The sequence below is a fragment of the Meriones unguiculatus genome, chromosome 2, assembly GCF_030254825.1.
Source record: "Meriones unguiculatus strain TT.TT164.6M chromosome 2, Bangor_MerUng_6.1, whole genome shotgun sequence".
Taxonomy (NCBI): domain Eukaryota; kingdom Metazoa; phylum Chordata; class Mammalia; order Rodentia; family Muridae; genus Meriones; species Meriones unguiculatus.
The window spans coordinates 125,763,133-125,815,008 of NC_083350.1; the positions used below are offsets into that span (position 1 = coordinate 125,763,133).

General features: G+C 45.0%; 1 protein-coding gene across 1 annotated transcript; it reads left to right on the forward strand.

The window, feature by feature from the left end:
* The first annotated feature begins 250 nt into the window (after positions 1 to 250).
* Positions 251 to 40,300, forward strand: Best3 (bestrophin 3). The gene is made up of 9 exons (XM_021643652.2): positions 251 to 402; positions 4,230 to 4,324; positions 4,801 to 5,034; positions 16,773 to 16,927; positions 18,169 to 18,246; positions 18,666 to 18,818; positions 21,988 to 22,068; positions 23,352 to 23,503; positions 34,741 to 40,300. Exons 1-9 carry the CDS (start codon positions 251 to 253, stop codon positions 35,651 to 35,653), a joined length of 2,013 nt encoding a protein of 670 aa, XP_021499327.1. The 3' UTR covers positions 35,654 to 40,300.
* Positions 40,301 to 51,876: the final 11,576 nt, after the last annotated feature.

Here is a 51,876-nt window from a genome sequence, read left to right on the forward strand (position 1 = left end):
TCCAGAGAATACCTTCTTCCCCTTCTTTGTCACAGGCCTACTACTGAGATGCTAATTGATGATATGGTGGTATCTACAAATTCTAAAGTGTAAAGGGAGTGGGAAAAGTATGAGGGTGAAATGCCTAATTCATTGTTGGCTTTAGTTTCCTTTGGTTAAAAAAAAAAAAAGTGTATGCTGTTGTTGACATCAAACAATATTTTTCACCCATGTTTTGTCTTCTTGCTCTTCTAGAACAAAACTATCCAAGATGACTGTCACTTACTCCAGTAAAGTAGCAAATGCAACTTTTTTTGGATTTCATAGGTTGCTCCTCAAGTGGAGAGGCAGCATCTACAAGCTGCTGTACAGGGAATTTATTGTTTTTGCTGTTCTCTACACAGCTATCAGTCTGATGTACAGGTACTTCCGTTTTGCATGTCTCCTTAAATGGCCCTCAGATGTTATGTAAGAATACAGGCTCAAAAAAATCGGATCCCCTTGGTTGCCGCTGGCCTCCGCATTACGTAACCCCTCTGCATGAACCTCTCTGGCGTCTTCTCTTTGGGAGGGTATTTTAATCCACACCTAACCATGTATTACGAGTAAGCGACAGCAACTGTCAGAGACAACGGGCTCCCATTCCAGGCCCACAGGAATCGATCCTGCCAAGGTGTCAGCCATGCTGCTTTAGCCTTAAATTGAGAGAGTTATGCTCACACCTTATCGTGTGATGATTAACGGCAAAGCCCACAGACAACTGTTTTCGTGCTTCTCTGAACGATGTCATTCACAGTCTGTACTTGTGATCTGACAGCTTGTTGCAACTCTATAGTGAGTTAACATAAGGGTGGATAGAGTTTACGAGACAGCATTCTTTCCCTCAGTCTGGATGGTAGGCTCGGAGAAGGCATGGGGTCCTCCACCTTTACTGGAGTTTCAACCAAGGAATTAAGGCCTGAAGAATAATTTGCTCTCTTTATGTCTTCTCATTTCAGGGTGTCACGTTTGCAAAAGGAGGTATTTATTCGTTATAGCATAGAGATGTGTGCCAGTCGGGTTGATAGAAACTTTGAGGGCTAGCATATCCACCTCTCACAACTAAAAATTATAGTCTTAATAAAAGTTCATCGCTGTGATAAAAAAGAAGCTTAGCAGTCATTAAACTAAAACTGAATCATACTGGAGGAGGCTTGAAGGCAGGTTTAAGGTTTCTGAGGGTGTATTTTCACCTTAGCTGGGTATAAAAGTTTTCTTCTACCACAGGCGAACAAATTGTGAGTTACCGTCTTACCTACATCATTCTTTGCAGCTGTGAGACTACACTTGGAGAGGAGGGATATTCATTCTGTTGTCTGAGCATTACCAAAAGCAAACCCTGGACAACTATTTTGTTACCCATCAAAACTTCCAGCCTAAGGCTGAGGATTTAGCTCAGTTGATAATGCCTGCCTAGCAAGCACAAAGCCCTGAATTCAATCCCCAGCACTCCCTCCCCCCTCACAAAAAAGGCCTGATGGCACACACCTGTAATCCTCATATGGCGGAAGCAGAGGCAGAAGGATCCACCTTTTGTTGCTTGGGCTATAAAAAAAAACCAGTCCCAAAAACAAAACACAATAATCCCAAATTGTCTGCCTGGCCCTAGCTTTACATGTTAGAATAGATTTTGTAGGATTGGGGAATTAGCTTGATAATAGAATGCTTGCCTAGAAAGTGCTAACCCACGGGTTCAGTCCCCAGTTCAAAATAACCAAAACAGAAAACACCAAGGCAAAAATCACAAGAGCAGATTTTGTCAAACGTCCTTAGAGACTTCTAATATGTTTCAGATACCTTATATTATATTTCCTCAACAGCTCAATTATATGACGCTCAAGCCTTCAGAACACAAAATGAAGGCAGATTAGTGGTGTTCCAGGATAACTGTCTCATTAGTCCATTTTTATGAATGTGAGTTTGCTGCTGCTTAGAATAGAAAAGCCCTGAGCATAGTTGCTGTATTGTCAGAAACTCTCCCTGGGGTCTCAACCTTTGTTCTAATATCAAACCTATACCCCAAAACACTACACAGATTTTCATCTTTCCAAAGATTAAAGACTGCATACATTTATAACACTTGGTTTTTCCTTTTTTAAAAAAAGAAGTCTAATTTTGTAAACTTTTACAAAAGTAGATCTGTTTTAGTTTGAAGATTTACCAAGAACTGTTGGATTATTCAGTCAAGAAAGTAAAGCAGACCTTTGGGAAATATGACCATAGTTCTTATTTTGCCTAATATTGACTTTGATCTTATCTCTTCCAATTTGGAGGAATTTGATAAAAATAATCTCTGTGGTATTTTCTAGCTAAGAAGATTTTTGTGTCTATTAGTCATATTTCTTTGGCCAGTTAGTATTAACATAACCCATTTTGGTACTATGTTTGAAGACATGTGCTTTACAGTATTTATGTAATTGATATTTTTGATCTTTACAATGCCATAAACTAAAAAAAACAAAAAACAAAAAAACAAAAAAACAAAAAACAAAACAAAACAAAAAAAAAAACCAAAAAACGAGACTCCTAGAGATTTGACAATACAGCCAGCCTAAATCTATGGCTGACCTGTTGTAGACCCTGGCTTGGCCTAACTGATCCTAAGAGCCACACTTTCCATTTAAAGACCCTTTGACCACCTCTGCGTATGTACCAGAAGGCTACTCTGTCTGGGACTTGTTACCAACATGACCCTTACAGGCCTGTGAGTCCAGCCAGTGCCTCTCCCTGACTCCATGAACTCTGTCGCCTCATCCAAAGCTTCACATACCCCTGTTCCCCAAATTGTTTCTTCACCACTACCAGCTCCTGAAAATATTCCACCTGCAGCCCCATCAGTAGGACACTGTCCCCTCACTACTCCTCTGCTTCTTTATCAACATTCCACTCACGCAGGGGAACTTCTGACATTTGTTCTGATAGACCTCTCCTTAGACTTCTTCATTCTTTAGATGAACTGCTCTATTGATCTGTGCAAATTCGCATATGGCTTCTCTTTCCACATTTTGGTAATTATTATTAACCTGCCTTTAGATTTATTTTGGCTCTGAATTCCCTCTCTAAAGCATCATAATGGTCTAATTATGGTCAGGTGTGTTTAGCAATCTCAGAAAGTAAGCTTGGGGAGGTTAAGTCAGATCTATCAGAGAAGTTTGAGACTGCAGCCAAATGCAACAGTGAAAGTTTCCACCTTTAAAATTAAATCGGCTTGATTTATATTCCCAGTAATTGTGAGTGCTAAAGTAAACAATTACAATATTACCTGACATGTAATACACACAATCTAGAATGTGTTAATTAACTTAATTAAATTAATGAGCACAGCATTAAATGCTAAATGTTGTCACTGAATAATGACTTAAATACTCTGATACACCAAATCAATACTCTCTCTCTCTTTTTAAGTATTCCTAATGAATAATTTAAAAACGGAAACCAGGCCTAGTAGTTCAGGCCAATAACCTCAGCTGCTTGTGTGGTTGAGGCAGGAGAATTACAAGTTTAAGACCTGCTTGGTTTACAGCAGTGGTTCTCAACCTTCCTAACACTTACAACCTTTAAAACAGTTCCTCATGTTGTGCTGACTCCCCAACAATACAATTATTTTTGTTGCTACTTTATAACTGTAATTTTGCTACTGTTATGAACAGTAATATAAATAATTTTGGAGACAAAGGTTTGCCAAAGGGATTGCCGGCCACTGGTTGAGAACCGCTGGTCTACAGAACGAGCCCAAGCCAACCTGGGCAACTTAGTGAGACAGTCTCAAACATCAGAAGGGAAAGAGCAGGCTGGGGATGGAATTCAGTGATTGTCTGCCTGGCCCTAGCTTTAATTATCAGACCTGAGAAAGAAAAGGAAAAAAAAAAAAAGGCTCTTTTGTAACATATCTTTCTCCAAAATCCAATAAACCAGTTATATAAAACTTTAAAGATATAAAGCTTTAAGAAGCAAAGTGGTTAACAAATCCATTAATGAATGGCCGACAGATTTATGTGCTAAAAACTTTAATACTTGAAGCACGAGGCCAATTTTTTAAACTTTGGAGGCACATCAGCTTAAAGAGAAATAAACAAACAAAACAGAGCTCCTTAAAACCAAACCAAACCCCTGAGATCCTTTGTGCTTAGCTGTTTGCACTTGATGCCGCCTGCAGAGCAGGTTCAGCAGTACCACGTCGTAAAGGGCTGTGCGTTTTATTTTTGCTCCAGATTGTTACTTACAGGAGCCCAAAAACGTTACTTTGAAAAATTATCAATTTACTGTGACAGATATGCTGAACAAATTCCAGTAACCTTTGTGCTTGGTAAGTATAGGTCACACGCAGAATGCAGCCGCACAGCTGTCTCCGTTAGATGACACAGATGACTGCATGAGAGCGCTTCCGGGCTGTGAGGCATGCCGGGAAACCCGCTGCTTGCGACGGCGCACAGCCGCATCCCTCAAGGTTGCCTTCCAGGGCTGCTTCTGCTGAGTTAACACGGGACAGTTTGAGGTCATAATCCGCTGTTGGACGATTGAGCTTTTTCTTCACTAACTCTCCGTTTTTGCAGTCAATATTTGAGTCCTAATACCCACTTACTGGGTGTCCTGACCTTGCCAGGCACATATGACACTCCCTCCCCTCTTGGGGGGCAAAAAAAAAAAAAAAAATTCTAAGGTATGAATGGTAACATACCTTCATATCCCAAACCCCCAAGAAGGCTAAAATCCTGCTAAAAGTGTGTCCGCGGAGATGCCTGCTGTAAGAAGCCGCATGGTGACGTGTGGTTACCCCCGCAGGGTTTTATGTCACTCTGGTGGTGAACCGGTGGTGGAATCAGTTCGTGAATCTGCCTTGGCCGGACAGGCTCATGTTCCTCATCTCCAGCAGCGTTCACGGGAGCGACCAGCACGGGCGCCTGCTCAGAAGGACGCTGATGCGCTACGTCAACCTCACGTCCCTCCTCATCTTCCGCTCGGTGAGCACAGCCGTGTACAAAAGGTTCCCAACCATGGACCACGTGGTCGAAGCAGGTACTGTGTCTGCTCTCTTCGCGAGGGCTCTTGTCCCGATAGGAGCCGCCAAAAGTTATTCTGAAAGTACCCAAGTGTATTCGTTCAAGACGTGCTTTAATGGGTTGCCTCCTGTGTGCCAGAACTATGCTTAAAAGGGAAAAGATGAGTGAGATAGGATTCCTGCCCTCGAGAAGTTTACCAGGGAGGCAGAGAAGTAGCTGAAAGTCAAGATGTCTTGAGACGAGTACAGTGATGATCAGTCATTAAAGCGACCTTTCAAACGCATTACCTTACAGCTTTTCAGGACTCCATGGCGATTGTTTTTATTTGTTTCATTTTATTTTTTTTGCTTTTTTTTTGTTTTTGTTTTTGTTTTTTTTTGGGGGGGGGGTTGGTTTTGAGATACATTATCGCTATGTAGCCCAGGCTGGCCTTGAACTAACTGCAGTCCTCCTGCCTCAGCCTCCCTGGTGGTGAGATTACAGATGTGAGCCACGATGCCTAGTATATAGCTAATTCGTTTAGGTCTCAAGACATCATGACAACGGTAGAGGGTGGATTTTAAGAGATTGCAGGCTGTCCGGAATCACATAGCTGTCTAGTGAAAGGAAGAGGATTAAAATTCAAGCACAGAAACACGATGATAACATGTGTCTTGAAGTCAGTTCTGGAAGGAGCTGCTTGCTTGTCAGTTTCCATCCAGGTAAACTGGACGAAGCCCTCCACCCCAGATGTGGTAGTGAAAGGCTTTGTCAGGGTGGACCTGGTGTCTCTCCTGTGCTTCATACGATGGTGCACATAGCTCTTCTGCCTAGGTCCCTGGGCCTAGCGTGCTGAAAATGAGTCGGGTGTAAAGGATATTATGTAAATATGTAGCAAAGATTAGACCAGGAGTGAGGATGAAGTAAGATCATTCTTGGCCCATATCGGTGGTTTGAGAACTTGGAGAATTCTATCTTCATTTAGGCTGCAATATAATGAAATCAAGTTGTGATCTTCAGTTTCCTTTTCCCTCCAAGAAGAATATTGGGGTGATTTTTTGGTTGTTTGGTTGGTTGGATTTTGTTTTTTAATTTGCTAGCTTTCTTCTTCTTTTGTTGTGTGTGTGTGTGTGTGTGTGTTTTGATGGGTGACAGAGATAAATAATTTCTAAGAGCATAGCACAAGGGTTAGAATTCTTACTCCATCACTCACTAGTCACATGACACTGTTTAGGCACTTAGCCTTTCTGGGCTTCATTTTCCACATCTATAAAATGGGCTTGTGCTGGCACCTATATGTTGTATACCTAGTAGGTTCACTATGAGAAGAACTAAGTAAGTTAACATTCACAAAGTGCTCAGAGAAATTCCTCGCAGTGGGCAAGTGCTATGTGATTTCTTGCTGCTATAAAGGAATCATCTAGAATAGTGTAGCACAGCAATCTGGTCATTTCCAAAGACTCCTGGTGCCCACGACATCCCAGATCTTCTTGATCTATTTTCACCCGTGAGATTGAGAGAGTTGGGATGGCGAAATGAAGCAAAGGTGTATGTGAAAAAGTTGTGGGATACAAGGAATTAGTGGGGGTTCCAGGCAGGAGGTTGAGTAGCCTGGCAACACACAGCGGTATTGTGTAGAGCTCCAGGAACCAAAACCAAGTTAACTGCATGCTGGCCTCCAAATGCAAAAGTAGAATAGCTTCAGAATGACCTGAAACACTTCTCAGCAACTTAACTTTCTTCCCCTACCATGTACAGAATAATGATACTGAGAATGACCGCCTTTGAAGAAAGGCAGAAAAACAAGGGAGGTTTGGGCCACCCAAATTGAGGATAAAAGCTAAAGTTCATTTGTGTGAACGAAGGTGCTACTTCTCCAGTCTTGACACATCTGGCAAGGAAGGGCTCCGGCCAGCCCCATTCTCAAAGCAAATTGCATCTTGTTAGTGTCAGCTCTATATTAAAAGCACCGCCAGAGAAGCCACACCAGCCAGTGATAGAGAGGACTTTGGAGCTTCTGGTCAGGCCTGAGCTCCGAGGGCTGAGCTGGATCCAGGTCTGCCGGCAAGGGAGTAAAGGGGGTAGGCAGGAGAATGGCATGATTTTGTCTTCTTTGAGTGTGTTACTTATAACACGCGTGCGCAAATGCCTGCCGCATGCCCGCAGCCAGGCTTTTCTCCTTTCTCACGGATCTGGAATGTTGGATTTTGCTTGTCTCCCTACCATTCCAAGGGAGTCTAAAAAGATTTGTTCACTCACTGCCAAGCATTTGAAGCCGTGTATCTTCAGCTATGGTGTGTCTGCAACCGTGGTCCACAGACCCCCATACCTCTACATCTTGACTGACCTGGGTTGTTCATTTAAAGTTTTTGTCCTAACAAACCTGAACCTTTAGATGTAATGATTAGACTCCTCACTTAAACATGCTTCCATAACCCTACCTCCTTCCTTGCACTTTAAGTTCATCTTATTATGTAAACCAGACTTGCCTCACATGGGAATCCTCTGCCTCAGCCTCCCTAGTGCAGGGATCAAAAGTGGGCATTACCCTTCTTGGCTACATGTTATTTTTTTACACACTGAAGTTGACAAGGGCTGAATCTTTTAAAAGATGCTTTAAAGTACAAAACAAACAAACAATAACAAAACCCCTTCTTTTTCTGATTCCTAGCAAAAAAGGGAGGGGATGAGAGTCATTAGCTAACAAAGTACTGACGGTGGAGACAGATTCAGACTGTCACCTCTCTGGAGACTGTCGAGTTCTAGGGCATGGCCTCAGGGACTGAGTCTGAGTGACTTGTTTGTTCATAACTAGCATAGCTCTTGGCTTAAAATTCTTAGTTTCTTAGGACTGGCTGAAGGAGACAGAAACTAAGCAAGAGTAAATGGAGCCAGAATCTTTCTCAGAGCCCGTGAGCTCATGACTCATAATCACCGTAAAAAGGTCCTGTTGATCCTGGGACAGACAGTGGCAGATACTGGAGGCTGCAGTAAAAGGACTGTCCCAAGTTCAAGGCGAGCCTGAGCCAAACAGCACTACTTAGCAAGATCGTGCATCAAAGAACAGAACAGAAATCGAAGAGGGTGGTGCTTTTGTTAAAGGGGCAGAGGACACAGCTTGTGCCTGGGAATGTTAAGTGTACAGTGTGAAGCCTGTGGGCTGGTCGGCTGAACAGAGCTGCAGGAACAGCCCCAGGGCCCAGCTTTTCCTGCTGTCGCAGCCAGCACCCTCCATCCATGGCAGTGCTGACTCATGCAGTGTCTGGCCCCTTCCCCCAGAAAGAGGGCTGACTCAGTCTCAACCAGGCTGTTTCCAAGTTGTCCCAACTGGACACACGCCTCAGCCACTTCCTGACCGCCCTTTGCCAGTGCCAAGGTTTCTGGGAAGAATAGGCAGTGGGAGATGGTGGGTAAATGTTTGGCAGATGTCCTGAGCCCAGAGCCAGGGCACCTACTCCCGCCTAAGGGGACAGAGGACTGGCAACTATGCCACTGTCCGGCACTCTGGGGGCAAAATAAGTGGGCAGTGCCGAGGACACACCCACATCCACACATATTCATCCACACATACATACACACACACACACATATATACATACTTATATATACACCTATACAAACACACATATACAGACAGACACACACAAACACACACATATATACACACAAACACGCCCATATACAAATACCTACATACATGCATACACACATACGCACACACATAACCATACATACACACATGCATACTTATATACAGACTATACATGCATATATTCTCACACAAAACACACCTATAAACACACATACACATATACACACACCTTATCTATTGACTATCCTTCTTAAAATTAATTACCTATAATAAAAAGTATGTATTTCAGACTTGAGTGCACTCAGCTACTATTAAAACCAATGCTGAAAAGCGTCAGGCTCCTAGGGGACAGTTGGTAAGAGGTCTGGGAGATACTGAGAGTGAAGGCTGCTTTCCGGAGGCTTCTTGCCTGCACAGCCTTGGTGCAGGGCAGGAGGGAGCGGGTGAGAGGGTGGGAAAATGGAGACCCACAGGTCCTCTGAATGCTCAGCAGAGCCAGGCAGGCCAGGTTTTTCCTCGCCAGTCTCTAAACGTTCTGTTTTTAAGTTAAACGGTCAAGCTCTATTATCCTGAGGAATAATATTCTGAAAAATCACACTACATGCTGCCAGGACAATATATCTGATTTGTTGTAACAGGTTAAATTTCTCAAATTAAAAATAAAGTTGAACTAAAAATAAGTTCAATTATGCTGAAAAGTCCTTGAGGTATGGGCAGCCAGTTATTTTTCAGAGGGACTGCAATAGAGGCTCTGCTATTTTGCCTGTTGAGTCTGAGCCTGTTCTGGAAAATTCTAGTCATTCCAATCACCTGCCCTGGAAAATGTCACTCATCCTAAGTCAAGTGCATGATCCTGGGTCTTTGCTAACTCTGGTCATGACTTTAGTTAAGTGTTTGTATTTTAGAACCAAGCTGAACCCGTATCTTTTACCTAATACTTCACAAGCATCAGAGAAGAAAATAGTTCTCTGTGTAGTTACTCATCAGAAGCACAAAGATGGAAATAGAAAATTACAGACGTACTCCGAAAGAATAAACAAGAAGGCTCCCAGTAAGTACCAGGCATTTGCTCATTCGGTAGAGCTCTGTTGGGCGTTAGAGAGCCCGCCAAGCATGTAAGAAGCTCCGAGTCTAATCCCTGGCACTGAGGACAGCCAGACATAGAGACATGCACCTGCCATCTCAACACTGGGCAAGTAGAGACAAGAGGGGCAGGAGTTCAAGGTTCACCTACATCTGAGTTTGAGGTCCACCTTGGACACACGAGAGCCTGTCTTAAAGTAACTAAATCAAATGACTGATTTACAGAGGAGAGGATGGGAAGATGGCTCAGTGATGAAAAGCACTTGCTATAATTTTGGAGGACCTGGGTTTGATTCTCAGTACTACATGGCAGCAGTAACTCCAATTGTAGGGGATCCAACACCCTCTTCTGGTTTCCCTGGGCACCAGACATGCACAGGTTATGCATGCATACATGCAGACAGGAATTTATACATGGGTAAATAGTTAGAAAGACAAATACATAAATAAATCTTGTATTTAAGTAACAATAAAGCACAACTGAGTGCACACAGTATGCCAGGCATTAGGCTGGCATACGGGCACAGTGTAAGCAAGGACACAGTGAGCAGCCCCTGTCCTCAAGGATCAGTAAAAATTACCATACACTTTGTCCCCGCGCTAATCATTTTTAGAGGTGAGCACAACTGGATTATAGCTGAACTTCTTTTCTCTCTTTTGCATTTCTCTCTCTTCCTCTTAAGTGAATGTTCTCCTTTTATGCTCAGTTAATAAGACTATTTAAACACAATCGCCTTTAAAGAAAAGGTTCCCTTTTTCTCTCTTGAGGCCCTGGAACCTTAAACAAGGTTCCCAGAGCTTCTCCGGAGACGAGTGGAGGCCTGGCGAGACTCCCCTGGAGTTTTCAGTCGCTGACTCACAGGATAGAAAATGCAAGGAGCACTGGGTGGCCAAGTGCCTGTTGAATGGCACCCCTGACTTAATGTGCACCCGGCCGAGAGGCCAGGCCCATCTGTGTTTCAGGGCTGGCCAGATCCTATAATCCGGGATGTCTCCCTGAGAAAAGCGCTTGGATTCTGTATACTTACTCCTGCCCTTCAGCCTGCTGTCGTTTTCTTGGGTGTGTTCCTGGTTCCCAGGCTCCTTGGGGCTATTGAAGTGTCTGAGTGCCCTGAGTTAGAGGAGAGGTGGCCAAGATGGACAGTGTTCTTCACACCTGCGCCAGCTTCCTCTGCTGGCTGAACTTTTAGAGGCTGAGTCAGTTGCTCCTGTAGTCTCACATGATGAGGCCGAACAGAGAGAATGTCACCCTGTGAGTGAAACCTGGCTCAGCATGTGCACTTCTTGCTCCACACAGGAGGCAAAGCGCAAGGCAGAACTGGCTCTCCTTGAACTCACGCCACCAGTCACAGCCTCAGGGACTAGAGTGACTGTTTGTCTACCCAGGGCTTCTGAAAATATGATCACAGCCACTCAATTGCCAAGGGATTTTTTCTTTTTTCTTTTCTTAAGACAAAATTTTATCATGTGTCCCAAATGTGAACCACTATGCTGAAATGCATTCTTTTTGTATTTGTTCTCTGTTTCTTGTTTGCTCGTTCATTTTGAAACTACAGTGTAGTCAGGGTTAGCCTGGAACTCACTATGTAGCCCAGACTGACTGAAACTCATGGCAATCCTCCTGCCTCAGCATCTCAAGTACTAGTATTACAGTCATGTGCCACCATGCCTAGCAAGAGAGTTCCTGTAAGTTGCAGGCTCATGGGCAGCCTAGGGAATGTGAATCTCTGGGGCTTAGGCACAGTATTCCAGAGATGCTGTTCAAAAAAGCAACCCAGACCACAGCAGAATATTTGGTTTCAAGAACTCTGAAATGCCCATCCTTCAGACCATTGTTCCCAGAGGATCTTTTTGTTTGTTTGTTTGGTTGGTTGGGTTTTTTTGAGACTCTGTAGCCGTGGCTGTCTTGGATTCGATTTGTAGACCAGGCTGGCCTCGAACTCGCAGAGACCCGCCTATCTCTGCCTCCCTGAGTGCTGGGATTAGAAGTGTGCACCGCCATGCCCAGCTACACTGAGGGTCTTTCAAAACTACTGAGATCTGAGGTCAGAGAGATGGCTCGGGGTAAAAACGCTTGCTGCCAAAGCTGATGGCCCAAATTTGCACTCACATGGTCAGCAGGGAAATGGCTCTCACGCATCTCCTCTTGACCTCCACACACATGCTGTGAAATGTGCAACCATATGTTCATACAAACACTTATAACTAAAAAATAACATTTTAAAAATTAAAAACACCACTGGCGCCCAGCTCCTGCTCCCAGACATGAGGATTCAGTACCGTGCTAAGATGTGCCAAACCTCAGAAAATGCTGCACATTAATTCCTCCAATTGCAAGTTGCCATGATTCTGTCCATTCAAGGCAAGAGAAACTCAGGGGCATCCGCCTGACGAGGAGCTACAAGCACTAATGGTGTGTATGCTCTTTCTTGTGTGTGTGTCATTGCGTAGGATACAGTGGCCTGCCGAGTGGAAAGCCACTTCAGGGTGGAGAGGTGGATGTTTCGGTCATATCAGGGACAGAAAGGGCTAACGCTCCTCAGCCACTATTGCCACCTCAAGTGCTCATCTTCCTCTGCTGCTGTACCTATTCCAGGCCTCTGACCTTTGGGCTGTAACTCACTGTCGGGTTCAGAAATCATTTTAAAAGCTTCTGAGCATCATTTTTAGTGGGATTAAATGGGAGTACAGGATGGAATAGAAAGAACGCCATCCTGTATGATAATCAGAGAATGCACAGGGTAGAGGAAATGACAACTCCGTTCTTCACCACACACGTCCCGCTGTGGCCCATGGTCTACGCATTGCCTTGCAGTGCTGTCACGATATGCCTCTCCAGTGTCTCTTTGCATCTCCCCAGTTCCTCCTGCTGACAGGGTTATCTGAGCCTCTCCCACTGTATTTAAAGGGCATCTCCCGTCGAAGTGGTGGCTCTGCTGCACGCATTTGAAAATAAGCCAGAGACATTGGGATCCTCTTGAAAAAGCTGTCCCCGACAAGACTCGGGCGCTGACTGTGTAACTTACTCTTAGAGGAAGAACTGGTGTCAAACCCATTCTGTCTTTGTTCTTGGGGCTGCAGAGCTGTGGTCCTTCTGCTAATAGGGCCTCTCTGTGAGGCCAAAGGTACCCATGTCCGTTTCAGTCAGAAGGAAAGCAAGCCAACTAAGTATACAGTAGGCAGATCTATGACAACAGGGATCTCGCCTGTCTATCAATTGGAATTAGTCCTTCGGCTTAGGGGCATGACAAATCTGCCTTCCACCCCATCAAACTACAACTGAGGTTGTAAATCAGCAGAAACATCCATCTCTAAGCCTAGGTATATGGATCTCTTATCCTGATTAGACATATTAAAGAAAGCTGTTTTCTGGACAGGTGTCATGAAAATCACTGGGCAGAGCAGAGCCAGCCAGAATGAAAAGAGTCGAGAGCCATTCTAGGTACATGCAGTGTGGCTTTGCCAAGCTGGAGAGAGGGCCTGAAGGAGAGAGGCATGTGACCACGGGGTAGTGGCAGGCCAGCCAAAATGCAGCACATCAATAACTGTAATTAATCTGCCTTAGATGAGGATAACAAAAAAAATTTAATTTTAAAGTATCAGTGTCTAGTTACAGCAACCTGAGATGCTGATGAAGAGAACACCCCACTTCATAACTAATGGCTCCTCAATGGATTTGTCCACCGCCCTAGAGCTTTTCTTTCACTGACCATCAATTTGATTTCCAAAATAGGGTTACTTTAGATGTCTGAGCCAGCAGGGAATGACTGAGTAATTCCGACTGTATTCTCCTGGACAATGCATTAGTTCTGTCTCTTCATTTGTCTTTCCCAGAACCTATTACATTATCAATAACTTGGGGCTGAAAACTTGAAAATCACCAGCTTTCTTCCCTCTAGATGACCTCTCCAATCAATAACCATCTTTCCCAGACTGCAGGACCCAGCTGCAGCTTTAGTGTTGGCACTAACCAAGCCCTCGCTCCGCATGTTTGCTTTCTGCTTAGACGCCAAGAAAGGACTTGCTAACACAGCTTGATCCACAGTACTGAACAAAAAAATAACCAGACACAAAGTTATCCCTTGGCCAAATTACAGAAATTGTAGCCAGTATGTAAGTGGGGTCTTTTTTTTTTTAATTGCACTCCAAATCCCAAGAATCTAAGTGTTGGACAATTGATATGGAATGAAATTGGCTTCCAGCTAAAGGAGGGACAGCTGTGGCAACTTTACGCCCCAAGTGAAGAAAAGCCAAGTTTATCGTTTGATTGTTTCTTAAAGCATAAGAGGCAGTTTGTTCTTGAGCCAAGTAAGAGTGGCCATGGCCTTGGAACATGGATTCAGGTTGCTCCAAAACACCTTTTCCACATAGAAGTGAAGATTTCATTGGTTACAGAACAAAGAAATTCATAACCCAAGGCTAACTTCTTATAATAACATTTAATCATGTTCTACAAGCTGTTTTTTTTCAAAGGCAGATGATCTGGATCATGCAATGTATTAGTCAGGGTTCTCTAGAGTAACAGAACTTATGGAATGAAGAGATACATTATTCATTCCATATAAATTATTCTCTATATATGAATGTATATTCATTTTATGTATAGTTTATAAAATCAATTTTATTAGGTATTAATTTTAGCTTATTTTGTCTCTGAAATGTGATATATTAATTAATGTTCTTAAGAAGCAGTCATTGAAGGAGTGCTGCTGCCCTCTATATACTGATTTTTACTCTCTAACATACAAATATAAAGTAGAGGTAAATTATAAATATGCATATAAATAAAAACAGTTTGTGTTTAATCTTAGCTCTGTAGAAAAACACGTGAGATCTCTCTGTAAACTTACAGGATAAACTTGAGTGTTTTTTTCTCTAGGGAAAGAAACAACATGGTTAGGGCAGAAAAGAGGCTTATCTTGTCCATTTGGCCTTTTTGGATATTTATACCATTCGCATTAATTAACCTTTCTTAAGATAAAAATCAAGCATAAAATGTAAGCTTTATAAGTATATTCCTTCATATGCAGACGTTGAGAAATGAAGCTGGAGAGATGGCTCAGCAGTTAAGAGCGCACACTGCTCTCGCAGAGGACCCCAACTCAGTTCTCAACACTCAATCTAATGCCTCTGGCTTCCGAGGGCACCCACACCCATACATGCACACACTCATGATTTAAAAGAATAAAAATAAATCCTCTGTCAGTGTTTCTTCATTAAATAAACCTGCCACCTTGTTCTTCTTCTTCCCTTGTGTGGGGAGAGAGGGAGTGAAGGAGGAACCCGGAGAGAGTGTCAGTGATGCATTATTCCCTAGCACGGACTATGCTGAACTCTTCCCGCATGGTTGACATCTCAGGAAAGACCCTGCCTTGCATGCCTCTCTGATGTGTGGGGCTGGCTTCCCACACGATAGGCAAGCGCTCCTCCGCTGAGCTGTATCCCCAGCACCGTCCTTGTAAAGTAGACATAGTTACAGAGGAAAACCTGGAAGCTCAGGGAGGTCACTGCAAACTCAAGCTAATTGCATTTTATAAACACATGTTTCAAAATGTGTGAAAACTACTGTGGGGACTAAAAAGACTAATGTAGTCTCTGCCTTTCATGATGTATGACATCACTATACTACAAGTCAAGACTGGGTGCCAGATGGAAGCTGTAAATCAGGGAGATCCCTAGGAGAGGGAAGGAAGGAAGGAAGGAAGGAAGGAAGGAAGGAAGGAAGGAAGGAAGGAAGGAAGGAAGGAAGGAAGGAAAGCTTCATGGAATGGGGTCTTGATCAAGCAGGAGGCTGACAAGAGAAGGCACCACATAAAGAATCCAACAAACAAAAAATGGCCACATGCCTGTAATCCCAGTATGTGGGACACAGAGTCAGAGGATAAGCAGCATAGTGTCGGTTTAGTGGTTAAGAACATTAGAGGACCAGAGTTCAGATTTCAGCTCCCACATAGGGTGGCTCACAAACACCTGTTAATTACAATTCCAAGGAACCTGATGCCCTCTTGTGGCCACCATGCAAACTCACAGATACACACCCACAGATACACACATATAAATATTTTTTTAATGAAAGCAAAGTTGCATATAAATGAAATTATGTGCTTATTTACTTTTGAATGCAGAATTAATTACTGGCCACATATTTGATAGCACACAACACCCTCACCTTTTTCCGAGTTTTGGTTTTGTAATCATCAACAAGAATGTCACTTCCAATACACACATAGCACAAAATGGCAGAAATATGTTCAGGGCCATTTCAGAAATTGCTGAAATTCTGTCCTAATCCCAAGGCAAATTCACTTAACATTTTTTTTTTTTACAATGAAACTTGAGTCAACAATTCAAATGGCAACTTGAAAAATCAAACGTTCTAACGTAATACAGCTGGGTACGTAAACGCTGAGGAGCGATCACTGGAAAGCATTAAGTCTTTGTTTCCTGCAATTAAACCATTACGTTTCTGTAACAGCAGAGTGCTTCATGTGGCTCCTGAAAGCATAGCCATCCGTAACAGAACAGCCGTGGATCTGAACCGAGACATTTGAGGCAGCCTCTGCCCATGGTGTGTGGCGACCAGTTAGGCTCACTGCGACGTTCATGTGCCATGCATTCAGAACCCAGGCTGCAGCCAGTCAGTTAATACGGCACGGGTGTGAGCGGCCAGCATCACCTCGGATTCCTTGTGTGTTTGTTTGATCTTCGGATCGATTTTTGGTCGTTGTATGTTCAGAAATCTGTTGCCAAATAGTTCAAGACCCACGGTCAGCTCTGCGACCGCATATGGGGCTGTGCCTCAGAGATTGAGAACCCGTGTCCCAGGCTCGTGTGTCTCCTTCCTTACCTTCACAGTCAGCTTGCCAAGATGACGCAACGCTTCACCTATCAGTATATAATGCGTGTGCGCTCTGTGAATGTACATGCACACACATACACTCGTGTGCAGAACTCGTCTCTAACACAAATCTAAGCCACTGGAGACAAGACTCTACTTCTCAGCCCCTCCCCTACCCTAGTGTGCTACTAAAAATGTGGTAATATACATGAGTGCTTAACCAAGCGTGTTCACCGTTCTTTTACTGTTCTTTTGTGTAAAGGTTTTATGACAGCCGATGAAAGGAAATTATTTGACCACCTCAAATCTCCTCATCTGAAATACTGGGTTCCCTTCATTTGGTTTGGAAATCTTGCAACTAAAGCCCGGAATGAAGGCAGAATAAGAGACAGCGTAGATCTACAATCCCTGATGACTGTAAGTGTTCAGTAAGCCACGAGGAAGAGATGTGGAGAGAACACAGAGCCTGCACATAACAGGTCAGGCCGAGAACTCTGCTCCGTCACTCCAGATTCCAAAGAGCTAGGAAGCCAGTGTGAAAACCCAGTGTACAGGACAGAGAGGGAACAAGAGGGACCCAGACTCCTCCTACATGTTTGTTGTCTGCACAGCATGCTCTGACGGAGGCTTGGAGGGAAGTGCTAAGCCAGGGTTGCCAGAGACTGAAGCAACACATTGCCTGTGGGCATTTGCCGTACCTTGCTTCGGGATTCTAGAATCAAATCCTTTTTTCTTTTTCTTTTTCAATGATGGAATGTGGGATGAAACCCAGAGGGCCTTTTGCATGCTAGGCAAGCAAACTCCCACTGAACTGAATCCCCAACACCAATACCCAGAATAAAATCCTAGGGAAGAATAAACCTCAACCCACCCATCCACCAATTTTGAGTAGTCTAAGTTTAAATCAGCCTTTTAGTTGCTCTGGGAAACAAAACAGTGTCTTGCTAAATAAAAGCTCTCAGGCTTCATCGAAGAGATGTATGCAGGAGGCGGATAATCTACTGCCACAGCTCTGACAGTCTCAGGCTCGGATGAAGCTAAAATGAGTAAATGGTTTTCAAACTGAGGTAATATTAGATTCCAGTCTTGCATGGATAAGGAAAGGGATCGATGGCTCTCCATCCTTCCTATTACAGATGGATTTTCCGTCAATATGAGTATTTTAAAGCTCCAATTTGTTGGGAGGGCTGTTTAGCATGCATTTGTACGTCTTTTCTAATATCTATAGTAAGAATGTTTTTAAGGAAAGAGTGCTTGCCAAATTTTTCTACCAAAATAATTAGTGATTATTTAAAATATGAAGCTTCTTAGCCTCCCATGAGCACTTGGGGCCACTATGCATTAAGACTTTGGGTTAGGAAAGCAGGGTTATCCCTGTAACAGCCATCTCCTCAATATTTATAAAAATAGGTCTGGATGTCCTCACCATTTTTTTTTCCTTTTTGCAAACAGTTCCATGGTATCCTTTGTTTGGCTTTTTCATTCTCAGAACTTTCCTCTCGCAGAAGCCTCAGGCTCCTGCTTACTAGTCTCGCAAAGCTGGCCTCAGAGCTCACTGATACGTTGCTCACTGGTGTGTGCAGGGGAGCTCCAGTCCCAGCTAATGGTTATTTCTGGGGTTGTCATGGTAAAGCGTGTTTTCATCTGTCCTGGCTTAGGAGATGAATCGGTACCGCTCTTGGTGCAGCCTCTTGTTTGGTTATGACTGGGTCGGCATTCCACTGGTTTACACACAGGTATCAAACACCGTGCATGTGACCGTGGTGGGGGAGGGGCAGGAGAATGGGAATCCGAGGTCAATCTTGGGTATCCTTCCACAGGGGCCATCCGCTTTTTGTTTGTTTGTTTTGTTTTGTTTTGTTTTAGATAAAATCTCTGAGACCTAGAACTTGCCACCTTTCATTTAAACTTACTGGTCAGTGAGGACCCAGATTCTGGGGTCCTTTCCCCAGTATTGGGGTTATAGGAACAATCCACCATTCCTGGCATTTTTATGGCGGTGCTTGGACTCGAACTCAGTTCCTCATGCTTGTGCTTGACTAAGCTATGTCCCCAGCCCGGTGCATGTGATTTTTAAACCCGCCTGCAAGCTTTGCAGCTAAGTTCCCGTGGGCGGCCAGCATCGCCCCCTCACTCTGCCTTCTCTCTGCTCCAGGTTGTCACTCTCGCCGTCTACACGTTCTTCTTCGCGTGCCTGATCGGACGGCAGTTCCTGGATCCCACCAAAGGCTATGCAGGGCATGACCTGGATCTGTACATTCCAATCTTCACCCTCCTCCAGTTCTTCTTCTATGCAGGATGGCTCAAGGTAGTCAACGGTCTCAGTGCCCGAGACGCCCCGGAACCTCTCTTGTTCCAAACTCTCCATGGGGATCCTCTATTGAATCTTTGGCAAATCACTCACGATAGACTTCACGTGTAATAGTTCAGAGATCTGATTGCTTTTCCATCAAGATTTAAGTGGTGGGCACAGAGGCTGGGCTGCAGCAGTCTGAAGCCATTCTTATGCAAAGAGGTTAGAAGAACATGTTTCTCTTATGGATATTGATTTTTCTTCAAGCCTCTGTGTGCTCCCACTAGGCTTGCAGTAATGTAATTAAAGTAATAGCTGTGCCTGTGTTGGTCTTTAGGCACAACTGGGCAGAGGAAATGATAGTGGAGAAACAGCCTTTGAGAGCAGACCTGAGCTTTAATACTGTAATAGACCCTTGGTTCTGCTCTGCTCTGTAAATCATTATTTGCAATCCCCTGACTAGCTGTCCCATACTTTAAATGCATCCCATTAAAAAAAAAAAAAAAAAAAAACTCATCTGGATTAAAAGCAGGAAGATCAGGATTAACGATGACATCTACTTTGCCTAAAATCTAAAATCACATCAGGGCAGTGAGAACAGCTTGTCCAGTCAAGGGTGTGGAACTGTGACTGTTCCCCTCCCCCGCCCCCGCCCCCAACCCTCCCCTGATGTAAGTGTGTAAATGTCAGAAGCCTGATTCTCCAACATTTGAAGTATGTGACAGGAAAAAGTCAAAGACAACAGTTTTCTGAAACTATAAAGTGAAATCCCAGTGATTCTTTCAAGAAGGCTAACAAAACAAAAATTTCTAAATACTTGGCCTTCCCAACAGCCACCTGTGCTCAGGCCTTTGGGTTGGTATACATTCCCTGAAAATACCAGTTCTTTTATTGACTTGAATCTCATAAGTATGTTGGCATTTTAAATTATACTCCAGTGACAAACGGCATGTCCTTTAAATGGCAAATATATTTTTACCAGATGACGGTGATTTGTAGTAATCTTTACCTGCTTTCTCAGAGTGAGAAAGAGCAGGAGAGACAGAGTGGCTCTTAGAGGGGAAGTGGGCGCTACTGTTTTCAACATGGAGTCACCGCAGTTGATCCAAACGCCCAACCATCCCGTCCTCCTGTTCCATTCTGTCTTGTTTTGCTCTCCCCCCACCCACCCTGCTTAATGTTAATGGTCTGTCTGCTTTGTGTCCACATAAAGTGCTCAGCTGCGCCATGAAGAGGTTAAAGGCTCCTTTTTTTTTTTTTTTCTTCTGGTGAAGTACCTAAATCCCTATCCTCTCTAAACTGTTTTTAAAAGGCCAGATATGAAAAGAAACAAGTGTGGCTCTGTTGGAGATAAGCCAGTGTAATAAAGGGTGGTTCTCACATCAGTAGATTGTGTCTCTAGTTCCAAAGAACTGCTCTATCCCAAGTGTAGAAAACACATCTTTACCTCTCTTACTGCAAACGGTGCCCTCCAGGGGAGTAATCTTCAAGACACACACAGTGCGCTGATATGTCACTTTGACTATTAAATACAGTCTGCAGTAACATATGCAAAACTGATGCCATAAAAGTGAAAAATATGAAGGTAAGAAAAATATTTTTAGGGCTGAAACAATGGCCCATTTAATCTAAGCAAAACATCAGGCAAGAAAAGGAATGTAACACCTCAAGGAGCCTCCCAGCTGCTCCCAGGAGGCTTGCTCTGCCCAGAGGGACGGCTCTGCCCAGGACAGCTACAGCCCACTGGTTCTCCAGGCTGGACATGCTCTAAAGTCTCCTGGGAGCTTTATTCGGTGTTGCTGCCTGGGCTCAGCCTCTGAGGAAATCAGGGTGTCTGGGGGAGGGCCCCAGGCATTTGCTGAAGGTGGGTTCTCTTTTCTTCTGTCTTGCATGCTTATTTTTGTTCTGTTGAACTCAGGGAGTGGCTCTCACGCACAGACGGATGTTGGAAGTGGCAGCTGAGTGGTTTAATTTAAATGCTGAGTGCCAAAAGGAAAAAGTTTCTTTTCTTTTTTTTTTTTTTTTCAATTCTGTGTGGCTCTGTGTGCGTGTGCTAGTGTGTGTGGTACGTACATATGAATGTGCAGGGGTGTGCACCCTTCTTAGTGCACGTGGAGGCCAGAGCACAAGCTTGAGTGTCTCCCTCTTCCTCTGTCTCTCTCTGCCCTATTGCCTTGAAACAGGGTTTTTCGCTTCACAGGGAGCTTATCATTTCACGAGGCTGGCTGGCCAGAGAACTCAGAATCTACCCATTACAGGCACGCTCAGCCATGCCTGGATTTTTACAGGTGCTCTGAGGATTTGAACTCAGGTCCCCGTGGTTGCAGCTTAAGCACCCTTACACACTAAGTCATCTCCTCAACCCCAAGTCGGTAGAGTTTCTACCGAATGGTCTCAGAACCTAGAAACTGATTAAACACACACACACACACACACACACACACACACACACACACACACACACGCATACATGCTCACACATGCACACATAAGTAAAAGAAACCAAAGAACATTGTTCAAAAAGGTTATATTTGACAGCTAAGGCTCTTGTTTAAAAGACCATTCCATTCAGGAGTATAGTGAGAAAATTTAATATCGATCAAATGCTAGGTGATATATCTAACCAGAAACCAGCTAACTTAACCAGCTAACTAGCCAAAAGGATAACCGTCTCCCAGAATAACAGACCTATTAGATAAGGGTAACTCTTTCCTGTGAAACTAGGCAAGCCCCTGGTTCCAGCTTGACACCAGGTCTCAGGTGCAATCACTTGGCAGTTATGTCTCATAACGTACCTTGTCTTCTGTTGCTTTTAATTGCGATCTGTTTTCCGTTACTGTTTAACCTCATGCCATCAATTGAGCCTTTACAGGTGCCTTGAAAGCTCAGCCAGGGTAAGTGCCTTGCGTGTAGTTGATGGCCCTTCCGTGTTCACTGGTTTGCGTTGGCTCTGTGGTGCTCCTGGCTTCCCTGGGGCAGGGCAGCACTGTCTGGATGAGCAGGCAGGTCTGTTTGCTGAGCGTGCCTCTGAAGGGGCTCACTCACCGATAAATGCCCACTACCCCTTAGGCCACCCATTAACAGAGCTACAGGGAAGGACTGACTAAAGCAGGGGCAGCCTCTAGGCTACATGTCTCTCTGTCTTCACTCGTGCTGTCCTTTTACCCTGTGTTCTCAACTGCAGGTTGCTGAGCAGCTGATCAACCCTTTTGGGGAAGATGATGATGATTTTGAAACGAACTGGTGCATTGACAGAAACCTGCAGGTTAGAGGAACTTTTCTGTTCTCTGTGAATAATAATAAATTACCTGTAGACAGACCCTGGTGTTTAGCCAAACGTGGAAGAAGCCTGGTGTGCACTGCCTTGTTCCTTTTGGAACCTGGATGGTCCTGGGTCTCATTCCCAGTGCAATTAAGCCAAGGCAATTGACTCTGCGAGTTTCTGTTCGTATCATCTGTCCTCTTTGTCCAGTGCAGGGCAATATTTTACTTCATTTTCTCACCAATTTTGATTTGTCATCCAGAGAGATTACCAGTGTCATAAAGTGGTATCCAGATGTAATCTGCTGTGAATTCCTGACCATAGTCCACCAGCCCCGAGGAATCAGCCATGTATGGGAGGAGCCTAGGCTGCCCTGGATTCCTTCTTACATCTGCTGTCATGAATGACTCCCCTTACTTGAAGCAGCACTCTTCCTGCAGGCTGCCCATGAAGGCATGAGGGAATTCTCTTTCTAGGGAGGGCTCCCTTCAGAACCTCTGTCTGCCGGCTTTCACTCCATCCATCTGTTTGAAGCTCTGCCAGTCTGTCAGGGAAGAAGCATAATGTTTCTCTCTCTGTCAAAACCGGATTCCCAGAGGCTTAATGGTTTATTTGTCACTTTGTCTAAGCCAAGACAGAGAGGTCATTACCGTAACACAGGTCTATTGATACACTACTTTTCCAAATAAGCAAATGTAGCCAGGCCTGGTGGCATAGGCCTGTAATCTCAGGACTAGGTAGGCTGAAAAAGGAGAATTACAAGTTCAAATGCATGCTGAGACCCTGTTTCAAAGACGGAAAGAAAGAAAGAGAGAGAGAGGGAGGGAGGAAGGAAGGAAGGAAGGAAGGAAGGAAGGAAGGAAGGAAGGAAGATGAAGATGGGACCTATGAGAAGTAGAAGAAGGTAGAGGTGTGTTTTTAGGGTTACAAAAGAAGGACCAAGAATGTTCCTCTCTCTGTGCTACCTGGTGTTAAATAGCGGCTGTCAGGGGGCCATCAAGACAGTGCTGTACCTGAGAAACTAAGAGAAAGGAGCCTTGCAGATGGCATGAAGCCCCACGCTGGGGCACAGGGACAGAGGTGCACAGCTGCAGAGCTCCACTTCAGCGGTGCCCTGTGTTCTTGAACAGGGAAGACCACCTTCCTGCAGCAGCCTCAATGCAGCACGTCTGTCTTTGGGCTTTCGTATTTTCCCTCAGGCCGTGTCCTGTTGTCCCCTCGCTCCCATCCACCTGCTGGAAAGTCCTTCCATCCGAGCAGTTCTAACAGTCTGACAACGATTCTAGGTCTCTCTTTTAGCTGTGGACGAAATGCACATGAGTCTACCCAAGATGAAGAAGGACATTTACTGGGACGATTCTGCAGCTCGGCCACCGTACACACTGGCAGCTGCTGATTACTGTATACCCTCATTTCTGGGCTCAACAGTTCAAATGGGGTAAGTGTGTCTTTAAAAACCTTTGATATTTTGGAGAACTCCCCGAAATTGTGTGTGGGTGCATGCGTGTGCATGTGTGTGTGTGTGTGTGCATGTGTGTGTGTGTGTGTGTGTGTGTACATGACAAAGGAGGCATGTGGAGGCCAGAGGGTAGCTTTGTAGAGTCAGTTCTCTCAGTCTACATCTGTATGGGTTCCCAGGGTCAGTCAGGTCATCAGAGTTATGTACCCACACACGCATTTCTGGTACAGATGTGACTGTTCCTAGAGGCCATTTCTAAGCTGAATTCCACACATATATATGATGAAATATCATCCTATTCACCCTCAATTTCCCCCTCCAGCTTCCTCAATATCTCCCCCAAAACATCTGCCCGCCCCAACCTCATCACTAGTTCTTTTTCTTCCTTCCTTCCTTCCTTCCTTCCTTCCTTCCTTCCTTCCTTCCTTCCTTCCTTCCTTTCTTTCTTTCTTTCTTTCTTTCTTTCTTTCTTTCTTTCTTTCTTTCTTTCTTTCTCTTCTTCCTGCTCCTCCTCTTCTTCCTCTTTTCAAAGTCTAATGCTGCCAGTATGTGCACTGGGAAACATATCAGTGGCTACATCTCTTTAAAAAAAGAGTGATTCTCCCTCGCCCTGCCCAACAGTAAGGGGTGGGACCTTAGAAGCAATAGCTCCCCCCCCCCCCCGCCCCATCTGTATTGGAATCGCCAGTTTTATCTCCTACAGGTCTTGTGCTTTTGAAGCAAGTCTGTGTCTGGTTGTTGCTAGGACGCCCTCTGCTGCCCCAGCAGTGCCCTGGCCCCCGACTCCCCGCACTCAGGTATCTAGCCTCTACTGTACCTGTAAAGCTTCACTCCTGTCTCCAAATCCTCATAAGAAATGGTTTGTGGCACTCTTTCTCCCAAGATGGCTCCCGAGGCTCAAAGCCCTTCTCAGTCCAAAGCCAAGGATGGCTAGAAGTGGCGTTTTAGGAGTCATGGTAAACGGTGATCGAGATTCAGGCACTAAGAGACTCATGTAGGCGTCCTTCAAGTATACCTTAGGGAAGTTTGCCCCTAGTAACATCCTGCCACCCCTCCACGCCAGCATGCTCCTCCCTCCCCCCACCCTGGTGCTCAGTCTTGGTGAAGGGCAGCTGCCCGTTGCTGGTCCTCAGCAAATCTAGGTCCTCCTCAGCCACAGAGCCTCACGGCCATCTAACAGGCTTCTTTGTTTCGAAAATCAGTAACACATTTTTCTGTGAGTTTGCTTTAAGTATGCTTTGTCCTTTCCCCGACTCCATCCATGGAGGAACACAAAGTCTTTGCAGCTCTACCACATAGAGTAAAGGAGGCCAGCACCATTACCAGAGTCTGGGAATCTGCTGAATCTGGGAATCTGGGAATCTATATGCCCAGCTTCTAATGTCCACTTAGCTGTTTCCACATAAAGGTTAAAATTATTGAAGGGGCGCTGGGCAGTGGTGGTGCATATCTTTAATCCCAGCACTTTGGAAGCAAAACTAGGCAGATCTCTGAGTTCGAGGCCAGCCTGGTCTACAGAGTGAGTTCCAGGATAGCTAAGCCTACACAGAGGAACCCTGTCCAAAAAACAAAAACAAAACAAATTATTAAAGGGAATTCAAGAATTTTATTTTTTCTGCATATTTGCCCAGATTACAATTTTGCAGCTCCTAAGTAAATGTCTATTCTCTTTAAAAAGAATTAAAATGTTTCTCCTACTACTAAATTTAGAAACATAGACAACTGAGAGATCTTTGAGACAATGCCTGCTCCAGCAGATGATGGGGAGTGTTCAATGAGATTGAAGCTGTAGAATACCATAGTGCGGTTGCAGATGCTATTATTATTGTCAGTTAGTCAGGCCTTTGATTTGTGGGTTCCAAACTGAGGTACAGAAAGATCGATTTGATCTAAGTTCTTTTTCATAATAAATTGACTGTGGAGACAGAAAATAAAGCAAATAAGAGAAAAGCAGAAGATATAAAATTTAAAACTGTAGCAAAAAAAAAAAATTGTCAGAGAGAAGGCCTCTCACCTGCCTTACCTGCCTGCTGGGGAAGGGCACAGGAAAAACCATGGTGAGGGAGGCTTCTCTGAGAGGTCCCGCTGAACTCCGCTAGAACCAAAGAAACGGTCAGGCGACAGCTCACCTGCTCTGGCTTTTCTGAAGGAGTGAGGGAGACCTCACACTCCAGAAAAGCTCCCTGCAGGAACACAGGCTATGTACAGGAAGTCAGGCCTCCACAGACATGCCTTATGTGTGCCAGAAATTCTAAAATCAAGGAAGTGTCCTTGAACACCAAGCCAAAGCACCATGCAAGGGCAACCTGGGAAACGACTCTACACAGTTAGAAATGACTCACATTCACACAATACGCATCTCCGCATGAAAAAGAATTCCCATTGTTGTCAGTACTAAGGAACCCACTCACACCATAGGTTTTCTTCCATCTGCTAGCTATATATAATGAAATACAAACCCCCCTCTTAAATCTGAAGTTCAAATTTAAACTAGGTATTCACTTGTGCCTTCACATGTATAGAATACGTTCATTCATTTATTTGGGTAATTTTTTCCAGGTTTGTTTTTTTTTTCAGATGCTAGACAAGGAGATGAGAAAGAGAAAAATAAGAAGTGGAGTGGGGATAGGTTGAATAACATCCAAAGGCCTGAAAGACAAGTCCTGGGGGAGGGCTGGCCTAGGCAGGGGTCTGGGGTTGGGAGCTATAGAGGAGATGAGGGGATGGTACCTGGGTGTCTGGGGAGGCAGAGAGCAAAGCACTCACATCACCCAGTGCCAGACTGTCTTAATCCAGAGGACGCTTCAGCGAGGCCCATCAGCCTCTGTCCAACCACAGCTTTAACATTCTGTTTTGTAAGTCTAATACCAAATCAGTGCTGATGTTCTGTCCTCCAATCCTGGATAGAATGTGCTAAAACAAACAAACAAACAAACAAACCTTCAGAATCCAGACTCTGAAGGACTGGGAGATGGATCAGCAGGTAAAGCACTTGTAGTCTCTCATGAAGTAGAGAGACTGTCTCACATCAAGTGGCAGGACCAACACTCAAGATCATCCTCTGACCTCCACACACATGCTGTGGCAAGTGTGAATGAGCACTCACATGCAAGCACACACATCCATGAACAGAATCTGAACGGGGCATCCAAATTAGAAACGGCGTCATGAGCACACTGGCCTTAAGATTTAATAATTAGTGACAGTTAGTGTGTAGCCATCAGCCTCCGTCTGACAAGCCACCTTGTGAGCTAACTGAACAATGGAAAAGTCATCTTCCGTTTTCTTGCCTGAGGTCACCTCAGCTAAGGGTTCAGTTTGTTCTTTTGTCCTGAAATGAGATGCTACTGTTGTAATGAAGGCATCTTTTTTATTAGTTTAACCATGAAGACACTATTAACCAAGATTAAGAAACCATCTGAAGCCAACCAAAAGGAGACCTGTCCACAAAGTGCACATGAAAACACACCCAAGACCTAAGATGAAAATTGGTCATGGTGGGACAGTAACACTTCCAAGCCCAGGGCTGTGATCCCAGCACTTGAGAAGTTAAGGCCAGCCTGGGCCACCAAATGAGAAGGCCCAGTCTCAAAAAATTGATCAATTATTAATTGATTGATTAATTAATTAATTAGAAAATAACACTTATAAAACAAGATATGCCACTACTGTAAGTGCTTAAATACAAGCAGTGTTGTTAAGTATGTGCGTGTGCATGTGTGTATGTGTATTTAAAAAAAACAATTCAAGGTTATCTGCTGCTTTTATCTGCATGTGATAGCATTATGGGTCACTCCAGAATCCCATTTTTATTTACTTGATGTTCCTTATTGCACAAAGGTTAGAGATGATGAGGAATACAGTATAGGGGAGTTAAAGACCTGAAGCCCCATTACTCCCTTTAATCCTGTCATAAAACTCAAAATGCACAACAGAAAGGGAGCAGTAATCTCTCAAAAGCTTTAGAAGAACACCAACAAGCTGTCCACTGTGACAGAGGACTCCAACCTGGAGAAGAGCGGCTGTGGCTGCTGAGGAAATGGTTCACAGTGTGTCAGCGTTGCTGCCTGTGCAGCTGACCTAAAACATGTGTGAGGGTGGCACCGCTGCACCCATTTAAGACTATTATGGCTTTGGATTTTTTTTTTCTGAGGTTAACAAATACGTCACTCCTTACATTTGCAGTAATCATCTTCCATGTGGCAAAAGGATCCACTGAGTAGAGAGGAGAATTAGCCCGGTCTGCTAAGAGTTCCTTCTAGTTAGAAATGAAAGAATTTAAGACTCATTTGGCACTGGGACACTAAACCTCTGTGTCGAAAATGATGACTCTCACTTTTCTGTCTTTATGCCACAACTTGTAAGCATGTTTACCATACCACAACCCCCCTTTTGTAATTATACAAGCATGCATTCAATATATACAAAGTATTCAAAATGGTGCAATAGATAATACTAGTTCAAATACAAGAAAATGCATATTGTAGCAAGTAAAGATCTTACTCAAGTTCATTACATCTATTTTTTTCATTAAACTTATTTCTAGGCTATTATTTTCAGCAATCATTTTTTAGCCAATATGTTCAAATAGTTTATTTTTTGCTTTATAAGAAAATAGTCTGGTATACACAGTTGCATGCTTATGTTATAAACCACTGAAAATAGCTCAAGTTCTAAACCACTAACTTCTACAAAAATGTACTCTGGCACATTGATTTTCTTACCCTTAATGTACCAGAAAGGAAGGAGAGTCAAGCTGCCCAAGGAGAGGAATGCTCATTCCATTCATCATATTAGAGCATGGGGGTTCTTCCATCTGCCCACATCGGGTCACCTTGGGCGCTCAGTCGTCACCCTGTAGTGGTATCAGGGGTGTGTATGGCTTAATAATCTTTTCAGAGAGAACATCTGCAGAATGCAATGGAATACAGTGGGAGGGCCGGGCTGTAGAGTCCCTGCCAAGCAGTGAGGACTGTGACAGAACAGCCAGGGCGGTATTGTGAGGTTAGATGCGCTTCAGAAAAAGGGTGGTGGGCCAGATCTGTCATGATTCTTGACCTGAACTCTCAACCAGGCCACGAAGAGGTGGTGAGAAGGTCAGGGCTCTAGTACAGCTTCCAGCCTGAGTGCCTCCCAAGAGGGCCCGCTTGGAGGGAACGGAGGGAAGGCTCGATGGACACACCATCCTGCTCACTGACTTTTCCCTGGCCCCTTGCCTCCCAGTTCAGCACGAGGGTTACTTGTCCAGTTGTAAATCCGTAGTCACAGCTTTGACCACCACTCCATCACGGGCAAGGTTAAAAGTAAGTGTTCTCCTCTAATGGGCTTGGTAGCTCTGTTGCCCACGTCTAACTGCTTTTCAGCACACTCCTCTGGCCTGACATGTTCTCAGGCAAATCACCAGCCCTTGCCAGGGTGGCCACCCGACTCTGAGAGCACTACAGTTTGGAAACAGTATAGCTGCCATGGAGAACCGAGCTCACCAGATTATGTGTCACCCTGCTAAGTTCCTCACGTCAGTTATGTCAAGACGACTTTTTATTATTTGAGTTTAAGTTGTCAAAATGCCACTCCAAAAGTGGGCGCTGTGCTGTGGTCTTTGAAGGCAGGCTCTCACCTCTTCCCTGTTATAGTAACGTGGGCATGGAGATTGCTCTGTGCCCTGAGCAGGCTGCTTTATAGTCCCCTTCACTCTGTGTCTGATGGTTTTGGAGGTGTCCGATGTTTTTAAATGCTGGGGTTTGTTATTCTTTTTCAACACTGGCTATGAAACTAGTTTCAGCGGATACAGCGCTCTGCCGTGCCGCATGCTTTCATTCCTCCTACCCTTCTCACTTTCAAGAGCAAACTGTATAGAACCACCTCACTCCTTGCCCCATGTCCTGCATTGGTGTATGGGTGACTTACAGAGTTAGCGATTTTTAGCAAATGGCACAAAAATAATACTGAAAGGCTGGGGCAGGGCAGTGCTCTCTCCATAGCTCCTGCCATGTAGCTAGCCCTGGCTTCCAGCCCTGAATTTCCCAGCTTCTGCCAGCCCTTGTACATCCTCTCCACACACCGCCAGTGCCCTTGTCCTACTGTTAACTAGCTGCTAAGTCATCCTATCTAAGGTTTTCAGCTGTCTGGGGACACTCCCAACCGTGGTGACAGTTCTTAAAGAACCCTTTCAAAGCCGCAAAAGGACTTTCTGCTGAGTGTCACCCCCTACAGCACCCGGGAACTGCTTCTGAGAGTCTGTTCTCCCAAAGGCATGCGGCCACCCTTTTCAACCCCCAAGCAACGTGGAAGGCAGGTAAAATGTCATAGCTACTGTTTACCATGTGTGATGTCAGATCACTGTTTACCATGTGTGACGTCAGGTCACAGAGGAGTAGGAGTCTCCTGACGCCGCACAGCTTGGGAGGCAGCAGCCTGCCCCTCAGTTCCCAGAGTGAGTCATTTGTCCTATTTGAAACAATTCTCCCTCACCCTGTCTGGAGTCTGGTGGCTGCGTGGCACTCTCTGTGAATGTCCTCCTCTTTCTAATTGCTCGACTATCTCAGTCTAAATGAGTCCTGAAGCACATACCAGCTGTTTCAGCTGGCGGTTCCTGATGCAGAGTAACATAATGAGAGTGTTCTTGTCCCGTCCGGTAATGCTCCTTCTCTGATTGTTTAAGTGCCATTACGGCCGGGCCTCTGGCATGTACCAAAAATACACCTTAAAAATTAAATAAGGGTACAGCTATGTTCAACCCCCAACACCTCACCAACCAGGTATGTGGTAAAATCCCACTTGGGCAGTGGAAGCAAGAGGATAAGCTTGAAGTCTCTCTGCATAGTGAGATCAAGAGCAGCCTGAAGTATACTGGACGTTGTCCGATCTTATTGCTTATGCTCTGATCTTCAGGCCGTCCTGTTCTTAAACTACGTTTCTACATATCTGAAACACAAGAATATCAAAACCCCAACTTTTAGAGAGAGGAAAGGATAGGGGGTTTTTTTAGAGAGAGGAAAGGACAGGCGTTGGGCGTCAGCAACAGAGTCTTTGGTGCCAGCACTTGGAAGAAAGGTCATCCATTCCGTAATACTGGGGAGTTCCGCTCTGTCCTGGCACAAAGACCTTGAAGCCACCTCTCATTCCTTCGTCATGAGATCCATGAAACCCCACGTGTCCTTCTAAAGGCTTTGTCCAGTTTCAGGCTGGAGGTGTGGGACACTTCCAAGACATGTTTCCTACCCTACACGTTCATTAACGCTGCTTTTCACGTGGCCTTTCCGGGGCAGGCAACAACGAAAACAGACAATTTCAGCCTGGAAGACAGAGCCAAAACCGTCACACCTCACCCCAAGACTGTCCACCCAGCCTGGACCAACACCATCCATTTCATACCAACTCAAAAAAGCATGCTAAGTCCTGCTAGCCTGTTTGTCTAGGTCACTGCTTTTCTCACTTCTTCAGCTATGCAATTCTAATTCTTTGTTTAAAAAAAAAAAATTGTGGGCACAAAAACTCAATTTCAGATGTAAATATTTATACACAGGCCTTCTCCCTCTTTTAAACTTGTAAGTAATAGTAAAAATAATGACATAATAAATTGTAATAATGACATAATACATTGTCCACGGGAGAGGCTTGGTAAAGTTATAAATCTAGCAGGTAAATCTCATGTGTCCACGCCCGGCTTAGGAGGCAGGAAAGCACGGTAGGGCGTCTGTGGTGGGTCTCCCCAGTGTGGATCCGTTAGCTGATCTATCCCCAGTCTGCTCACTTGCCTGGCTGGTTTTCTCCAGTCTCACTTAAAGGCTTATCGTGATTGCTCTGGGTGAGCACAGCTCTCCACTACACTAGTGTACAGCTGGAGCTTTTTTCCTTTTTTACACTTATTTGTGTGTGTGTGTGTGTTGCATACATGGGCCTTTTGTATATGTGGAGGTCAGAAGATAACTTACCAATACCTCGTCTCTCCTTCTACCACCTGGGTTCCAGAGGTCAAACTTGGGTCATGAGGATAGGTGGCAAATACCTTCATCCACTGAGCCATCTTGCTGGCCCATTTTGTTTTGTTTTCTTTATTTAATTTTTTTTCCTTTTAAGTCCCAAAGTTTTGAAATAATATGCATACTGATTCTCCCCCCCCCCCGCCCTCAGGAGATGATGTCCCTCATATCAGATGTATGTTAGATGTAGTTAAAGGAAACAATCCAAAATGAATAGTCAGTGTGCCAAGCAGGGAGCATATGCCTGTCCTATAAAGAGAATGTGCCAGCCTGACCTCCTGTTCTCAGAGCACCTCCAGTGTGTCAGTCTTCGTGAGCAACTGTGCTTGCCACTCCTCTGCATCCTCCCTAGCTAAATAGATTGCGGTAAAGTGTGACTAATTAGGTCCTGTGGGCTGACCTAATGAAACCCAACAGGCAGGGTCACTGGGGTCACGGAAGCATGAGTCTGCAGCTCCCAGGCGGGCGATGTAACAGGATCTGCCCTGGCTCCGGAGGGAGGGCACGGCCCGGAGGCTATCTGGTAGCCAAGGACACTGCTGGGACTTCAGAATAACAGCACGAGGACGTAATCGAGCACCGTCCCAGGACACTTAGCTAGGCGATCATTTCGTCCATCTTTTATTCATCAACACGGGAACACATTTTCTTTGGCAGTTCTCTTTGCTCTTTCAGGTTTCACCTGCATTCTAACCAGAATTTTCCTTTATGTCACAGAAGGCACGCCTGGCATAAGGCATCTTGTTACTGTGGATGTAATTACCAGCCCTGGACTGGGACAGCACAGTTGCTGTTCCTCCCCAAGCCAGCATGAGCAACTGGCACTTCAGGACAAGCGTTTAAGTTGTTCTTCGAGCCCCATTAAGGCTGAAGTTGACAGAGGTGCTGGACAACCCTGGACTCTGAGGCAGGAATAGAGCTCACTGGAGATGGGCTTCGCCAATGGGCTTCATTACCTCATATGCTCTTATCATTTAAACCTTGAAGGAGAGTAAAAAGAGTAGGCTTGCTCCCCTGCTTCTTGAATGTTAGCATTTCCATGGGAAATTTTTAGCCATGTCAAATCCAGCCACAGAGAGAGACCACCTCAACTCCACATAGCCTTTCCACGGCATCCTGACTCCTCCTCAGCCCTCACTGAGGAGCAGAAATGTGACGCTTTCACCAGACATATCTCTGGTACTTCTGAGGACTGCATTTCACTCATTATTCTTTCCCGGGCTCTAGCGTGTCCTTGGGTACCTGGGTGGCAGGCTTTATACCACAGGGAAAAGCGACAGAAGCATTGGAATCGGACTTCCATTTTTGGCCTCACTAGCTACTCAGGCATGATAATTCTCCTAACTGTACAGTGGTGGTGACAATAGCAATAGGAACGGACCCTGTTATTATCGCAGTTATGTGAGCATTAGCTGTTGTTCACATTCCCTCTCCCCCTTTTACAGTAAACTGTCGGGGAGGCACACATACAGAGGCACAGGTATAAAGGTCAGAAGACAATCTTGTAGGGCCTTTTCTTCCCTCTAACCTTTACTTGGGTTCTTGGGGTCAAGATCAACTTGCAGCCTTATGCAGCAAGTACCTTTATGTAATGAGCCACCTCCCCAGTCCTTACAGTCTCTTGAATTTAGCTGTGACCCATTATTTTTTTATGGAGTGAGGGGAATGATGAGCCCTAGGTAAATCTGTCTTTTTCAATTGAAGAAGAAGAAGAAGAAGAAGAAGAAGAAGAAGAAGAAGAAGAAGAAGAAGAAGGAAGAAGAAGAAGAAGAAGAAGAAGAAGAAGAAGAAGAAGAAGAAGAAGAAGAAGAAGAAGACACGTTTTGCACAGTGTATACTTACATTTCAAGTTGCTAGAGCAGTAATTTCAAAGTGTGGTCTGGAAACCCCTGAGGTCACCGAGACTCCCTTGAAGGGAGCCCGTGTGGGTAAAATTGTTTTCCTCATAACATCATGGAGCCATTCTTTCATTTCCATTCTTTTAGAAGTATACAGAGGTCCCTCAGAGCTATTGTTTTACTTTCACAGGTTTCAGTTAAGAGAATCAACCATAACCCAAAAATATCCAACAGAAGGTTGCAGAGCAAAGCACAGATTTAGAATGGCATGCCATTCTGAACAGTGTGGTGACATTGGTGCCATCATACCTCGTCTCAGCTGGGGAGTGAATCGGCCCTTTGTCCAGTGTATCTTTAGTGCTTGTCCTACCTGCCTCTGACGTCCTAGCCAGCTCAGCCGTCAGATCAACAGTCACTGTGTCATGGTGCTTGTGCCATGACTTTCATTTCTTTTTCTGCTTAATGGCAACCCACAAGAGTAGTGACACTGGCATTTTTGGCTCTGCCTAACAGAGGTTGTAAAAATGTGTCCTTCAAGTGAAAAGTAGAAGCTCTTGATTAATGAGGAAATATGCCAGGTCTACTAATATGGACAAGAATGAAATCTACCGGTGATATTGTTAAGAATGGAAAAATAACCCATGATAGTTTTGCTGTCGTTTTTGATGCTGTAAAAGTTATGGTTGTACAGACAAATGGCTCATCTGGTTAAAGGTTCATGTAGTTTAAAAAAAAAAAAAACAAACAAACCCTGCCACACAAGTGTGATGACCTGAGTTGGATCCCTGGCACCCACAGTGGAGGGAAAGAATTGGCTCCTGAAAGCTGTCCTCTTCAGAGCTCATTCCAAAAGCCTGCCATGGCACTTGTGTGCTGGCACTCATATGCATGCACATATAGTAATAATACTTTTTTAATTTAAAAGTTGTAGCCTCATAGCCAAGTATGGTCACACATGCCTGTAACCTCAAAATTTGGGCAATGGAGAGAGGAGGGTCAGAAGGTCAAATCATCCTTGGTCATATAGCAAGCTTGAGGCAAGCCTGTCTCTAAATATGTGATAGCCACTCGTGTGGAACACGTTTAGCTAAGGTAGGAAAGGCATTGCCATCTACGGCCTGGTGCAATCTGGGAACCCACTGGAGATCTTGAATGTAGCTCGAAAAGATAAGGGGGAACTTCTATTCAGCGGAATTTTCTAGAGGCGGCTAGATAGATAGATGGTGATGTCATCACTTCGTTCTTAATGGAACGTGCTCACACCTTGCCTTTTGCATTCCTCAGTTATCATTTTGAGTGTGTGCATAGCAGTTGCTGTAACTCACCTCTTAACCTTGAGACTGCCCCCCAAGTTAATCCCGCAGTTACTCTGTCTTTTGTCATGTGCTTCCTTCAGGCTGTCCGGGTCTGACTTCCCCGAAGAGGCCTGGCTGTGGAACTATGAGAAGCACGGCCACCGACATTCAGTGATGAGGAGAGTCAAGCGCTTCCTGAGCACCCACGAACACCCCGGCAGCCCCAGGAGGAGGAGGAGTTTCGGCAGGCAGGCCAGCGACAGCTCCATGTTCTTCCCACACAGCCCGGCTCGGGATCTGCTGGACGTGCCTTCAAGAAGCCCCAGCCGAGGCTCACCCACCCGGAAGCAATCCCCCTCCCGAGAGGGCAGCCCTAAGCTGCACTCCAGCATGGGAGAACTGTCCACCATCCGGGAGACCAGTCGTGCCAGCACTCTGCAGAGCCTGAGCCCTCAGTCCAGTGTGAGGGCCTCTCCTACCAAAATGCCCCAGGTCCCCGAGGTCCTGATCACAGCAGCCGAAGCACCGGAGTCCTCAGCAGACGGCCATCATCATGACTCCACCGCCTCCATCCTGAGCCTCGAGTTCACTGGGGTGCAGCCAAGCACGACCGAGCAGCACACAGACCTGGCGGGAAAGGCGGCGCCGCTCGCAGACCTCAATCCCCAGACTGTTTCAACCGGCACTGAAAGAGACTTGTTCAAGTTCGAGGACGATCCAGATGACGACAGATTCCTCAAGCGGTGGAGCCTTCCAGAGTTTACAGAGTCCAGGCACACCTCCCTGGGAAACTTAGGTCCAGATCCTTTGAATTCCGGGGCTGCTTTTTCACTTGACACAGAAACAGCCTCAGAGACCGGTGCAATCCATTCCGGGGCTGGCTCTGGGGTCTCTCCCGACATCCTGTACTTAATGGAAGGCTTGGATAAGGAAACTGACATCCTGGAGTTTAACAACGAGCACACTGAAGAATCCCCTAAAGGAATGACCCAGCGCCCCAGAACCTGGTTCTAGCCCAGCTTCCTGCTTTAAACAAAGCTGTCCACCAGTCTGGGAACACCCTCAGGAGCTGGGGAGCTGGCTAGCTTGTATTTGCAAGCTACATAGAACTCTGAAGGGCATTACATTAAGGTCCTACAAAACAAAACAAAACAAAAAAATCACACATCCACATTGTCTAGCACAAAGGGGCCTTCATGGAAGTTACATAGACTGAAGCAAATCACCATCATACAAATGCATATGGCGTATTCACCCACACATGATTAGCTTTGGAAATGGCCATACAGATCATAGTCCAGGCCCACAGAAACAAAGGCCCAGACACAAAGGGTCCTGTTCTTTCCTGTTCCCTCCCACACCTCTCTCTTTCCCTCCGGCTACAGAGACAAGAGATGCCATGCCCAGAGGCCCTTCTCGGCTTAGAGTTGTTCCCCTGAAGCTCCCTGACCATCTTGCTCCCGCTTCCTGTAACCATTACGGTTATAGACGATTATTGTTATTGTTTCCATCTTTCCATAACTCTTAGTCTCCCTCCACATCAGAAAGTTCCATTTTTCTTCAGTAGCTGTCTCATATGTGTCTGGACTTTTTTTCTCTTCCTCTTTCCTCTCTTACCTTTTTCCTCTTCCCTGTCCCCCTAGTTTAGCTCCTCCAGTGACGCTACTCTGTCCCTCTTTCCAGGTTATAATATCTTCTCTTTCCAACTCTGTTGCTTACCTCTTGTCAGGTATCCAAACCTGGAGACCCTGGCGAAGCCTGGTAGGGGAACCTAACACACCCGCCCTCCTGTGGCCCCAGCCTTGCAGTAAGAGGTGTATGCAGGTTGATGGCCTCCACCGCTATCTGAAACCTGCTGCTTCTGCTCTTTCATCTTGAACGCCAAAGGAAAAAAATGAAGCTAAGATGCTATGAAAACTGCATAGCCAAGCACTACATCGCCAAAGGACAGCCTGGCTTGGAAATGCTGAGCTCACGCACAGTCTTAAGCAAAGCTATTCCAATTGTTTCACAGCATGGGACCAGTTCTTGCGTCTACTGAGTTGTTTTTATGTGAAGAAGGATATTAGAGCTGTGTGGATGGCAGGGTCCATGACTGCATGATGAAAACAGATTGTTGCCAACCTCCTCTCTGAAGCCCGTAGGTTAGGTTTTGCAATCGAAAAGCTTTGCCTTCTGAGTGCTAGCCTTCCCACCTGTCACACAATGAAACCTGACCCATGGCTTCAGAGGCAAGAAACCCTAATAATGACCGCTGGTTTGGCGCCTCAGTGATCCTTGCGGTCTCATCTGAAGTCCACAGACGAGCTCACAATGCTTGAAAAGAGTCCTACGAGACCAACATACCATTAGCTAGCTCCACTTTAAAGATGAAGAAAACAGAGGCATCGGGGAACTGATTTTCCTGATGGCTCAAGAGTCCACATTTCCTCATTGTGCCATGCTGTCTATAAGGCCCCGACTCTGCTATCCATTTGCCCCAAATTCTAGAGGATGCTCCAAAGTGGCTAATAGTAGGTTTTGGCCAAATCCCTCCATCCTTGGAGACCTCTCATGATCCTCCCTGCTCAAGACAATCTTCAGTCACATAGGAGAGCAGAGCTTCTGTCTTTAAACTTAGCCAGGGTCCCCTCCACGTGTCACTCTAAAAGAAAGCTGGCAGGAGCCTCTTATTCCTTCCCCCACTTCTTCATCCTGATGGCCCATGACCACATACACAGGAGACCTCAAATCTCAAATGCCTATCAAGGGGCAAGAGCAATGACCCCTGCCTTAACTGACTTTTCTTAGAGGACTGAAATGATATGCTATTACAAGAAATGCTGTACATTGATGGTTCTCTATATTAGTCCACACCATCAGCTCCTGAGAAAGGACTAGTTCCCCAAAGTACCACATATAGACAGACTATGGGCTCAAGCCCCATTACACTTCTAAAAGGCCAGAGCCCCAACCTTCTCCGGTCACCATGGTCTTCTTACACTTTTCCCGAGTACTGCAGTATAAGCCTCCTCCCTATCCTCTTCTCTTTAGCTCTATCTATTGTTCAAATACAAATAAGTTTCTGCTTAGCTGCCCTTGAGTTATAATCAATTTTCATTTCTAAATCCAAAGTTATCAGCTGTGCAGAGATAGAAGGATAGTTTTATGGAGAGATGGGAAGATGTTCATTTATCTCTATTCTCATGCATCTCTTATACCCCTTTATTCCTAAGACTTATTTAAGTTCCTCGATATTTCTTCAGATTTTGAGATGGTGTCCCATTTTCTCCTCACACTGAAAACTGAATTATGACTTGCTCTAGGAGCCCAGATGCAGAAACCCTTCCATCCTAAAATGAGCCTTTATCCCGCAACAGCCAGGGCTGCAAAAAGAAAAAAAAAAAAATTATTCTATTCTGCCTGGTTTTTTTTTTTTTTTTCCTTTTTCTTTTTTTTTTTACCTGCCTAGATAACTTCCCCCTTAGCTCTAGGAAATTCCACCTTAGAGACAAATAGCCGTATGTCCCTGTGTCTTAATCTTGAGGGTTTGACCAATGCAAGAAAAGGCTTAGCCTCGTGTCTCGCCATGTGCATAATGTGCGTGTCATAATGTGCATGTCAGGGTATGCAGTGAGGCCAAGCCCTTTGCGTGTTTTTTCCCTGCTCCTAGAGAGAGCTCTGCCCTGATTCCTGGGTTCAGTTTCAATATGGTTAAGAGCCCATCAACTTTTCCTCTCCTGTCCACGCATTTAAAACTTCCTGGTTTATGGCTTCTTCATTGTCCCATCTACCCAATCCATTGCTTCCATTACTCTGGGTAGTCACTTTCGCCCTTGTCCAGCCAAGAGGTAGAAAACATAGATGAAATGGAATGGGGGAAATACAAAATTTACCATCAGTATAAGGAAAAAACATCTATGTATTAATAACCTCCGAAAAACTTCAAAAACTCGAACGAAGCCTGGTATGGTGGCACATGCCTATAATGCCATCACTCAAAAGGCTGAGGTGGGTGAATTAGAAGTTCAAAGTCAACCAGGTCTATACGATGTGTTCAAGGATAGCCTGGGCTACATAGCAAGATCTTCTATAAAATCCAAACCAAAACAAGCAAACAACAGAAAAACTTTGAAAAAGAAAAAGGGAGGCAGGAAATTGAACAAATGTGTGTCTTTTCCAACCATCAGATCCTCATCTACCAAATGGGGGCTCTCTAGAAGGTTTCACAGCCATTGTTAGCCATGGAAGGGAAAGGCTGGGACCTCAGATTGTCCTGTGTGACCAATAAGTATGACAGTGATTGGTTTTCCAAGAATTCATTGCAAACTTCTCTTCTCACTGTGGTAACCTGTTCTTCAGGGTCCCCTTTTCTCTGAGATTCTAATCTCTTTCATTTAAGAAGATTTTCTTGTAACATTCACTGAATTAAGCCTCCAACTTAACTGTTTTGTCACTCTCTTCGAACTTTTTTTCCTCTTTCTGATGCTTCCCAGCTTCTATCATCTTCCTTCTTTCTGGCATTTCTCACCATTCCTTCACACACACACACACACACACACACATACTCTGCATCCCACGGCACATCACCACAGCCATGAATTTCTCATCTAACTCATATGTATTAATCTCCCCCATCAAAATGTGGGATCAGATAAAAAATTAATTTGCATGTGTTCATTCCTCTCTAAATCTAGAGGACACTGCGTTCAAAGCCGGTGGGGTCATCTTAGGAAAGCTGCTCTCCTCAAAGCTGGTCCTATATCAGCTAATTAGCAGTAATACTAGTGTAAAAACAAAAACAAAAGCCAAAGCAAGAGCAAGTCAGAATCTAATTTCATCTACCCGTCCCTCACCACAACCATCTACACACGTGGTCACCAGCAAACACTGATGTCTGTGCAGCCGATGGAGATAAGTCTTTTTGTCTGACTGGACTGTCTCAGGGGATACCTCAAGCCTTTCCACATTTTTTCCCTTAGTTCTGTGAACCCAATTTTTAGGACAGTTTTCTCGCTGATGGGGCCACTGAGTTGAAAGAACCAAGTGAACAATACCAGGCTTCTTTGACTACAAACCCTAAAATCCAGAAGTCCCCAACCTGCTGGCAAAGCTTTAGAACCATGATCTGACTTGACTCCTTCACTGCACCCTATGCCTTCCTTCAGCCTCCCCGAATGTGCAGTCAGCATGTTCCTGGCTGTGGCAAATGTGAAATGAAAGTAAATTCCCTACAAAAACTCAGTTGACTCAGAGCAGAGGTTAAATTTTTTGTTTGATCTTCTTTGTTTCTGAATTGATTTAGAAAATGGGGCCAAATCTGCCTTGTACCACAAGTGGGCTTAGCCCCAGAGTTCCATCTCTATGGAACCGTCTTCTCCAAGCTTCTAATTTGCCTAACAGAGATAACAAAGGGAAACTACACTTTGTGTCCTGAAAACAAATAAGACATTTCTCAAATTGGTTTTGTGCAGATTTCCTGACCTGTTCCAAGTTCTCTGTCTGGGCTAGCGGCTCTCAGCCACATGTGATCTTGTACCCAGGAGACACTGGGAAGTGTCAAGAAACATTTCTGACCATGATAACAGAAGTATTATTGGCATGTAGTGAAAGAGGCCAGTGATGCCACTGAACACCCCGCAACACACAGGACAGACACCTCAGGCATCTGAGAAAACAAATAGGACATTGGATTTAACCTCAAGGCTGACTCAGATAATTCTGTGGGTGGCTGTTATGAAGAAGAACATTTAAATGCCACGTGCATGGCACTCCAAATATTAGTTAAAAATTTGTCCCAGGAAACAGCTAGATCATTAGCAGGCAACTGACACAGCCTGATCTTTTCTGTCTCCTATGTAGGATCAAACAAATAAACCATGTCTTCTATAGAAAGTAGCTCATCCCAGTAGATAGGATAGGATCCATTTACCTACCTCCCTCAGAAAATAAAGGCGAGGATTTCACCGTGGAGGAGCTACTGATGTCCTGAATGACATCAGTGGCTGCGCCTCCGTTCAGCCATCCATGAAGCATTAGGCACCAACACTGAGCATCAGCCGCAGCTAGGTGCCCGGGGGGCCACCTTCCAACCCCCTCCCTGAGGCAGCACTCCCCTCTGCGGATGTCAGCAAATACAAAATGCCCTCTGAAACATATGTGTTCACAAGTATGTTTGTGTGTTTCTCTCACCCCAATCCTGTTTGGCTCTAATGTCAGTCAGCTGAGAGGCAGACAGGGACCCTCTGTGTAGCCCTGGCAGTCCTGTAACTCACTCTGTAGACAGGCTAGCCTTCAACTCAGAGATCTGCCTGCCTCTGCCTCCCAAGTACCAGGACTAAAGGTGTGCGCCACCACCGCCCTACTGTTTACATTCGTATGACAGCACATGTTAATATCTGTGTGCAAATGTTTTGTTTCGGGTTGCCAGTGATCAAAGCTGAGATCTCACATATGCTATCAGGAAACTGTACCTCAAGCTCTTGGTTTTCTGAGATGGTATCCTAGTGTGTAGCCCAGGCTTGCTTCATCCTTCATGCCAGCACCTCCTAAGATTAGCACACACCACCGTAGCTAGTGTTTTAAGCTGGAAAAGTGTCTTAAGCCTACCTAGATGTCCCCAATACTACAGCCGTCATCTCTTTCCTCAATTGCTGGTTTCATTTCCAATTAGACCAACAGTTCTTTTTTTTATTTTATTAAAAATAGTTTTTTCATGTAATACATCCTGATTATGGCCTCCCCTCTCTCTACTCCTCCTAGATCCTCCCCACCTCTTCTCCCGTCTGGATCCACTCCCTCTCTGTCTCCCATTAGAAAGCAAACAGGCCTCTAAGGGATAATAATTAAATAAAGTAAAGAATAATAAGACAAAATAAAAACAACACAGAATAGGACAAAATAAACAGAAGGAAAAGAGCTTTTAAAAAGGCACACGAAGCAGATAGACACAGAGAAGCGTTCATTCGTTCAGTCAAGAATCCCATAAAAACGCTGAAAGCCATAAAATACACGCAAAGGACCTGTAGCGTAAAAAACAAAAATAAATAAATAGATAAATTTTAAAAGATTTAAAAAAAAAGTTAAAAAAGAAAGAAATGCCCTGACCTGACCTTATAGGACAAGGAACCTCCAGCAATTCGCTGAGCTCATTTTCTGTTGGCCATGTACTGCTAGGCATGCAGGCCACCCTTCAGAGGAGCTGGTGTCCCCAGTGACCCCTTGGAGAAAACTGAATTTTCATTTTCAAGTGGTTATCAACTGAAGAGCTCCTGAGCTAGCGACGGAGGCATGTGTCCATTTCTCCTTCCAGCTCCGGGCTCTCACCTGGTGTAGGCCTGTAAACGCTGTCTCAGGCTCTCGGAGTTCGTATGTGTGTTGGTTCTGCTAATTCAGAGGACTGTGTTTCCTTGGTGTCCTCTATCCCCTTTGGCTCTTACACTCTTTCTACCTCCCCTTCCTCAGGGTTCTCTGAGCCCCGAGGAGAAGGATTTGGTAGAGACATCCCATTTAGGATTGGGTGTTCCAAGATCTCTCATTTTTGCATACTGTCTGGCTGTTGGTCTCTGTATCTGTTCCCGTCTGCTCCAGGAGGGAGCTTCTCTAATGCTGGCTGAGCTGAGCACTGCTGAGCATACAAGAATGTCTTTTTATTTCAAGGGGTCATTTTATTGCTACATCCCTCTAGTAAAACGCTAATATTTGGTTTTATCCTAGGCCCTTGGGCTATCTAGTCTCAGGTTCTTGGTCACCCAAGCAATGTCGGACACAGGTTCCATTTTGTGGGGTGGGCCTTAAGTCAAATCATATATTGGTTGGTTACTCCAAGCTTTGTGCCACCGTCGTGCTATCCTGTCCTGTAGGCAGCTCACCATTGTAGATTGAATGGTTTGGAGCTGGGTTGGTATTTATGTTTTTCCTTTGGTAGCTTGCACAGTACCTTCTGGTACCAAGAACACTAGCCAGTAGGGGTGAAGGTGCTAGATAGGTGCAAGCTTGACTTCTCTGTGTTCAGTGAGTTATTTAGGGGTTTGTCTTCAGCAACAGAGCCTTACTGCCATTTGTGGAGAGCAGCCTGGAGCCTTGGCAACAGCTCGATTAAATGTTCCTGGAAGCTTCACTTGGTGAAAAGTGATGTCCCATCTGGGGCTTGGTCTCCCCTGTTATTTGGTGATGTCATTTAGCTCACCTTCATATATGTATGAATCTCACGAAGCTTCCACTATGTTAGGTTTCCATACTACTCCTCAAATGGGCCTTGATTTTAGCTGTTTCTCCCTGTATTCCCTCCCTCGTCCCGTCTCTACTCCCCTTCCCTGCTTAATCCTCACATTCCAGTCACCCCACTTAACCATCCACAACTATTTTATTTCCCTATGGAAATAAAATGGGAGATTTAGCCATTCCCCACCCCCAGCCCCATACTCTATACCTAACCTCTGTGGTTTGATGGATTGTAGTTTGCTTGTCAATTAGCTTAACAACTAATATCCACATATAAGCAAATAGATACCATATTTGTCTTTCTGGGCCTGGGTTACCTCACTCAGTTCCATCCACTTACCTGAATTTCATGATTTCATTTTTTAAATGGCTGAACAATATTATTTTGTGTAAATGTGACATATCTTCTCTATCCATTCATCTATTGAGGGTCACCTAGGCTGTTTCCATTTTCAGGCCCTGTGCATGCCGTCTCGGTCTCTGTGAATTCATATGTGCATAGATCTTGTTGTGCTCAGAAGACCTTATTTCCTGGGTGTTCTCCATCCCTTCTGACTCAAAAACACAGTATCAACTCTCGCAGCAATAAACGTGGTTGAGAAAGTGTCTCGGTGGCAGGATTAAGGTGCCTTTTGGTTATATACCCAAGAGTAGTATAGCTGGACCTTGAGGTAGGTCCATTCCGTCTTCCTGGGAAAACACCACACTGATTTCCATAGTGGATGTACAAGTTGACAGTTCCCTCAGCAATGGAGGAGTGTTCCCCTTACTTCACATCCTCACCAGCATAAATTGTCACTTGTGTTGCTGATCTTGGCCATTCTAGTGTATATAACATAGACTCTCAAAGTAGTTTTGATTTGCATTTCCCTGATGACTAAGAATGTTGACATTTGTTCAAGTGTTTCTTTCTTATTTGAGTTTCCTCTTTTGAGAATTCTGTTTTGATCCAGCTTGGACGTCAAGTACTATATTGAATAGATATAGAGAAAGTGGAAAACCTTGTCTAGCTCTGATTTTAATGGAACTGCTTTGAGATGAATGAGTTTTGGATTTTGTGAAAGGTCTTCTCTGCATCTAATGAGGTGATCATGTGTTGGTTGTTTATATGGTGGATTACTTTTATCAGTCTGTGTATGTTGAACTATCCCTACATCTCTGGGATGAAACTTACTTGATCATGGTGGGTAAATGATCTTTTTGATGTGTTCTTGTATTTGGTTTGCAAGAATTTTTGCATCTATGTTCTTAAGGGAAACTGGTCTGCAATTTTCTTTCTTTTTGGGTCTTTATAGACCTCATAGAATGAGTTTGGCAATGTTCCTTATGTTCCCATTTTATAAAATAGTTTGAGAAACAGTGGTGTTAACTCTTCTTTGAAAGTCTGGTAGAATTCTGTGCAAAAACCATCTGGCCCAGTGCTTTCTTTGGTTGGAAGACCAATTACTGCTTCTAATTACTGCTTCTATTTCACTAGGGGTTACAGGTCTGTTTAAATTGCTTATCTGATTCTAATTTAATTTTGGTAGGTAGTATATATTGAGAAAATTATCCATTTCTTTCAAATTTGGTGGAGTACAGGTTTTTAAAGTCCTTGTTTTCCTCTGGATTTCTTTAGTATGTGTTGTTGTATCTCCCTTTTTGTTTCTAATTTTGTTAACTGGATCTTCTCTCTCTACCTTTAGTTAATTTGGCTAAGAGTTTGTCAATCTTATTGATTTTTTTTCAAAAGAACCAACTCTGTTTCATTGATTCTTTATATTGTTTGTTTGTTTGTATTTTATTGATTTCAGCCCTGAGTTTGATTACTTCTTACCATCTATTCCTTTTGGGTATAAGTTCCTCTTTTGGTTCTAGAGGTTTCAAATGTGCTGCTAAGTTACTAGTGTAAGATCTCTCTATTTTTTTAATTCCTTAATTTTTTATTCCTGGTACCACTACCACAATTTATAGGGCAATAAATATACCTGATGTAATGAAAAAAAAAAAAGATAAAGAAAAAGGAAAAGCTACAACAGATAAAAGACCTCAGGAATGTGCATCTAATTTACACTACATTGCTGTAACCAACGAAAGCACTTCTTGCAACTGTGGCTATGACAGTCCTGAACAAGAAGGGCTTCCTGCTTAAGCTGCAGTAGCTTTTCTGGCTATGGATCACCGTTACTTCTGTGGCGGATGCTTACAGTTCTTCTAACACATTTGGGGGCGACTGTCTCAAAGTAACCTGCAGCTTTCCTGCCAACCCCTCACTCTCTCTCTCCTGCTAAGAACTGTAGCCCTTTCTGCTGGTTTTTTGTTTTTTTGTTTTTTTGTTTTTTAAACCTTCTGCTACTGTATCTACCACTTCCACCTCCAGATCCATAGCCACCACCATAGGGACTGCCTAGGCTTCTTCCACCAAAACTGCCCCCCTTCATGGGTCCATAATTTGATTGCTGTTTTCCACTATAATCTCCGAAGTCATTATAATTCCCACCACCATTGTAGTTACTTCACCAAAATTCCCTCTTTCATTGTAACCATCATATCCTCCTCCTCCACCACCATATCCACCATCTTGGTTTCCATATCCTGGTCCACCACCACCATGGCCACCACCAGGGCCACCACCATAGTGGCCACCACCAGGGCCACCACCATAGTGGCCACCACCATAGCCACCACCATGGCCACCACCAGAGTGGCCACCACCAGGGCCACCACCATAGTGGCCACCACCACCTCCAAATCCATTCTATCCACCACCACCACCTCCGTATCCACCTCTGCTGCCACCACCTCTACCACCATAGCCTCCTCTTCCCCCAGTGTTTCCACCACGACCCATAAGAAGGCAGATCCACCTCCGCAACCTCTCTGTGATCCAGCAGACTGCATCTCTTGCTTATAAAGGGCCTTTTTCGCCTCACAATTCTGCCCACTAATAGTGTGGTATTTCTGAACACAGCTGAGTTCAGATGAGTCTGTTGAGGCCAGCATCTCCCAGTTTCCCACAGCCTCCCCGGCTCCCTGTCGCTCTCCCTGCACAGACGGTAACACTCCTTTATTACCGGCATGGCCCTAGTTGTTATTTTGAGTTTGTGGTTCTATTATTGAAACACCAGTAACTTCATACAGACCTCAGTTGCTGTGAGTCATGTAAATGCAGAAAGAGGGGATCAGAAAATGCAGAAGCTTGTACGGCAGACGGCTCAGTTGATCATGTGTCTGTAGCACAAGCCTGACGGCATGAGTCTGGATCCTCATCATCTACGTAAAAAGCCAGGAGTGAGGCAAGAGAGTACGGCTCAGTGGTTAAGGGCATGTACCGCTCTTGCAGAGGACTTAAGTTTGGTTCCCAGCACCCATATCAGGAGGTTCAAAACTGCCTTTTAACTCCAGCTCCTTGGGCACCCAATACCTCTGGCCTCCTTGATCACAAACCCATCAGGCCATTGCTGAAGTTCCCTGGCCAGCCAGCTTAGCTTCAAGTCAATGAGCCTCGGGTTCAGTGAGAGATGGGAGCTGGTTCGCTCTTCCAGAGGGTCCAGATTCAACTCCCTGCACACACAGAGAGCCTCACAACGGTCTGTGTGTCCAGTCCAAGAGATCGGCCACCTTCCCTTGGCCTCTGCGGGCACGACACGCACATGTAGGCGAAACACCCACTCAAATAAAATAATAACTAAATTAAACAAATAAAGATGGAGGGTGATTGAGGAACGGCACCCAGTGCAGCAATCCTCCTCACTCCACGCACATTCCCACCCTACCAAGTACACACAACATCCCCCATGCACACACATACACACACACAAATGCTGAACCTCGACAGCCTTAGATCTTCTCTGTTCACCGCCCATGCCACTGCTTGATGTTTCCTCTTCTCTGACCCACCTTTCCCAGCGTGGCATATACTAAGGTGAACCGTACAGTCTTGGCACCCTCCCTGGCTAGAGGACATGAATCACTCCTGACCAGGCCTATTGGCAGCAGGCCTTGCAGAGACATCAGATCAAAGACAACCCAGGAACAGGGTGTCATGGCTCTGTCACTTTGACTGGAGAAACTTGAGCCTTTTCGCTCGAGTTAGCTGGGCCGAGGCTGGTGTCCATGGTACCCAGCAGGCTGGATGACTCTTGCCATGGACCAGGGCAGCCAGGAGCCATCCTGCAATTTACACCCATCACTCTGAGGTCGGCCTTAGGGCACCTGGCACTGAAAATAGGGACTTTTGAAGCCAGCCCTACTTTCCTAGAAAAATACACAGGTCAATTCACAAAGGATGAACAAAGAGCTAAGCCAAGGCAGGTAAATGTTAGAGTAAAAGAGAGATGGTGTGTGTGTGGGGGGGGGGGGGATCTCAGACCCACTCACTGCTTAGAAAACAGTTTTTAAAAGAGGCAGGGCACCAAAGGCTGGTGAGAGACTGAATGCCACCAAGTAGCAAAAAGAAGAGGCCGGGCTCTCTCCTCATGGGCACTGGCTTAGTGTGGAGCCAACAGGAAGTCCAGTCCTTCTCAGAATGTATTCCAAGGGATGCTCAGAAGGGTGGTGGTAAGAACCCTGGGATAGTCTAGATCAAAACACAGAAATCAGGGCTGCAGAGGTGGCCCAGTTAAGAACACTGGCTGCTCTTCCAGAGGACCTGGGTTCAATTCCCAGCAACCACATGGCGGCTCACAACCATCTGTAATGAGATCTGGTGGCCTCTTCTGGTATGTAGGCATTCATGCAGGGAGAAGACTGTATACACAATGAATAAATATTTTTCAAAACAAAACACAGAAATCCCCATATCTGCTTGGTAATCTTCTCTTCAGCTCTCTCATCGGGGTCCCGATATTTGACCTCCAGCCTCCAGCCAATTCTCTGTAGCATCTCAACTTCTATTATGCAAAATGAAAGGGATCCTGCCACCTATCCATGCAAATTCCGCATGTCCCATTCTGCTGCACCCCAATGAAACATGCAGCAAAACTCAGACACAAACAAACCCTAAGGACACAGGGCTCTCCACCATCACACCTAGAACACATGGGCACCTTCGCCACCCTGCACATGACACAAATGGGCCACCGAGGCTCTAGTCTGGAGGAAGCATGGTGTCCTAAAGATGCGGGTCAGGAGGAGTGCTAAATGGAGACCACGTAAGTAAAGTGTTTATTCAGCTGTCACAGATACTAGGAAAGGGTAACGTTCCTACCAGAGGGAGCAGGTAGAGAAATGTCCCCTAGACCTAGAGGCCCAGGTGCTTTCTTATAAAGTGATTTTCTTCTTTTTTTTATTTATTGGTTTTTTTTTTTTAAATTATGAGTATGTGTGGGTACGTGCAGTGCCCACTCAGACCAGAAGAGGGCGCAGGATCCCCCTGGAGCTAGAGTTACAAGTGCTTGTAACTTGGATGTGGGTGCTAGGAACTGAATTCAGGTCTTTCAGAAGAATAACAAGTGCTCTTCACAGCTGAGCCATTCCTCTAGCCCCTATAGTAGCGTTTGGGGGGATAAGAAGCAGCAATGAATGCATCAGACCCATCCTGGCTCAAGGAAGGAGGTCCTGGATTACAAGAAGTCTTTGAAGAGGCAGCTTCTCTATTTGCTGTTTCGTGCTAGAAGTGGAATGTGATGTGTCTCCAATGGGTCATCTGCATGCAGGAAAGGAATGTGGAGACGTTTTTGTTTTGTTTTGTCTTTCTTTGTTGAAAGCCGTGAGTGAAATGGCTGGGCAAGGAACATAGAAGGGGATGGTGTGAACTGGATTCTGCAAAGATAAGAAGTGTGAGCCCTCTATGCATACTGGGGACCCTCAGCTCCACCCGGTCCTCTCTTTGAAATCCTCGGGACATTATGGGGAGTTCCCCACCTCAGGGCATGACTGTGGTGACCCCTGTGCTGCTGCCACCCGCTGACTCTGGGCTAGCCACAGTAAACACTCCCAGTGGGCCACTGGCCGGACTGTTGGAGCACTGAAGCAAGCAGCCGGCCTGGTACCTAATTAAGGGCTTCATGTGTGATTTGATTCCCACTACGATGACCTAGTGAAATTCATGCCCTGGAAGGCAACTCACCCTTCCCCAGGAGACCCACTGCATGCTGGGATACCATGCTCAGATGGCCTTCTCCATAGTCAGCCAAAGGCCACCTCCTGCAACCAAATTTCACTTGTTCTCACTTCACCGCACTTTGTCTTTCTCCGTCATCATGTTGCTTCCATACATGCATTTCATACACACACATACACAGAGACAGAGAGAAACAGAGACAGATCTTTTTATGTATACTATGTACACAGAGATAGAGAGAGACAGACAGAGAAAGAACTTTTACAGAGACCGAACCTTGCCAAGCCAAGAACCAAATTACTCTTCACATCAGTGAATTCCCTCCTGGTCCCGATCCCCCAAATAATGTGAGCAAGCGCAAGCTCTTTCGTCTGTCTTTCTGCTGTTTGTTTGGTGTTGATGCTGGGTTTTGCTAGTATACAGAACAGTACATGAACCTCCTTGTTACAGATGTTCAGCTTCTATGAATGAGGCCTGTCCGTGAGGCCAGGGGAAAGCCTGGTCTGCAGAACACAGTACCAGCCAGAAACTAGTCTACAGGGCAGCGTGGGCTGGGGAACAATGGTGGAACATGGCACAGGGAATGACGGTGCAACACAGGACAGAGAGGAATGACGGTGCAACATGGGAGGCAGGGAAGGACAGTGCCCAGTGCACCATGGGACAGGAGGGAGGGGACACTAGAAGAAATCTTTGGCGCAGTTTCAGCCTTGCTTTGCTTTGTTTCTGATGTGGTTGTAGTCAGTAGGTGTTTTACTATTAATAGTCAAAAGGAATGCTGGGGTTTTCCTATCTGGCATGCCTCTGTGGGCTTGGTTGTTGGTGACCTTTGGCAAGGCTTGTTAATTGTCCCCCAGTATTCCTAGGGGGTGGCCAAGTGATGTGAACAAGGGAAGATGAGCAAAATATGAGGAACCCTGCACAAGACCCTTTTTCCTTTTTTGATGTTTTCATTATATCTGGGTATGTATTTATTTAATTCTTCTGTTATTTTGTGTGGTCATGAAGGGCCCGCATATGGAGGTCAGAGGAAAACATACTGGAGTCAGTTCTCTCCTTCCGCTGTCATGTCACCAGGCTTGGCAGCAGGCACCCTCACCTGCTGAGCCGTCTCACTGGCCCATCATATCATCAGCCTAGACCACACTGCCTTTAAGATCAGAGCCCACTGTCACCACCACCATCTTACCAAAGCCGCTGTGCCCTGGTGAGAACTCCGAGCACTAATGTCCCATCAACAGTTTGATATCCTAAAACCTCCAAGACAAAAATACCTAGACAATAACAAAAAGTTACTAAAAGTGAAATTTAACCAGAATGTTGAGAGTTTTGTTTAAAAAAAAAAAGTCTAGCCAGGTGTTGGTGGCACACACCTTTAATTCCAGCACTCAGGGAGGCAGAGGCAGGCAGATCGGTGCGAGTTCAAGGCCAGCCTGGTCTACAAAATGAGTCCAGGACAACCAAGGCTACACAAAGAAACCCTGCCTCGAAATAGCAACAATAATAATAAAATAAAAAAGTCGAAGACAGGGATGCCACTAAAAGCAATGACATACAACTGTAATCCAACACTTAGGAGGCTAAGGCAAGAGGATCCAGAAGTTCAAGGCCACATTTGGGCTACCTAATTCTATAATTAAAAAAAAAAAAAAATTTTTTTTTTTTAAACAGAAGACATGGTTCAGTGGTTAGAAATACTAGCCACAAAGGCCTAATGATCCCAGATTCCACGTAAGAAGTGAGGTTCAATGGTGCACATCTGTATTCCCAGCATTCTTACAGCGAGATAGGAGGCAGAGACAGGAGGAATGCCTGTGCATGTGGGCCAGCTAGCCTGAAGAAAGGCCACCAGTGACTGTGGCTCTCCCTAACGCCGAGACCCTTTGAAACAGCTCCGCACCCTGTGGTGACTCCAACCATAAAATTAATTCCATTGCTACTTTATAACTATAACTTTGCTACTGTTGAGAATTGTAACACAAATATCTGTGTTTTCCTATGGTCTTAGGTGACAGAGATGAAGACCCACAGGTTGAGAACCCATGCTTTAATCCATGAACTCAATGAGGGGAGAGGCCCAGGCCTTTCTCTAATCCCTTTCATACTAATCCTTAACAGATGGTTTTACTTTTGTGGTGTGTGTGTGTGTGTGTGTGTGTGTGTGTGTGTGTGTGTGTATACACATGTGCCCCAGTGTGCATGTTCATGTCCATTTGAATGTGGGTAAGCTTGTGTGTAGAGGTCAGAGGTGAACCTTGGGTATTAGTTCTTGGGCTCTGTCCACAGCGTCTTCCACTGCCCTGGGATTCTCCAGATAGGCTGCCCGGCCCGTGAGCCCAGGAATCTGCCTGTCTGTGCCTCCCTAGCACTGAGATTAGAGAAAAGCATGACCATGACTGACTCCTTTACTGGCGCTCTGGGCATATAACAGTAAACGTAAAACAATAACCTTACCAACTGACCTCTTCGCTGAGCTGCCTCCTCAGTCCTCAGTGAGCAGCTTTAGATATGTGCTTTGTCCTTCTTGTCCAAGTCAGTCCCAGCCACCACCTGCTTCTTTTTAGTTGGTTGCCACTTTTCCAAAGCTAGAATTTAGCTCAGCAAACTTTACTAGTGTAATCCCCCAAGAGACAGATTCACAGGACAACTGGCCATTCTGTCAAGCACTAGCACAGATCTTTCTCTACTGCTCAGACATCCTCCTCAGTCTCGGGAAATTAAACTGTATCCTTGACCCCATGTGACTCCTCTAGAATCATGCAGACTCCCAACAAGCCAGGACTCAACCCATTGCCAGCTGTTGGATGCTCATTAGCAGTAAGGAGAGACATGAGACATTTCCTAGACACTGGAGAAAGAGATGGTGCTGAGCGTCTTCAGAGACCTAAACAAAGAAAGCAAAGGGACCCGGGGAGATCTTAACAGCACATCTCTTGCTAGTTTGATTTTTTTTTTCCACCCTTGCTCAAAGGAATTCATGACGTTTCTCAGT

Coding starts and splice junctions, on each gene's coding strand:
- Best3 (XM_021643652.2), top strand. CDS start 251: ATGACTGTCACTTACTCCAGTAAAGTAGCAAATGCAACTTTTTTTGGA. Junction 5,035..16,772: donor GGACCACGTGGTCGAAGCAG/GTACTGTGTCTG, acceptor TTTTGTGTAAAG/GTTTTATGACAGCCGATGAA. Junction 18,247..18,665: donor TTCCACTGGTTTACACACAG/GTATCAAACACC, acceptor TCTCTGCTCCAG/GTTGTCACTCTCGCCGTCTA.